General features: G+C 49.2%; 1 protein-coding gene across 1 annotated transcript; it reads right to left on the reverse strand.

Annotated features, from left to right (window-relative positions):
* Positions 1 to 17,723: 17,723 nt before the first annotated feature.
* Positions 17,724 to 21,579, reverse strand: LOC146756055 (uncharacterized). The gene is made up of 2 exons (XM_085524994.1): positions 19,211 to 21,579; positions 17,724 to 17,852 (listed from the first exon to the last, which is right to left on the reverse strand). Exons 1-2 carry the CDS (start codon positions 20,842 to 20,844, stop codon positions 17,849 to 17,851), a joined length of 1,638 nt encoding a protein of 545 aa, XP_085381120.1. The 5' UTR covers positions 20,845 to 21,579; the 3' UTR covers positions 17,724 to 17,848.
* Positions 21,580 to 72,089: the final 50,510 nt, after the last annotated feature.

The raw sequence follows: 72,089 nt of genomic DNA on the forward strand, positions 1-72,089 counted from the left end.
TTTCTTTATTGAGTTCTCCCTGAATAACTCTGAATGTTTCTGCAACAGGCCCCGCTGAAGCTGATTCTTTATTAAGCTTGGCTCCACCTGATGCCTGTGAAGCACCTAAAAGAAACAGATGGATTCTCTGTAAAATGCTGGAACGCACTATCTCACTTATCTTTCTAAGAATATATATGTTTTCAGCAGTTCTTCTGCAAAAGCTTCTAAGGTGTGAATCAATTCACTACTTTAATCAGCAACTTTCTACACTGCAGTGAATGTGCTCATTTAACATTAAGAAAGAGCATTTGCAATTTATAAGGCATGTAATGCTTAGCAGCCCCTAAAAGCCATGCAGAAGGTCAGTGTATCAGGAAATAATTATTCTACTCAGTGAATTGCTACTGTGTTGGAGATCTGGGCAGTTGGCAGTATCAGTTCCTGGCAGAAAAGTCTAAGTGCGCACTCACAAATAGTATTTTCAAGGGAACTGGGCTCTTTTCAAACTTAGCCTCTTTCTTTCCTATATTTGTTTTGGCACTCCTATAAAACATATCCAGTATTCCTATTTGCCCTCCAATAGAAACATCACTATTCTGAAAAAGTGAACCTGATGCTTTTGTAAAAAAACAACTTCTCTATTTCATCTTGTAGACATTCACATCATGTACGACTGTGAGAACTTCATGTAGGAATAGAAGCTTCTCAAGTTCTCACACTGCAAGAAAGATGTAACACTCCTGCAAAATATGCTGATTGCTTGTGATTTTTTTACAGCAATATTTACTCATAATCTTCATACCACTTAACTCTGGTGGTAAAAAGCAAAAAGGTTGTTCAAAACAAGGTGCTGATTATGAACTGTGAAAGTTGCAGACACTAAAGTCACTTCCATAAATCAAACAGCCCAAATACAAGAGATTTTGCCACATAGCTTGAATGTAGTCCAAAAGTAACTTGAAATAGAGGAGGCATTCATTATCATCACAAATAATCGACATGTACATGCAGAGGTTGCCCTTCCACGGCCTTCTGATTATGTGGCTGTCATGTCAGTTTCAGCATCCAAGAAGAAGTCAGGCATCAGGGGGTGACCTAAAGGGGAGTTGAACAATAACAGTAAGCCCAAGTAAGGGTGAACAGCACAAACAGGAATCCATTCTGAAGGCAACAGCACCTCAATTTACCAGTAAATGAACTACAGGTTGAAAAAAGACAAGGTGACATGTTTAGGTTCTGGTACATTTAAAATCAGACCCAGAAGCCTCTTACAAATTCAGTCAGAAACATCTGAAGATGAAGAAACACTATCTCACTATTTGGTAAATAGTAATACATGCGCTTGTGGTGCAGGTCTATTTTCTTTTTGCTAATGGGTTTAAAATATATATATATATATATTTATATAGGCATTGATTATTAGAGCCTCAGTGGACTATTATGTGCTTTCCCAGAATCCACATTCTCAAACGTGAGGCAAAGCATCTTTTGACTGAGTCAAAGGAATATATCCATATTCCCCATATGGCCTTCCTTCCTTCGCAAACTTCTCATTTTAAAGATCTCTTTTGCCTGGTGCAATTGCATAGACATCAAAATCCTTAACGCCTTCTTCTCTCAGTAGAACTTCATCAATAATGAAGTTTCCAGTGAAAGTTTTCGGCTTTGTTAAAATGCAATATGCAGCATCTGCAATTATGTCAGTTTTTCTGCACTGCTTCTCTATTCCGGATCCTCCCAGCATATCCATAGCAGCTGTATGTATGGCTGGAAAATTCAGAGGACAGGAAATTACAAGTTTAACACTAATGACATCACATACTCATCTCTTTGGCAAATGCATAAACTTTATTCTCCTCTCACATGAAAGTAAATCATGAGAAGACTAAACTGTGAAATACCATCAACCAGCGAAGAATGGTCAACCAGCAAACAATCCTCAAAGTGTAAAGATTCCCTTACTTGAAAAGTATTAAAGGAACCAAAAGAGGAATAAAGGGAAGAACTCCTTGTAATATTCATATTATTCAATGCTTCTATCAATACTTTCCACACAAAGACTTCCTCTGGCTTTATTTAGGACATGAAAAACTAACAGGACAACTATCTTTCTCAAAGTGAATGTGCATCAGCAATTAACATTTTCTGCAGCCATTACCATACTGAAAATCTCAATTTTAGCCCCACAATAACTTGTGAGATAACAAAGTGACTCTAAGTTAAAGATGAGAAACCCAATAGCACAAACTCAAACTTTTCCTGGCTTATGCTCCTCTACTTTCACATTACAGCCAATTATTATTGTTCTAAATATAGCAAAACTATGGGCAAAGACTGATATGAAAAACCATCTACTGTCCTGCAATCTGCACATCCTTCCATCTATTTCATACAAAGTGCTGCTGGTTTTCCATTAATTCATACATTCAGCATCTTCCACTTTGACCCTGCAGTACCTCTACTACTCATTCACACTCTTACATCCTTTTGGCAGGCTACCTCTTTCACTTTTAGTTAAATCGAGAGCTCATAACATCTCACTATCAGCATATTTTCTTGTTTCAAGGAGCTGGATGAACCAATAGAACCATCCTAGCACAGTGTTAATCTCCAGCATTGAAGCTGATCACATATATATGATGTTCTTTAAATTAAAAACTTTGTAATTGTAATGTAGATTCTACAGAAGTCACCTCTCTCACTCTCTAAAGTAGTTAACTTTTGTTTTGGCAGTTAAACCTTTCAAAACAACATTTTTCTTCCTAGACTGAACATTACAAACTTTTATACTTCAGAACATGAACAGTTTTCATCAAGGAAACACCGATACATACAAATTTTGAAAGCTCACTTGCTGCTTCTAATGCTTTCAAGACACTGGTCTCTTTGTTCAGCAGCTACCAAACCTTCAACAGCAGCCCTGGTCCTCACTGACCCATGGACAATAAACTGGAGCTAGTATAAGATGGGCACACCAAGTTATTTTTCTGCTATGCGGCCCTTCAGTGTGCTGTGACTTGCAAGAAGTGTTGGATGGTTGTGTGAAGAAGCAATTGATTTCCCACTCAGCCAAAACTTTTTTTTTTTTTACATCTACAGAGGTACATATCTTGTCAGCTTCATCTATTTCCTGGCAATCTAACTAGCTGGGGATTCTAAATATTGACATAAATGTCCAATGCTACTCAGGGATGGTGTGCAAAACAAAGTTCGAGTCATGTTGAAAGGAGCAGTGACAAGACAGGAGAAAAAGCAGAATGTGCTCAGGCTGAAGGCAAGTTTAAGTGAAAACAGGAAGGCAACAGTGAGAACTAGGAAAGAAAGCCAATACCCACACAACATCTTTGATCACAAAAAAATACACAGAAGTGCTCGGTGTTCTGAATCAGTCCTAAATAAGACCACCTGTATAGGAGAAAACACAACAATTCAAAATAATCACCTGTTTTAGGCCATAAAGCATTGACAGCAACTTCTCCTTTAAATTCTTCTGCCATTCCCAAGACACACATGGACATGCCATATTTACAAATTGTGTAGGCTACAAAAAGCACACAAAAATCCCATATTTAGTAGGATACATATTTAGTCTACACATAGAATTTTACTTTTGAAGGATGTAAGTCACGGAAAAATCAACTTTCTGGGGTCAAAGCATCATCTTCCTAGAGTACAGAAACTCTCCCAGCTCCTACCACCCCCTTCAGATACAAACTGACCCTTTTACATGAGTATTGAATTGGGGAGGGAAAAAAAAAAGGAAAAAAGCACGTTGTAAATCCTTTTTGTATACTCTGAGAAGGGGGTGTTGCAGAGAAGGAACATGGACCTGCAAGAGGAGTTTAACCATGTTCCAAGTGTTGAAGTTTAAAAGATAATCCACAGGTTTAAGATGAGCAACATATGTTCTAGCCCAAAGACGCAATTGGGGCCTCCTTCACTCCTCAAAGATAATTTCTATTTAAAAAGACAGCAATGAGCTTTATCGCTACCAAATCAAATGTGGAAGCATAGAGAAAAAAAGATTTTGCCTTCCTATCTCTATTGGGAATAGAAAACATGGTGTAGTATTAAGAAATCCTATGAAAAACTCTTAACTCTTACCTGCAGAACCTTCTTGGAAATATAAGCCTTTCACCACCACTGAAGACTTTTTGTACAATAATCCAAGGCTGCCCACAACAGAACTGCTGCATTCTCCAAAAGCAGAAAAGGAGTGACTTCTAAAAACAACAAAACCAACCAATTCTAACGTTTTGATACTCAGTGCAGCTCTCTGTAATTCTTTTGGCCCTCTGAACACAGAGGACCAGTAGCTCAACACGCTGTAAAGGCAAAGTCCAGGATCACAATCCCAATGCAGGGTGCCAAAGACAAGAGCCAAAAATCAGATTTTCAAAAATGACCATGATTTTCCTTAAGGCTTTCACAGTAAAACTCAGTTTGCAAGTAACTGCATTTAACCCAATAAATCCCCACAAGTCTGTCCAACCAACCAGCAGGCTGACACAGCTGTGCAAACGACTTGTGACTGAGCCCCTGTGTACAAAGGTGTCACACAGAGTGGAAGCACCAGTGAGATAAAAAGGAACTGGGAATATTGCATGAGCATATCAGCACAGTGTGAGGAGAACCAAAGTTCACCTGCAGCTGAGACTTGCAAGGGAAGCCAGTGGCAACTTGTTTATCTGCTATAATGTGGGTAGGAAGAGCATGAACAAGGGAAAGGCGTTGCTGAGTGGCATGGGTGATTCAGTGAGAGCAGACACTGGTAGTGCCTTGCTTAGGAACATGGTTTACCAGGACATGAGAAACTAGCCATAGATGAGAGGTAATCTTAGAACTTGCAAGGTTGGAAAAGACAATATAGTCCAACCTTCAACCCATCCCCACTATGGCCACTAAACCATGTCCTTCAGTGCCACATCTAAACCCTTCCTGAACATCACCAGGGATGGTGACTTCACCACTTCCCTGGGCAGCATGTTCCAATGCATCATCAATCTCAGTAGGTAAAATCAAGCCTGGTGAACCTGATTGACTTCTGTGATAGAATGAAAGGATTTGAGGCCAAAGTGATAACAGCTGACACCATTCACATTAGCAAGGCTTTCATTACCATCTCTCAAAATACTTTTGTATCCAAGTAAATACATAATAGTCTGGATGGTTGAACAGCCTAAGGGGTAAGAGAAATGTTAACTGGACAGGTTCAGGGAGTTAGAATCATGCAGGTGGGCTCCTTTTGCAGCAGGCACGGCCGCAACCAGGGCAGCCCACAGGCTGCACCGTGGGCGCTTTCTGCACTCGTACAGGATCTCATGACTACTGCTTGCAACACACGGGAACGAATAAGGTCAACGTATGTCCCCGTTCATTAGCAGCGCAGAAATAACACCGCAGCAGTCACTCAATTCAGATTCCACAGCACACCCACAGCCGCACTTTGCCCTCCGGACGTGCACACAGCTCGGCCCGTGAGCAAACAGCACCGAGCGGGACTCCGGGTCCGACCCAGCCGCTCCGGGGCCACCGTGCCCGGCCGCGGCCTCCACCCCGCGTCCCATCGCCCTCAAGGGGCTGCGGAGCACGCGTCTGTCCCTCCGCCCGGCCCCGGCCCCGGCCCCGGCCCCGGCCCCGGCCCCGGCCCCGGCCCCGGCTCTGCCCCGGCAGCTCCTGTGGCTCGGAGCTCGCGGCCCCGCCGAAGGAAGGAGGAAAGCCCAGGTCGCCTTACCCAGTGTTGGGCAGCATGGCAGCACGGCCATGGGACGGCTGTCGGCTCGGCACGGGACGCGCTCCCCGCTCACACCGCCCTCCGCGCAGCCGCGGCCCGGGGAGCCGGGCGGAGCCAGGGCCGAGCGGGGCGGGATGAGGGGCGGGTGATGGAAGTATCGGGATGAGTTCCCTGCGGGAGTACACCTCGTTCAACCAAGCCAAAGCCTTGCACGTTTTCACTGACAAAATTAAAATCGCATCTGAGATCTCGCCCTCAAGGAAAGGACTGAATGACCAAACTGAAGTGACAACTGAAACGATTTATTATTGAAACAACCTGTCCTTATAACTATCGGTCTATCCACTACCACCTCGGGCCACTATGCGGGCGCCGACATGACCCCACTGCAGGGCGCTCACTCGTCATCTTCATCACTGTCATCTTCATCGGTGCGCAGCCAGCAGCCTTCCTCTACCCAGACAGAGCTGGTGAAAGGTGGGCGCTGCGGGTCCTCCCAAGGCTCCCACTCCTCTGGCATCACCGTGACTTCATGCTGTATGTTCACCGTGAGCGATAAGGAGTGGAAAAGCAGGCCGGCCTCAGGAGCACGCTGCTCTTGCTCTCTTGGGCGCCAGGGAAGTTCCTGCAGCGCTGGGTTGCGTGGCAAGCTGTCTCCCATGTAAGATGAAGCGGTGAACGACAAGGAAGTAGAACTGTCTCCAGGGCTCCAGCCGCTGTTTGGTGGCAGCAGGGACGGGTCCAGAGGCTGGTTCATTCCCCAAGCTGCTGCAGCACGCATTGGCCGGCTGTGAGAGGCTCGAGCTCGGCGTCGGCTGCGGTTTCTCCTTCGGTGCTTGGGAGGCCGGGGTCCCCTGGCTGCAGCCGCCTGGGTGCCGGCTGCCGGACCCGCTGCCTGCAGGCAGCCCCTGCGGGAGCAGGAGCAGCAGCAGCAGCAGGAGCAGCAGCAGGGGCCCGTCTCGGCTCTCCTTCTCCGGGCAGATCTCGGCCTGCGCTGCTCGAGGAGCCGAGAGCTCTCTCCTCCGAAGTCTGGGTTCCAGTTGACGAGAGGCTGCAAAAGGCAAAGGAGAAGAGTCAGTTGTTATCACCTTGCGCTTGAAAGACAGCAAGGTACAGGAGATTTTCAATTGCTAAAGACGGACATGGGAGTGAGCAGCATCACGAGCCGATCCTTGACCACCTCTTGCAGGGTGGGAGCGTCTTTGCTCAGTCCAATTGAAGTTTGTCCTTGCAGACATTTCTGCGACAAAGCGGTTTTCGCTGTGCCACTCGGCAAGTGAAATCCTTCTGAACACCCTGGGGGTTCTGATGGGGTGTCATTGTGATGGCACGTGTTTGTGATGGGGGCTTCGGCCACTCCCAACATGGAGTCACAATGATCACCCCAAGGTGATGCCCAGCCCTTTTCACCAGAGCTGTGCTCTGTCCTTTCATCCCCATCTTGTCTCAATGCAGTGCTGCTTATAAATCAGATTATAAATCAGATATAATTCCATGGGCTTTTCTGAACTCTCATGATCTGCAAACAAGAAGAGAGCAAGAGTTTCTACTGCTTTGTCCAGTATTTAATGAAATGTTCATCTCTGATCTGTGGTTTCATCTCAGTTGAAAGCTGGTTCTTTTTTTGCCTGTTTAAATGTACAAAGTATTTGTTGAGCGAGGGTCAAATCGCAGCTTTTACAATGTTGAGTTCTGGCCATGTTTTGGATCTGTGATATCCACATTTACTGCCATTCAAATCATTCCTCAGTTCCCTTCAGCAAAACTTTGGAACAGAGCAATTAAACATGAGGCAAAGTGACAAAAAGCAAAACATAAAACACATACATAAAAATGTTATTCAACAAGTAAAGTAACTGTCATGGGTTAGCCCTCAGCTGTACCTTCAGAAATGGCCTGGAAAAGCACATTCTTTTTCAGTCAGTCAGCCTCCTTGATGATGATTCTCTTTCTTCTTATTTAGAGACTTAAAGCCATCCCTGTCTTTCCTCACATGGCTTCCTAACATTGCATCTGTGTTAGGAAAGCTGGGATTTAAATGTGATGCAGTATTTGAAATGAGGCTGGAAAAGGTGCTGCCTTCAAACCTTGGGAGGAAAGCATTACTAACAGAATATTGGCCTCTCATACCACGCATCTACAAAATGCCCGTCCTCATTTTGACTTGACATGGTGTAAGCATGAATAAGATGTGGATCTCTAAGAGAAGACGTAACTAAATCCTGCTGCAATGCCCAGCAAGGAGAACATTTTTTCTGTAATGACTGTGTATAATGACTCAAAGAGAAGACATATAACAGTATTTCTTTATGTTTTGTGGATAATACTTCTTTTGGTTTTCACCTTTTCTGCAGATAGCTAACTGCCCTCTGTTACTGTGAGATGTATGCCACCTAACTGAACGTGATTTTGCTGGAGATGCATCCAGAGCAGAACAAAGCTGTCTCTGGCTGCCCCCTGTGTTTTCCCCTCTCCATTAAAGCAGTAGTTCATCCTGTGGGATGAAAGCTTACTGTGCTGCCCTGGGGGATAGTGATTGTGAATGGCAACTGTGTCAGGGCTGTGTCTGGCTGCTTGTGTGGTTGTACACATGTTTAGAGGGGAGAGAGGACAGGACTGTCATATCCATATATAAGCCATTATGGATTCGAGCCCAATGGAACAAGAAATTCAGTAGCAATAGACAAGGAAAAACAGAAAGATGGAATCTTTGTTTTCTGATGTTGTGTTTTTGCTATACTGCTTATCCAGGGATGAGCATGTGTCCTAGAGGCAGCATCATAGGAACATAGACAGGTATCCCACCACCTTCCACTCAGGTCCTCAGTGCTGTGCTGTGGGATATTGTGGGAGCTGATGGTGCTGACTATGAGGTGTACTTGATCCTTGCATGACAAACTTTCATGTGGTGCCATTCTTGGACTTTATGCTCTAAACAGACAAGGCTGAACAATGTGCCAGTCTGCTCTGCACTGGAAGGACAAACCCCACAGTGGGTGCTAAAATTCTTCTGGACATTTGCATTCCACAGGATTTTTACATGAGTGTAGAAATGCTCTGCTTATAAATCCGTTCCTCAGGTCACAGCTTTTGTAAAAAAGAAGTGACTAAACAAACTTGTTGCCCTGTTATCAGAAACTGAAGAAAAACTTCAGATTCTTTTACTGGCCGTTCCAGTTAATAAGAAAACCAGCTCTAAGGCCTGTGTAAAATACAGGCGCTATCTGCATGGTGCTGAAGGTAATGAACGACGCTGATCGCTAACTGTACCAAGAAGAAAAGGTAAGCTCAGCCTTCAAGTCCCCACGGGCTCTGTTTCGATGACCTCTTTCATTTCATCAGCTCCACTGGCACGTTTTTTTCCCAGCCTGAGTAGGGAAAAATCCAGCTATGTGTGTGTGCCAGCAGAGGGAGCGCTCAGCACACGAGATTGAATCACGGAATATCCCGATTTGGAAGGGGCTCTCAAGGATCATAGAACCACAGAATAGTTGGGTTGGAAGGGACCTCAGGGCCCACCCAACCCCTGCCATGGGAGCGCTGCTACCCAGCAGGTCAGGTTAGAACAGGGCCATCCAACCTGGCTGACCCCTTTACTTTAACCCTTTGAGGCTGATCTGTCAGCCCATGGTTCACCCATATTTTGCCTGGATTTTATTTATTGTGGTGGTGGCCCAAATGTGGTTTGACTCCCCACCCCCAGTTTCTTTTAAGGCTAGGGCCCCTACTTGTTCTTAGGCTTGTGGCTGGATTCTCTGACACACACTGAGAGAGCTTGACATGCATTTACTACATATTTCCTACATTTAAAGTCAATGATTGACGGGATTAACAGACTACAAGCTGTGAAAGCTGAAAGGAATGAGGGTTTATTTAAAGCAATCAGTAGATAAAGCTTATCTTTGTTATAGGTAACATTCCTTTTCCATCAGTAACTCAGTGGTGCAAATGTAAGCTGAAAAGTAGAGAAACAAAATCTGTCCCTCTCAAAGAACTAGCATAGATTTCTCACAACTTATAAGCCAATATGATAAACTGAAAAGGCTAGATTTTTTATTTCTCTACTCATTGGTGTTTCTGCACATCTCATTATTTAAAGGGACTCTTCCTTGCTCAAGTATGATGGTCTTCTGAGTTCCCAACCTGAAGTCATGGCTGTGTGGTACCCTCCTGCACCAGCTCTGCTTTGGGGTCTGGCAGTTCCTTCTGTAACTGCCTCCTGCCATTCCCACCTGGAGATTATGCTAAAGAATGGAGAGGGAACTTTGCAAATGAGTGAGGACAGTAGCACAGCACCTCCTGAGAAAGGCTTACTTCCACAGACTTTTATTGGTGGGCTGCACACATCAGCTTGATGTTACCTTAAGGAAATGAGAAAGTGAAGAGAAGGGACAACTGCACAGTAGACAGCCAAGAAACAAAGCCATGTAGTCCCCAGAGGATTTTCTTCTCCAGTGTCAGCAAGTAGTAAGGATGAGGAAGGTGACAATAACTCTTCTTGTCAGACTTTTCCCTCTGTTAGCAAGGGAAAATGAGGAAGAAAAGTGTATGCATTTCCTCCATAGCAGAATAAAGCTTAAGCAAGGCAACCTCTGTGCAGGAAAACAAAAAAAATCTTCTCTTGTATTTCCTTAATGTGAACAGTACCTTCTAGCTTTCCCCCTTACTTTCTCCCACTGATACGAACCACATGGCATGGGCACTAGGTTGTGGAACACACCTTTTTCATCAATGGATGAAGTTTTATCAGGGTGGAGGATAACTGCCACATCATTATTTCCAGTTGTAATCTTTGTCCTAAGGGTGTGTTAGCATGTGTGGGATATGGTACTGGGAGACTACAGAGCACAAAGTTCTGGATCTTTTTTCCCTATAAATATGAACTGTACTCCATAAAAACGCTTTGTCCAGAAGGTTGTTGTCAGCTATTTCTTCATAAGCTGAGAGCTTGCTTTTTTATTATTATTAATTTTTGTTTTTATTTATTTATTTATTTATTGGGAGGGGGGAGGGGGAAAGAAAGCATTAATGTGATATGGGGGAATGCAGAGATTCAGACTTTGGAGTAAAAGGAGAATACTGAAGGCCACATCTATTCACCAAAAACCACATCTCTCAGAACTCCAAGTTTACCAGGCCCAAAATGGAGGGAATAAAAGATTAATGCTGTTGCCTCATTCAAAACTGGGAAGAGACAAGCCCAGATGGCTCGTTTTCTTATTTTCTTTGCCTGAGGAATAAGTGTTACACTGCTGTTGACTGTTAAACACATCCTAACTAAGCAATGTCCTATGTTTGTGTTTATCATTTTGATTGCTGTCATTTTCCTTTCTTTGTAGAAAGGGAGAGACCCAAACAGAGTGAGGTTTTCTCCATAGGAAATGAACCCTGCTCCAAGAATTCTGCAGCCTGAACAGATGTGACGCACAAGACAAGTTTGTCAGCCTATTACAAATGGGCAGTTGCCTGAAGGACTGCAAATGGCCCTGGGATTTCTGTGACAGAACTGAAAATCAGCCCCTCAGCAGCCCAGCTTTGTCACCACAGACTTTCAGCCCTTCCCTCTGCCTTTCTGTGGGTGCAGCAACTGGCTAAGCCTGAGCTCTCTAAAGCATCTTATAGAACAGTACATCTGCGCTCACAGGTCAGCAGTAGGAGGGCAGAAGTGGAAGGACTGTGGGTCTGCCATAGCATCTGTGCATCACTCATTGATAGCTAATCCAATTCTGAACAGAGGATCTCACACTTAGCAACGCAAGAGGGCTAAGAGAATGATCCAGTTCCACATTCTTAGTGTTGTGAAGCACACTAGGGAATAACTTGGGGAGACAGCCTGGAGACCCAAGTGTCAGGGTTTCTTAAACATAGAAAACAGCCTATTGTACTTATCTGACACATAAAAATTACACATTGCACATTCTTACTGACGTCAGCCAAATATCCATTCTATAATTAGCATATATTCACACTGCCAGATCCCCTGCTTTCTTTCAAGTGGTTTTCTTGTTGAGCTGTTATTACACAGTTTTTAATCATATTCATTGTACAGGCTCTCGTTTAATTTACCCTGCATTACCTGTGTATGTCTGCCTTGTGACAGCTGACACATACCTGCTGTGACCACAGATATTTCATGCCCCACCAAAACCCAGGGGTCTCTCCCATCATTATTTACCTTCCCAGCACAAAGAGGGAGCTGCCATCAAACTAAGAAGGGAATGATGAACCATACTCCTGCCCTTGTTACCCATTCCTGTAGGGTAATAAAGAAGATGGTTACCCTAAGGAAACTCTGCCATACTCTTCATGTGCAGCTCATCAGGAACTTTTCTGACTCCTATTTCATATTTTCCAGATTAGTATTTTTTGCCTGTAAGACATTCATGTTATTCATCTAAAGCAGAAGTCATTTTCAGTCCTGAAAGGGGCTCGTTCTTCACACTTTAGAACATTTTTCTATGAGCTTTGTCTTCCAGACAAATACTGAAGAAATCAGAAATATTTTCTGTATAGCAGCAGTTTATATTCTGACTTATGGTGCACTGTCAATCTCCTTTGTCCTTCCACAAGAGAAAGCAACTGGAACAGGTTACTTTGTGTGGTAAAAGCGTAAGGAGAGCTGAAAATGAGACTTCTTGGACTTTAAGGAGCCACAAGAAGAGCCTAGAAAGTGAATGACACTCATGTCTCTGAACATTTAGGTGGACACCAGGGGAGCAAAATCCTTCCTACTGTAAGAGACGAGCAAGTCCAAGACCTCCTCATAAGACTGGATATGTCCAAGTCCATGGGGCAGGATGACGTGCTTCCCAGAGTCATGAGGGAGCTGGTTGATACGCTCACCCAGCCATTCTCCACCGTATTTGAAAAGTCATGGCTGTCAGAAGAAGGCAGGAGAAGTCCCTGGGGACTGGAAAAGGGAAACATCACTCCCAGTTTTTAGAAAGGCAGGAAGGAAATCACATGGGAAACTACAGGCCAGTGAGCCTTACCTCTGTGCCTGGGAAGATCATGGAGCTGTTCCTCATGGAAGAAATGTGGAGAACGATTTGGAGGTTCTGGTGGACAAAAAGATGGACATGAACCAGCAGTGTGTGCTTGCAGTCTGGAAGACCAACTGTATCCACAGAGAAGTGGCAGCATGGAGAAGTAGGCTCTTGCTCCCCTTCACTCTGCCTTCATGAGTCCCCATCTGCAGTACTGTGTCCAGATCTGGAGCCCACAGCACAAGAAAAGTGCAGAGCTTCTGGATTAGCTCCAGAGGAAGGTCAGAATGATAATTAGAGGTCTAGAGCACATCTCCTGTGAATAAAGAGAGGAGAATTAGGCTACATGTTAGGTTAGATACTAGGGGGAAACTTTTTCAGACAGAGGGTGGTGAGGCAATGGCACAGGCTGCCCAGAGAGGCTGTAGATGTGAGTTACCAACAGTGGAGTCTGGGAAGGACAAGAATCTTCCATTAATCGGTGACTGCTGGAAGGCGACAAAAATAGTGCTCTGCATTACAGTAGTTGAATTCCTGTTCCTCAAATTGTCCCACACTGCCTTCTATTTAGGAAATGTCACGGTTTGAACTAAAAATCCACCTGCGTCCGTGACAGGGGGCCGTAGGCCCCGGAGGGGCCCTAGGCCGAAAGGAAAAAAATTAATTAGGAAAAGAAAACAGCGGCAACGATCTAAGGAGGCACACTTATTTACTAAATACTATATCGAAATACAGGATAACACAATATAATACAATATAATTGAAATTGAGCTAACGAATCAAGCAAAATAGGAAAGAGAATGAGTCCCGTAACCGAGAGGCCTACTGTAAATCTAGGCGAACGGCTGAAGGCTTCCACACACTCCCCTGAACGCCAGAACTCGAAAGACGTCAGTCTGTTCTGCGACAGAGTTAATATAGAGTCCAGGTCCCGTGACCTATCGTGTTGTTCCCTGGGAGATGTAGTCTTCTTCTGTAAGTTGCAGATTCAGTAAAATTATTCATGCTTAATATGATGTTATGATGTGGAATACTGATAGCAAAAATTACAAAATTATTAAACCATGACATTCCACCCCTTATTCTACATCATTACATTATGTTTATACATACATACACACTCATATGTATAATTGTGAATAATCAGCAACCTTATTTTTCTCAACAATTTATATTTATTCCATACAAATCCCTAAGTTGAGAACAAAACTCTATAACCTAACCTACTATTTATTAATTTTGAGAAAATGGCAAAACTGCCAGAAAAAGGAAAACATGTCAGCGGTAGAGGGGAAATGCAGCGCTAGTAGGGCGTCCCCCACATCAAGGTGCACTCATCCTTTCCCAGCCACCACAGCAGATTTCCTTTTGACTTATACTTCTTTCCATGTGTGCTCTACACATGCATGGCCAGTGCAGGATATAGAGTCCAGATGGAAAACTTGCTTACAGAATGCCTAATTAAGGTATATAGAGAAAAAGTGTTTCCTTAACATTAATCCACTCTATCTTAAGTCTTATACGTAATTGAACTATTCTGTACCTAATTGAAATATTTTCTGAGACTCTACCTATATATTTACAGGAAAATCATTGGCTGCACTCCCCCAACATCAAATTCCCTTGTGGTACACATTGAACATTCCCATTTTTGTCCATCACCCACCATGTGCACCCAGGTCCCTGGGCAAAGACAGTACCCCGGAGAGGTTTGCCCTTTCCAGACGCTGGAAGGACCCAAACTGTTTTTCCCAACACACTCTTTATGTGTACTACAGGAACCTTATCTCCCTCCACGGTACGTAGGGAGCTGGATTGGTTAGGACCATTACGATTACTAGATCCTCGAGTGTTGACCAACCAGGTGGCTTCTGCTAAATGGTTCTCCCAATTTTTATACGTTCCGCCACCCATTGCTTTCAACATAGTTTTCAATAACCCATTGAATCGTTCAATCTTACCAGAAGCTGGTGCATGATAGGGAATATGGTAAATCCACTCGATGCCATGATTTTTGGCCCAAGTGGTTACAAGGGAATTTTTAAAATGGGTCCCATTATCTGATTCAATTCTTTCCGGAGTGCCATGCCGCCACAGGATTTGCTTTTCCAACCCTAATATGGTGTTTCGGGCGGTAGCATGGGGTACTGCGTATGTTTCGAGCCACCCAGTGGTTGCCTCCACCATGGTGAGTACATAACGCTTACCATTGCGAGATCGTGGCAAGGTGATATAATCAACCTGCCATGCCTCTCCATATTTATACTTTTGCCATCGCCCTTCCCCCCAAATAGGTTTCATCCTCTTGGCTTGTTTAATTATGGCGCATGTTTCACAATCATGAATAACTTGAGCAATAGCGTCCATAGTTAAGTCCACCCCTCGGTCTCTGGCCCACTTATATGTTGCATCCCTTCCTTGATGACCTGAAGTCTCATGGGCCCACCGAGCTAGGAATAATTCACCCTTGTTCTGCCAGTCCAAGTCTATTTGAGCCACCTCAATTTTGGCAGCTCGATCAACCTGATGGTTATTTTTATGTTCTTCAGTAGCCTTACTTTTAGGCACATGAGCATCTACATGGCGCACCTTTACAACAATGTTCCTTATTCGGGCAGCAATGTCTTTCCACAGTTCAGCAGCCCAAACAGGTTTACCCTTTCGTTGCCAATTATCATCTTCCCACTGTTGCAACCACCCCCATAAGGCATTTGCCACCATCCATGAATCAGTATAAAGATGAAGCATTGGCCACCTCTCCCGTTCAGCCACATCTAAAGCCAGCTGAACAGCCTTTACCTCTGCGAATTGACTTGATTCTCCTTTACCTTCGGTGGCCTCTGCAACTTGTCGTGTGGGGCTCCATACAGCAGCTTTCCATCTGCGATGCTTCCCTACAATACGACATGATCCGTCTGTGAATAGGGCAAATTTCTTTTCGTTTTCTGGTAGCTCATTGTATGGTGGTGCCTCTTTAGCACGTGATACCTCTTCTGTAGGTGGTGTTTCAATTTTTTTACTCTCAGGCCAGTCCATGATCACTTCTAGAATTCCAGGACGGCTGAGTTTTCCCATTCGAGCTCGTTGAGTAATTAATGAAATCCACTTACTCCAAGTGGCATCAGTAGCATGATGGGTGGAGGGAACCTGTCCTTTAAACATCCAGTTTATTACTGGCAAGCGAGGTGCTAGAAGAAGCTGAACCTCTGTCCCAACTACTTCAGAAGCAGCCCGAACCCCCTCATACACGGCTAAGATCTCCTTCTCAGTTGGAGTGTAGCGCTCCTCAGACCCTTTATATGCTCGACTCCAAAATCCTAGGGGTCGGCCTCGGGTCTCTCCTGAGGCTCTTTGCCACAAACTCCAGGTGGGACCTTTCTCTCCAGCAGCAGTGTAGAGGATGTTCTTCACATCCTGTCCCGTCCGTACTGGCCCCAAGGCCACGGCACGGGCTATTTCTTGTTTTATCTGCTCAAAAGCCTGCTGCTGCTCAGGACCCCATGAGAAATTATTCTTCTTCCGTGTTACCTGATAGAGAGGGCTCACTATGTGGCTGTAGTTTGGGACATGCATTCTCCAAAAGCCCACTACTCCCAGAAAAGATTGGGTCTCTGTTTTATTTGTGGGCGGAGACATAGCAGTGATTTTGTCAATCACATCTGCTGGGATGTGACGACGTCCATCTTGCCATTTTATGCCTAAGAACTGGATTTCCTGGGCAGGCCCCTTCACCTTGCTGCGCTTAATGGCAAAACCAGCTTTCAAAAGAATTTGGATTATCTGTTTCCCTTTCTTGGAAACCTCTGCTGCTGTATGGCCCCACACCACAATGTCATCAATATACTGCAAGTGCTCAGGAGCATTACCCTGTTCCAAAACAGCTTGGATCAATCCATGGCAAATTGTTGGGCTGTGCTTCCACCCCTGGGGTAAACGGTTCCAGGTATACTGAATACCTCTCCAGGTAAAAGCAAACTGTGGCCTACATTTTGCAGCCAATGGGATGGAAAAGAAGGCATTAGCAATATCAATGGTGGCATACCACCTAGCTTCTTTTGACTCCAGTTCATACTGGAGTTCTAGCATGTCTGGTACAGCAGCACTTAATGGAGGTGTAACTTCATTCAGGCCACGGTAATCTACCGTCAGCCTCCATTCCCCACTGGTTTTACGCACTGGCCATATGGGGCTGTTAAAAGGCGAGTGCGTTTTGCTAATCACTCCCTGATTTTCTAATTGGCGAATTAGCTTGTGAATGGGGAGCAATGAGTCCCTATTGGTGCGGTACTGCCGTCTGTGAACCACTTTGGTGGCAATTGGTACCTCTTGGTCTTTTACCTGGAGCAACCCCACAACAGAAGGATCATCTGACAGACCAGGTAAAGTTGACAGCTGCTTAACACCATTTGTGTTTACAGCAGCTATCCCAAAGGCCCATCGATACCCCTTGGGATCCTTGAAATATTCCATCCTAAGGTAATCGATTCCCAGTATACATGGAGCCTCTGGACCAGTCACAATAGGGTGTCTCTGCCAGTTTTTACCAGTGAGGCTTATTTCGGCCTCCAACATAGTCAATTCTTGGGAACCCCCAGTCACTCCATGGATATATATTGGTTGTGTCCCTTGGTGACTTGAGGGCATTAGGGTGCATTGTGCACCAGTGTCCACCAAGGCTTTATATTTCTGTGGTCGAGATGTGCCAGGCCACTTAATCCACACAGTCCAGTATACTCTATTGTCCCTTTCCCCCCCCTGGCTGGGGGCAGGGCCCCTCTATTGTTTACCTCGGCGGCTTGCAGCAACTGGAACTTTCCCCCGTTTGGAAGAGTTCACCTTGGTGGTTGTTTTGGATTGTAATTCTTTCACTCGTGCCTGAAGTGCAGAAGTGGATGAGTTATACCACTTCTTTATATCCTCCCCATGATTACTCAAGAAATACAACAAAGCAAAACGTATGGTCTTATCATTGTCGTTTGCTTGAATACGAGGTGTCTTATCGTTGTCATTTGCTTGAATACGAGGACGTCTCTTTTTTATGGTTGAGATTTTCGATGATACAGGTCGAGAGGAACTCATGTTGTTTAGCTCTCTCAATAGGCGATCGTGGAAATCCTGGTTTCCATCATCTGGTACCACCGTGGATTCATCTACATCAGGCACATTAGCCAATTTGTCAATAATATCACTTTGTGTTTCCTCCACTTTGTCTAACCTTTCCACTATTTTTTTTCCCATTTGGACAATGGCTGAAGTATAAAGCTTAACTTCTGTAGCGCTTATAAATAATTCAAGCTCCTGAAGTCTGCTAATTAGCTCATTTACAGGGGGCTTTCTTTCCCCTTTGCCATATACCAATGCAAGTGCACTGGCATGCTTTTCTGGAGCTGCCTTTGTAAAGTCACGCCACATTTGTCGTGGAACGTGGACTGCTTCAGGATCATGTAATTGGTTTGGATTGTTACGATTGAACTGGGGGCTGTAGAGCATTTCCACCAGAGCCCTTTCTCTCAAAAATTGGATACCTTTCTCCATATCAGTCCATTTCTTTTTCTCAGGCTCCAAGTCCCGTTTAAAGGGGAATCTATCTCTTACCGCTATCAACATCCGCTTCCAGAGGGTGTAGGACCGATTTTGGCATGTGCCTATACCTCTGTCCACACGTGAGTCCCTGGAAATGCTACCCAGTTGGCGAGCTTCACTGCCATCGAGCCACGCACTGTTGGCACCATTGTCCCAGCAGCGAAGTAACCAAGTGACCATATTTTCTTTTGGCTGACGTGTGAAATCCTTTCTCAGATCTCGAATTTCACTCAGTTTAAAAGATCGATCAATAATGGTCGTAATACTTTGCTCACCTTTTGCTCTATCAAGAGTCCCAGGTGTTGATGTTGGCAGCTGTGTTGATGAGGCTGCCCCATCTATAAGTTTGGACTCGAGAAATTCTCGTAAAGAAAATCTAGCTTTTGGCTCCTCGTCTGACTCTGACCCTGACTCTGACGCTTGTGTTATTTCCTCCAGGCGACCTTCCTCCTTTTTCCTCTCTCCTAACTTTCTCTCTCCTAACTTTCTCTGCTCCTCTGACTTCTTCTCCTCCTCTAACATCTTCTTATACTGCTCTAACAACCTCTGCTCCGCCGACTTCCTCTGGTCTTCTGACTCCTCCTGCTCTCCTGAGTCCCCCTGACCTCCCGAGTCCCCCTGCTCTCCTGAGTCCCCCTGCTCTCCTGAGTCCTGCTCTCCTAACTCCCTCCGCTCTTCTAACTCCTTCTGCATTTTCTCTATCTGAGTTGAAACTCGTTTTGTTTTTCGCCCTCTTACAGGGGCAACCAACATTGTATCTGGTGCCCCCGGTGGTTGGTTAAGTTGGAGTACATACGGTTCAGACTTGAGGGTGTCGCATTCTGCCCTGAGGACGTTATAACTAGACTGGAGGGCGTCGTGCTCAGACTGGAGAGCGTTGTGCTTACACAGGAGGGCGCTGCGCGCTGCCCGGAGATTGTCGTACCTGGACTGGAGGTCTTTGTGTTCAGACTGGAGAGTGTCGTGCTCGGACCGGAGGGCATCGCGCTCAGTCTGGAGAGTGTCATGCTCGGACCGGAGGGCATCGCGCTCAGTCTGGAGAGTGTTGAGCTTGGTCTGGAGGGCATTGTGCTCGGTCTGAAGAGTGTTATGCTCGGACTGAAGAGTGTTGTGCTCGGTCCGAAGGGCATTGTGCTCAGTCTGAAGAGCGTTATGCTCGGACCGGAGGGCATTATGCACAGACTGAAGAGTGTTGTGCTCGGACTGGAGGGCATCACAGTTGGATTGGAAGGCATCATGCTTGGCCTGAAGGGTGCCGCACTCAGACTGGACGGCGTCATACTTGGACTGGAGAGTGTTGTGCTCGGTCTGGAGGGCATTGTGCTCGGTCCGGAGGGCATCGCGCTCAGTCTGGAGAGTGTTGTACTCGGACCGGAGGGCACCGTGCTCGGACTGGAGAGTGTCGTGCTCGGACCGGAGGGCGCTGTGCTCGGACTGGAGAGTGTCGTGCTCGGACCGGAGGGCGCTGTGCTCGGACTGGAGAGTGTCGTGCTCGGACCGGAGGGCATCGCGCTCAGTCTGGAGAGTGTCATGCTCGGACTGGAGGGCGCCGTGCTCGGACTGGAGAGTGTCGTGCTCGGACTGGAGGGCGCCGTGCTCGGACTGGAGAGTGTTGAGTTGGGATTGCAGGGACCTTTTCTCATCCCAAAGTTTTCCTGCGTCAGCTCTAAGATTCTCTTTCTCGTACCAGATTGAGTCTCGTTGGTACAGGAGATCTTTTCTCTCAGCTTCAAAAACTTTTTCTCTCTCTACCTTCTCATCCCAAAGTTTTTCTGCGTCAGCTCTAAGACTCTCTTTCTCGTACCAGATTGAGTCTCGTTGGTACAGGAGATCTTTTCTCTCAGCTTCAAAAGCTTTTTCTCTCTCTACCTTCTCAGTCCAAAGTTTTTCTGCCTCAGCTCTAAGACTCTCCTTCTCGGCCCTGAGACTCTCTCTCTCAGCTTCTAAAACTTCCCTCTCAGGAATGGTATTGACTAAGGCCCGATAAGCATTAGCTAGGCCCAAAATCATTTGTGCCTCCTGAGATCTGCCTGAGCCACAACATTCCTGCCTCAAATATGCAATCAAACTCTCAGGATTCTTCAAGTGTTCAGGAGTGAAGCTCCATAACACTGAAGATGTCTGTCCTTTGAGAATCTCTTCAAAGCCTCTCCACACTCCCTGCCACTCAGTATTCTCTGGTTCTAGGGAAGACTTCCTCCGGATGTTATAAATCCAGATACTGAGTGAGATTATTACAATAATCAACAATAAGATCAGGGAGATTAAGAGTGTGACCCACTGATCATTCAAAAACTGCATAAAGGATTCATAGAAAGAAAGAGGAGCACGCTTAAAAATCACCATTTCTGTATAATTAGTTGCATTAGTTGCTCCCTCTGGAGCTGTATACAGATACGAAGTGAGCATTGCTAACCATGCTTTCAATCCATTATACAATTGTATAGCTCCATAAGAAAAAGTGGCTAGCTTAAACATGGCCCAATATGTTCGGAGCGTCTCAAAAAAGGAACCAATGGCACACAGTCCCTGGTAAAACAAATTTAGTAGAGAAAACATTTTTTTTTCCTCAATAGAGAGAAAAAAGTAAAAGAAAACAAAGCTCAGCAGTGTTTATAAAATATACCGGAGTATTGGCAGTCCGCCTGGACTTTCAAGGTCAAGCTCGCAGGTGCAGAATCGCAAACACGAGATAGCTCCTTAACAGGGAAAAAAAACTCGTAGCTCTGTTAAAAGCTAAAAGAGCAACAGAAGAAAACACAGAAAAACAGCAACTCAATTTGCCCGCATTCTCCACCAAAATCTGTCACGGTTTGAACTAAAAATCCACCTGCGTCCGTGACAGGGGGCCGTAGGCCCCGGAGGGGCCCTAGGCCGAAAGGAAAAAAATTAATTAGGAAAAGAAAACAGCGGCAACGATCTAAGGAGGCACACTTATTTACTAAATACTATATCGAAATACAGGATAACACAATATAATACAATATAATTGAAATTGAGCTAACGAATCAAGCAAAATAGGAAAGAGAATGAGTCCCGTAACCGAGAGGCCTACTGTAAATCTAGGCGAACGGCTGAAGGCTTCCACACACTCCCCTGAACGCCAAAACTCGAAAGACGTCAGTCTGTTCTGCGACAGAGTTAATATAGAGTCCAGGTCCCGTGACCTATCGTGTTGTTCCCTGGGAGATGTAGTCTTCTTCTGTAAGTTGCAGATTCAGTAAAATTATTCATGCTTAATATGATGTTATGATGTGGAATACTGATAGCAAAAATTACAAAATTATTAAACCATGACAGGAAACAAGCTCAGGGCACTCCTTGCCTCATTGCTCCTTTTAATTCAGACCTGCTGCTTCCTACAGGACCAGAAAGACGTCTGCTTAAACACTTGCGTAAGCCTGCCCTGCCCCAGTCAGGCAGAGTAGTATTTGCAACGCCAAACCATAGCAACCTTAATGCAGATGGCTGCACCCTCAAGCTTCTCTGCCTGAATCTGGCTTCTTGTGGTCTTGTGTCCTCCATTGCTGTTCCAGCAGGGAAGATGCCTCAGACCCTTGGGGATCCCTTATACTTTCTGTGCCTTGGTTTCTGGCCTGTGTAGGAGGGATGTAGGACAGAGTGTTGAGCAGGAGACAACCAGATGCTGCGGCGATCGACTGGCAGAGAAGGACCAAAGTACTTCAAAGGTGGGTAGATGTGGATCAGATCTATGGGGCAGGAGCTGCTGTGGGGCTGAGGGGGGTCAGATCTATGGGGCAGGAGCTGCTGTGGGGCAGATGTGGGTCAGATCTATGGTGCTGGAGCTGCTGTGGGGCTGATGGGGGATAGATCAATTGGGCAGGATCTGCTGTGGGGCAGATGTCGGTCTGATCTATGGGGCAGGATCTGTTGTGGGTCAGATGTATGGGGCAGGAGATGCAGTGGGGCACATGTGGATCAGATCTTTGGGGCAGGAGCTGCTCTGGTGCAAATGTGAGTCAGATCTATGGGGCAGGAGCTTCTGTGGGGCAGATGTGGGTCTGATCTATGGGGCATGAGCAGCTGTGGGGCAGATGTGGGTCAGATCTATGGGGCAGGAGTTGCTGTGGAGCTGCTGTGGGTAAGATATATGGGGTAGGAGCTGCTGTAGGGCTGACTGGGGTCAGATCTATTGTGCAGGACCAGCTCTGGGGTATATGTGTGTCAGATCTATGGAGCAGGAGCAGCTGTGGGGCACATGTGGGTCAGGTCTATGGGACAGGTTCTGCTGTGGGGCTAATTGGGGTATGATCTATTGAGGCAGAAGCTGCTGTGGGTCAGATCTACGGGGCAGGAGCTGCTGTGGGGTTGCTGTGGGTCAGATCTATGGGGCAGGAGCTGCTATGGGGCACATGTGTATCAGATCTATGGGGCAGGAGCTGCTCTGGTGCACATGTGAGTCAGATCTATGGGGCATGAGCTGCTGTGGGGCACATGTGGATCAGATCTATGGGGCAGGAGTTGCTGTGGAGCTGCTGTGGGTAAGATATATGGGGTAGGAGCTGCTGTAGGGCTGATTGGGGTCAGATCTATTGTGCAGGACCAGCTCTGGGGTATATGTGTGTCAGATCTATGGGGCAGGAGCTGCTGTGGGGCACATGTGGGTCAGATCTATGGGGCAGGAGTTGCTGTGGGGCAGATGTGGGTCTGATCTATGGGGCAGTGTTATGGTTTTGCAATTTGGTTGGTGTTGGTATTCCACATCAGAACACCATGCTTCATAATGGGAGTAAAGGGGACAAGTTTTTTTTCTGTGAACTGCCTTAATGAGCATGTGGGGTGGGGCACCGGATGGGAAGTGAGGAAGGGGACGGCGTTGCTGGACCGGCTCCCTGCGAGGAGACAACGTGGTCAGAGCTTCCTGCCTTCCACAGCCCCATCGGTGAGATTTGGGACTTGGTATTCTCTTTGTTGAAACTCTCTTGTTGTTGTTTAGTGTTATTAGGTTATTAAACTGCCATTCGTTCTCAGATCACCTTTTTCCTCCCTTATTTTTTGTTAGACCTAATCGCAATCTCCCTTCCCTTCCCCTCTTCTGAAACGCACGTGGCCGGGCCGGGCCGGGCCGCGCCGCACTCTACCGTACCCTGCCGCTAGAGAAAAGGGGGGGAGGGGGCTTTTGTTCCTGCTGCCCCGGGTTTTGTGCCCCTGTCCCGGAGTGAGCTCTAGAGAGAACCCCGTGACAGGCAGGAGCTGCTGTGGGGCACATGTGGGTCAGATCTATGGGGCCAGAGTTGCTGTGGGGCACATATGGGTCAGATCTATGGGGCAGGAAATGCTGTGGGGCTGATTGCAGTAAGATCTATAGGGCAGGAGCTGCTGTGAGGCAGATGTGGGTCAGATCTATTGGGAAGGATCTGCTGTGGGGTAGAGGTGGGACTGATCTATTGGGCAGGAGCTGCTGTGGGGCTGATGAGGGTCAGATCTATGGAGCAGGAGCAGCTGTGGGGCACATGTGGGTCAGGTCTATGGGACAGGTTCTGCTGTGGGGCTAATTGGGGTATGATCTATTGAGGCAGGAGCTGCTGTGGGTCAGATCTACGGGGCAGGAGCTGCGGTGGGGTTGCTGTGGGTCAGATCTATGGGGCAGGAGCTGCTATGGGGCACATGTGTATCAGATCTATGGGGCAGGAGCTGTTGTGGGACACATGTGGGTCAGATCGATGGGGCAGGAGCTGCTGTGGTGCACATGTGGGTCAGATCTATGGGGCAGGAGCTGCTGTGGGGCAGATATGGTTCATATCTATGGGGCGGGAGCTGCTGTGGCTCAGATCTATGTGGCAGGAGCTGCTGTGGGGCTGATGTGGATCAGATCTGTGGGGCAGGAGCTGCTGTGGGGCAGATCTATGGGACAGGAGATGCTCTGGGGCACATGTGGGTCAGATTAATGGGGAGACGCTGCTGTGGGGATGATGTTGCTCAGATCTATGGGGCAGGAGCTGCTCTGGGTCAGATGTGGGTCAGATATATGGGGCAGGAGCTGCTGTGGGGCTCATGTATGGGACAGGAGCTGCTCTGGGGCACATGTGGGTCAGATCTGTAGGGCAGGAGCTGCTGTGAAGCAGATGTGGGTCTGATCTATAGGGCAGGAGCTGCAGTTGGGCAGATGTGGTTCAGATCTATGGGGCAGGAGCTGCTGTAGGGCTGATTGGGGTCAGATCTATTGGGCAGAAGGTGCTCTGGGGATGATGTGGTTCAGATCTATGGGGCAGGATCTGCTATGGGGCAGATGTTGGTCATATATATGGGGCAGGAGATGCTGTGTGTCTGATGAGGGTCATATCAATGGGGCAGGAGATGCTGTGGGTTAGATCTTTGGGTCAGGATCAGCTGTAAGGCTGTGGGGGGTCAGATCTATGGGGCAGTAGCTTCTCTGGGGCTGATGTGGGTCAGATCTAAGAGGCAAATCAGCTGTGGGGCAGGCGTGAGTCAGATCTATGGGGCAGGAGCTTCTTTGGGGCTCTTGTGGGTCAGATCTATGGGGCAGGAGTTGCTGTGGGGCAGATGTGGGTCTGATCTATGGGGCAGGAGCTGCTGTGGGTCAGATCTATGGGGCAGGAGTTGCTGTGGGGCACATGTGGGTCAGATCTATGGGGCATAACCTGCTGAGGGGTATATGTGGGTCATATCTATTGGGCTGGAGCAGCTGTGGGTCTGATGAGGGTCATATCAATGGGGAAGGAGATGCTGTGGGTTAGGTCTATGGGGCAGAAGCTGCTGTCGGGCATATGTGAGTCAGATCTATGGGGCAGGAGCTGCTGTTGGTCAGATGTGGTTCAGATCTATGGGGCAGGAGCTGCTGTGGGGCTGATGTTGGTCAGATCTATGGGGCAGGAGCTGCTGTGAGGCTGATGAGGGTCACATCTATGGGCCAGGTATTGCTATACATCTGACTCACATATGCCCGAAAGGAGCTTCTGCCCCATAGATCTAACCCACAGCAACAGCTACCCCATTGATATGACCCACATCTGCCCCACAGCAGCTCCTTCCCAATAGATATGAACCACATGTGCCCGACAGCAGCTCCTGCCCCATAGATCTGACCCACAGCTTCTCCTGCCCCATATATCTGACACACAGCAGCTCCTGCCCCATGGATCAGACCCACATCTGCCCCACAGCAGCTCCTGCCCCATAGATCTGACCCACATCAGCCCGACAGCAGCTCCTGCCCCATAGATCTTACCCACGTCTACCCCACAGCAGGTCCTGCCCCATAGATCTGAGCCATATCTGCAACACAACAGCTTCTGGCCGATAGATCTGACCCACATCAGCTCCTGACACATAGATCTGACCCAGATCAGCTCCAGCCTTTGAGGTCTGACCCTCATCAGTCCCACAAGAGCTCCTGCCCCATAGATCTGACCTACATCTGCCCCACAGCAGCTCCTGCCCCATAGATCTGACCCACATCTACCCCACAGCAGCTGCTGCCCCATAGATCTTACCCAGATGTGCCCCAGAGCAGAGCCTGTCCCATAGATCTGCCCCACAGCAGCTCCTGCCCCATAGATCTGACCCAAATCAGCCCCACACCAGCTCCTGCCCCATAGATCTGACCCACATCAGCCCCACACCAGCTCCTGCCCCATTGATCTGAACCATATCAGCCACACAGCAGCTCCTGCCCCATAGATCTGACCCACATGAGCCCCACAGCTACACCTACCCATAAATCTGAACCACATGTGTCCCACAGCAGCTCCTGCCCCATAGATCTGACCCACAGCAGCTCGTGACCCATAGATCTGACCCACCTCTGCCTCACAGCAGCTCCTGCCCCATAGTTCTGACCGACAGCAGCTCCTGCTCAATTGATCTAAACACCATCAGTCCCACAGCTGCTCCCTCCCCATAGATCTGACCCACATGTGCCACAGAGAAGCTCCTGACAAATAGATCTGACCCACATCAGTCCCACAGCAGCTCCTGCCCCATAGATCTTACACCAGTGAGACCAACAGCACCACCTGCCCCATAGATCTGACCCACATCAGCCCCAAAGCAGCACCTTTCCCAAAAACCTGACCCAAATCAGCCCCAGAGCAGCTTCTGCCCCATAGATCTGACCCACAACATCTCCTGCCCCATAGATCAGACCCACATCTGCCCCACAGCAGCTACTGCCCCATAGATCTGACCCACATCAGCCCCACAGCAGCTCCTGCCACATAGATCTGAATCACATCTGCCCCACAGCAGCTCCTGCCCAATAGATCTTACCCACATCAGCCCCACAGCAGCTCCTGCCCCATAGATCTGAACCACAGCATCTCCTGCCCCAAATATCTGACCCACATCATCTCCACAGCATCTCCTGCCCCATAGATTTGAACCACAGCAACTCCTGCCCCATAGACCTGAACCACATCAGCCACATAGCAGCTCCTGCTCCATAGATCAGATCCACATGAGCCGCACTGCATCTCTTGCCCCATAGATCTGAGCCACAGCAGCTCCTGCTCCATAGATCTTACCCACATCAACTTCACAGCACCTCCTGACCCATAGATCTGACCCACATGTGCCCCACAACAGCTTCTGCCCCATAGATCTGATACATATGGGCCCCATAGCAGCACATGGCCCATAGATCCGACCCACATCAGCCCCACAGCAGTACCTGCCCCATAGACCCGACCCACATGTGCCTCACAGCAGCTCCTGCTCCATAGATGTGACCCACATCAGCCCCACAGCAGCACCTTCCCTATAGATCTGACCCACATTAGCCCCACAGCAGCTCCTGCCCAATAGATCAGTCCCACCTCTGACCCACCTCAGCTCCTGCCCCAAAGATGTGACCCACATCTGACCCACAGCAGCTCCTGCACGATACATCTGGCTCACATATGCCCGACAGCAGCTTCTGCCCCATAGACCTACACACACAGCATCTCCTGCCCCATTGATAAGACCAACATCAGCCCCACAGCAGCTCCTGCCCCATAGATCTGACACACATATGCCCCACAACAGCTCCTGCCCCATAGATCCGACCCCCCTCAGCCCCACAGCAGCTCCTTCCCCATAATTCTGACCCTCATCTGCCCCACAGCTACTCCTGCCCCATAGATCAGACCCACATCTTTCCAAAAGCAGCTCCTGCCTTATAGATCTGACCCACATCAGCCCCACAGCAGCTCAACCCCCATAGATCTGACCCACATGTGCCCCACAGCAGCTCCTGCCCCATAGATCTGAACAACATGAGACCCACTGCAGCTCCTGCCCCATAGATCTGAACAACATGAGACCCACTGCAGCTCCTGCCCCATAGATCTGCCCCATGGCAGCTCCTGCCCCATATATCTGACCCATATCAGACACACAGCAGTGCCTGCCCCATAGATCTGATCCACATCTACCCCACTTCATATCCTGCCCCATAGATCTGACCCACAGCAGCTCCTGCCCTAAAGATACGACCCACATCAGCCCCACAGCAGCTCCTGCCGCATAGTTGAAACCCCCATCAGCCCGAAACCATCTTCTCCCACATAGATGTGACGAAAATCTGCCCCACAGAAGATCCTGCCCCATTGTTCTGACCCACATCTGCCCCACAGCAGCTCCTGCCCCATAGATCTGACCCACATATGCCCCAGAGCAGCTCCTGCCACATAGATCTGACCAACATCAGCCCCACAGCAGCTCCTGTCCCATAGATCTGACCCACATCAGCACCACAGCAGCTCCTGCCCTATAGATCTGACCAACATATACCCCACAGCAGCGCCTCCCCCTTGGATCTGACCCATATGTGCCCCACAGCAACTCCTGCCCCATAGATCTGACACAAATGTGCCCCAAATCATCTCCTGCCCCATAGATCTGACCCCAATCAGCCCTACAGCAGCTCCTGCCCCATAGATCTGAGCCACATCATCCCCACAGCAGCTCCTGCCCCATAGATCTGACACACATATACCCCACAGCAGCGCCTCCCCCTTGGATCTGACCCACGTGTGCCCCACAGCAACTCCTGCCCCATAGATCTGAACCCAATCAGCCCTACAGCAGCTCCTGCCCCATAGATCTGACCGACATCAGCTCCACAGCAGCTCCTGCCCCATAGATCTGAACCACATGTGCCCCACAGCAGCTCCTGCCCCATAGATGTGACCCTTAGCAGCCACACAGCAGTTCCTGCCCCATTGATCTGACCCACATTGTCCCACATCATCTCCTACCACATAGTTCTGACCCACATCATCTCCACAGCAGCTCCTGCCCCATAGATCTGACCCACAGCAGCTCCTGCCCCATAGATCTGACCCAAATCAGCCCCACAGCAGCTCCTGCCCCATAGATCTGACCCACATATACCGCAGAGCAGCTCCTGCCCCATAGATCTGACCCACATGTGCACCACAGCAGCTCCTGTCCCATCGATCTGATGCCAATCAGCCCCACAGGAGATCCTGCCCCATAGATCTGACCCAAATCAGCCCCACAGCAGCTCCTGACCCATTGATCTGACCTACATCTTCCCCACAGCAGCTCCAGGCCCATAGATCTGACCCACATGTGCCCCACAACAGCTACTGCCCCATAGATCTGATACACATGTGCCCCATAGCAGCTTCTACCCCATAGATCTGACCCACATCAGCCCCGCAGCAGCTCCTGCCCCATAGATCTGACCCACATCAGCTCCTGCCCCATAGATCTTACCCCAATTAGCCCCACAGCAGCACCTGCCTTATAGACCTGACCCACATGTTCCCCACAGCAGCTCCTGCCCAATAGATAAGAACCCCCTCTGCCCCACATAGGTCCTGCCCCATTGATCTGACCCACCTCTACCCCACAGCAGCTCCTGCCCTATAGATCTTACCGCAATCATTCCCAGATCAGATCCTGCCCCATATATCTCACCCACATCTGCCCCATAGCAGCTCCTGCCCCATATATCTTAGCCACATCATCCCCAAAGCTGCTTCTGTACCATAGATCGGACCCACATCTACCCAACAGCAGCTCCTGACCCATAGATCCGACCCACATGTGCCCCACAGCAACTCCTGCCCCATAGATCTGACCCACAGCAGCTTCTGCCCCATAGATCAGACCCACATCTGCCCACAGCAGCTCCTGCCTCACTGATGTGACCCACCTCTACCCCACAGCAGATCCTTCCCAATAGATCTGACCCACATCTGCCTCACAGCAGCTCCTGCCCTATAGATCTTACCGCAATCATCCCCACTGCAGCTCCTGCCCCATAGATCTGACCCACATCTGCCCCATAGCAGCTCCTGCACCATAGATCTGACCCACATCATCAACACAGCAATTCCTGCCCCATAGATCTGACCCACATCTACCCCACAGCAGCGCGTGCCACATAGATCTGACCCATATCAGCCACACAGCAGCTCCTGCCCCATAGATCTGACCCACATGTGCACCAAAGCAGCTCCTGTCCATAGATCTGACTCCAAGCAGCACCACAGCAGCTCCTGCCCCATAGATCTGACCCACATCAGCTCCACAGCAGTTCCTGACCCATAGATCTGACCTACATCCGCCCCACAGCAGCTCCTGCCCCATAGATCTGATACACATGTGCCCCATAGCAGCTCCTGCCCCGCAGATCTGACCCACATCAGCTCCTGCCCCATAGATCTGACCCACATCTTCCCCACAACAGCACCTGCCCCACAGACCTGAACCACATGTGCCCCAGAGCAGCTCCTGCTCCGTAGATCTGACCCACATCAGCCCCAAAGCAGCTCCTGCCCAATAGATCAGACCCACCTCTACCCCACAGCAGCTTCTGCCCAATAGATCAGACCCACCTCTACCCCACAGCAGATCCTTCCCAATAAATCTGACCCACATCTGCCTCACAGCAGCTCCTGCCCTATTGATCTTAGCGCAATCATCCCCGTAGCAGCTCCTGCCCCATATATCTCACCCATATATGCCCCATAGCAGCTCCTGCCCCATAGATCTGAGCCACAACATCCCCACAGCAGCACCTGCCCCATAGATCTGACCCACATCTACCCCACAGCAACTCCTGCCCCGTATATCTGACCCACATGTGCCCCACAGCAGCTCCTGCCCCACAGATCTGACACACATATGCACCAGAGCACCTCCTGCCCAATAGATCTGACCACAATCAGCCCTACAGCAGCTGCTGCCCCATAGATCGGACCCGCATCAGCTCCACAGCAGCTCCTGCCACATAGATCTGACCCACATTGTCTCACATCATCTCCTACCACATAGTTTTGACCCACATCATCTCCACAGTTGCTCCTGCCCCATAGATCTGACCCACAGCAGCTACTGCCCCATAGATCTGACTCTCATCTGCACCAAAGCTGCTCCTGCTCCGTAGATCTGACCCATATCAGCCCCACAGCAGCTCCTGCCCATAGATATGAACCATATCAGCCACACAGCAGCTCCTGCCCCATAGATCTGATGCAAATCTGCCCCACTGCATTTTCTGCCCCATAGATCTGACGCCAATAAGGCCCACAGCAGCTCCTGCCCCATAGATCTGACCTACATCTGCCCCACTGCAGCTCCTGCCCCATAGATCTGACCCACATGTGCACCACAACAGCTCCTGCCCCATAAATCTGACCAACATCAGCCCCAAAGCAGCTCCTCCTCCGTAGATCTGACCCACAAGAGCTCCTGCCCCATAGATCTTACCCCAATTAGCCCCACAGCAGCAACTGCCCCATAGATCTGACCCACATTGTCCCACATCTTCTCCTACCACATAGTTCTGACCCTCATCATCTCCACAGCTGCTCCTGCTCCATAGATCTGACCCATATCATCCCCACAGCATCTCCTGCCCCATAGATCTGATGCACATCTGCCCCACAATAGCTCCGGCCCCATAGATCTGACAGGTCTCCCTGGCCATTACACACATGCAAAACACGTATGGCGTGTAGTATTCAGTAAAAGTTCATGTTTGTCTCTGATAGATGGACGTGATGATCTTAGTGGTGATTTAACACGCCATGGACTTTGAGTGTCCTCTGTTTTCACGCACGTCAAGTTCTTTTGTGATTAGTAATTTCTGTCTTTTGTCGCATCCATTTCATTTGTCAAAAGAGTTATTAATCCCATCGGTTCTTCCAGTGGTTATCTTTGATGTCTATGGCGCTCCTTGTGTCATTAGCCCCGTTCTCTCATGAAATTCTTTCATTCCTACGAGCCAACTTCTAATGTCTTGCATGCCATCTGACACTCCAGTTCTTCAGGCATTGTTGCCTGTAGGTAATATGAGAAGTAGTGGTTGATGGTTGTTGAATTGTTTCATTTTTGAATGAATTCTGATGGCAAACAAGCAGCGTTCCCTTTGATGAGACTGTACACTAGGCTGTGACAGCTTGTGCTGTGATGTGAGGTGGAATTAGATGGAAGAACATTAGCAGGGGGAAGATTGAGTGAGGGACTGAGTGAGTGTTGGAGCTCAGGATGCTTCATAGGGAGCATGGGAATGACGGTGGAGTTCTTTGTTCCGTAGTGAGGCTGGAGAACTTTCTGTTCACCAGATGTGCAGTAAACCAAGGGTACGTACTACCGTGTTTAAGAACCAGCTGTGTTGTCTTAGGAACGTGGTGTGGATAGGCACGGAAAGATTTTTGTCTGGTTTTGTCTTCTGTAGAGACATTTCAAATGCCTGCAAAGAAGGAAGTGTATAGGTCCCTACTTAAGAGCGGTTGTACAGGGATGGGCTGCGGATCTGGAGTGGTAGAAGCGAATGGTCCACTCGTAATGGGAAGAAGTGTGTTGTTATCCCCTGTGCTGGGTAGCCCAGCTGCGGTCCCAGCGCTCCAGCTGTGACCTCCTCAGGGCTGAGCAGAGGGCGGGATAACCGCCCTTCACCCACGGGTGGCACCTGGCCTCACGCAGCCCAGGACAGCGTTCGGCAAGGCAGCCCGGGTGGGTTCCTTGCAGGTTCAGCCTGGTGTCCAGCAGGACTGGTGGTTCTGCTCCAGCTGGCTGACCCCAGCTGTAGCACGGCCTGTGGATGTTGGTCCCCAGGAGCAGAGATTTGCCATTGCCCTCTCTGAAGCCCGTGGGGTTCGTGTCTGGAATGCAACAGTGGCAGCAGTTGCACGGCAGTAGGAAAAAGGGGAGAGAGCGTCAAGGATGGGGAAGCGTCAACAGCTGTGCTGTTATCAATACCAACACTCAATACCAACACTTTGTTTTTCAGTTTTTTTCAATGTTAATTTATTGTTTGCAGTCTTTCTGTTTTCTATTTGAGGTTGAATTGGACGGTGATGACAAGGGTCCGTTGGGGCCAGTGTGTGTCCCGGGTGCTGCCTGGCCCCAGCCTCCTCAGCTGCCCCATGGGCTCTTCTATTGCTGCCGGCGGGGTGGCCTCTTCTTTGATGGTGCTGAGGCCTGTGAGTCGCCGGCCTTCCTCTTCGGGGCTCGCCGGGTCCCCTCAGGTGGGCTGGTGCCGGAGGGCCCTGCCACAGGCTCTCCTGGCTCCTCCTGAGGCGCTGCCTGCTCTGTGGTGACAGTTGCAGGGTTGCCGTGTGGGCGGCTGGGATGCCCACGAACCTCTTGTGTTGCCCTGCCCAGCATTTCGTCCCTGTTGGAGCTGGCAGGGCTGCTGGAGGGTGCTGAGCCAGGGACAGGTGGCTCCTCTGGTGTGGCAGCTCTGGGCTCTGCTGCTGTGGCCTCCTGTGCCCCAGGAGCAGGGGGGATGTTGAGGCCCAGGAAGCGGCCTGCCACCCAGCTGCACCTCCGCACTGCAAATGCGATGAAGTGCCTCACAAAGGTCACCGTGTGGCCGTGCAGGTCAGGATCCAGCATTTCTATCAGGATCCCCTCTGCCAAGCCTACGAGGAGCAGGGCCCAGATGACACTGTCAACCAGGATATTTGCCTGTGGCCCCTCGGTGCCCAGGATGCGGTGCAGGTTCTGGCGCAGCCAGGACCGCAGGGGCCGCAGCAGGGCCGGCTGCTCCCTGAAGAGGGAAGCCCAGGTGGCAGGGGAGAGGCCGCCCAGAGGATGCGTGGGCACTGCAGGCCATGGCCGGGCTGCGTGGTGGAGTGCGGGTCTCCGTGTAGCAACGGATGCCTGTGCAGCTGGTCTGACCTCCACCTCCTTGTAGTTGTCGTCCGCTTGCACGGAGTGAATGATGGTCTTCACATCCCGTTTGCACAGCGGACACTGGGGCCTGGTGCTTGTCCACCGCTGGATGCAGCGGAAGCAGAACTGGTGGCAGCAAGGCATGGCGTATGCTGCGCTGTCCCAGTTCTCCAGGCACACGGGGCAGCGGGTCTCAAACTCTGCCTCCATCCTTCCACCAGTTGCGGTGGGCCAGTGGGAGCGGGAGATGGTAACGTGCTCCCCAGCACTAACGCTGCAGCAGCAGCAGCAGGTGACACGCTGGAAGAGGACAAGAGACATTAGTCAGACTCCGGCCTGGGAAGGGTCCCTCAAGTTGTGCCCCCCCGCTGCCAGTCTCTGTGCCGCCTACCTGTGCTGCTGCACACGCTTTTTTCTCTAGGATGTCCCGTCTGCCTGCTCCCGGCAGGCTCGGGGAAAGAACAAATGGCTCTGAGAAGGCCGCTGGGAGCTGTGCTAACAGCACCCAGAGCACTTTCCAGCACCAAAGCTCGCCCTGTCCACACTCCAGTCCTCGCACACACGCTCGGTCGGAGGCCAGGCACGAACTGCTGGGCTGAGCTGCTGCGCCCGCGACAAAGCCGGTGCGGCCTATGGGGTCACAATCCGTTGCCTGGTGATGTCTCCAACCATGGCTTGGCCAAACTGCTGGGCGTCACCTTCGCTTGACCTTCGCTTGGGTACATCACTGCCCGTCTCACAGCGATGCCGCAGTCCACTGCTGGCTCATCACAGTGAGCCGTCCTCACCCGCAGCACGTGCTCCAGCCCCAGCTCAAGTTTCTGGGCTTTTCCCAGTGCCGCTGCCCTCTCCCTTCCCCACATCTCATGTGCTTGGCATGGGTGTTTCCTACCAGAGTGGGGCCTCAGCCATGTGATCCCATGATGCTCCTCAGGTCTCCCTGGCCATTACACACATGCAAAACACGTATGGCGTGTAGTATTCAATAAAAGTTCATGTTTGTCTCTGATAGATGGACGTGATGATCTTAGTGGTGATTTAACACGTCATGGACTTTGAGTGTCCTGTTTTCACGCACGTAATGTTCTTGTGTGATCAGTACTTTCTGTCTTTTGTCGCATCCATTTCATTTGTCAAAAGAATTATTAATCCCTCTGAGCAATCTAAGTGTTGCATGGATATGCTATTTGAATTTTTTGGGTGCAATCATTATATTCCTTGTAGAAGGACCATGTATTGAAAAATTTAACTTGAAAGCCGTTTTTGCAATTACTGTTAATATACACTGTACCAAGTTCTGATTAGATTTAAATGGAGCCAATAGTATATGTGGATATTATTTATGAATACTTTTGATATCACATCAATTGACGCTGTGAAGTAGAGCTCATGTATTTGTTGCCCAAGGCATGCATTTGCTGGGTAGTGTTAATATCCATCTTGTACTCCTGAAGAGCTCACTGTTTACAAATGGCACCTGTTCTACTGCTCTTCTGATGGTCTAGAAATGGAATTCAGCTAACTGTAAAGACTGCAAGTACTGCAGTGTTGCAAGGATCGAGTTGCAATGCTTTAATGTAGTAGGTGCCTTCTCTCTGACAGCCTTAAAGTATTTTCTTGTATGTATGTGTCATCTTCTTTCCTGAGAGTTTAAGCTCTAGGTGTCATGGTTTAATAATTTTGTATTTTTTGCTATCAGTATTCCACATCATAACATCATATAAAGCATGAATAATTTTACTGAATCTGCAACTTACAGAAGAAGACTACATCTCCCAGGGAACAACACGATAGGTCACGGGACCTGGACTCTATATTAACTCTGTCGCAGAACAGACTGACGTTTTTTTCGAGTTCTGGCGTTTCAGGGGAGTGTGTGGGAGCCTTCAGCCGTTCGCCTAGAGTTACAGTAGGCCTCTCGGTTACGGGACTCATTCTCTCTCCTATTTTGCTTGATTCGTTAGCTCAATTTTCAATTATATTGTATTATATTGTGTTATCCTGTATTTCGATATAGTATTTAGTAAATAAGTGTGCCTCCTTAGATCGTTGCCGCTGTTTTCTTTTCCTAATTAACTTTTTCCTTTCGGCCTAGGGCCCCTCCGGGGCCTACGGCCCCCTGTCACGGACGCAGGTGGATTTTTTAGTTCAAACCGTGACAGATTTTGGTGGAGAATGCGGGCAACTTGAGTTGCTGTTTTTTCTGTGTTTTCTTCTGTTGCTCTTTTAGCTTTTAACAGAGCTACGAGTTTTTCCCTGTTAAGGAGCTATCTCGTGTTTGCGATTCTGCACCTGCGAGCTTGACCTTGAAAGTCCAGGCGGACTGCCAATACTCCGGTATATTTTATAAACACTGCTGAGCTTTGTTTTCTTTTACTTTTTTCTCTCTATTGGAGGAAAAAAGATGTTTTCTCTACTAAATTTGTTTTACCAGGGACTGTGTGCCATTGGTTCCTTTTTTGAGACGCTCCGAACATATTGGGCCATGTTTAAGCTAGCCACTTTTCCTTATGGAGCTATACAATTGTATAATGGATTGAAAGCATGGTTAGCAATGCTCACTTCGTATCTGTATACAGCTCCAGAGGGAGCAACTAATGCAACTAATTATACAGAAATGGTGATTTTTAAGCGTGCTCCTCTTTCTTTCTATGAATCCTTTATGCAGTTTTTGAATGATCAGTGGGTCACACTCTTAATCTCCCTGATCTTATTGTTGATTATTGTAATAATCTCACTCAGTATCTGGATTTATAACATCCGGAGGAAGTCTTCCCTAGAACCAGAGAATACTGAGTGGCAGGGAATTGAAGAGATTCTCAAAGGACAGACATCTTCAGTGTTATGGAGCTTCACTCCTGAACACTTGAAGAATCCTGAGAGTTTGATTGCATATTTGAGGCAGGAATGTTGTGGCTCAGGCAGATCTCAGGAGGCACAAATGATTTTGGGCCTAGCTAATGCTTATTGGGCCTTAGTCAATACCATTCCTGAGAGAGAGAGTCTTAGAGCTGAGGCAGAAAAACTTTGGACTGAGAAGGTAGAGAGAGAAAAAGCTTTTGAAGCTGAGAGAAAAGATCTCCTGTACCAACGAGACTCAATCTGGTACGAGAAAGAGAGTCTTAGAGCTGACGCAGCAAAACTTTGGGATGAGAAGGTAGAGAGAGAAAAAGCTTTTGAAGCTGAGAGAAAAGATCTCCTGTACCAACGAGACTCAATCTGGTACGAGAAAGAGAGTCTTAGAGCTGACGCAGAAAAACTTTGGGATGAGAAAAGCTCCCTGCAATCCCAACTCAACACTCTCCAGTCTGAGCACAGTGCCCTCCGGTCCGAGCACGACATTCTCCAGTCCGAGCACGGCGCCCTCCGGTCCGAGCACGACATTCTCCAGTCCGAGCACGGCGCCCTCCGGTCCGAGCACGACATTCTCCAGTCCGAGCACGGCGCCCTCCGGTCCGAGCACGACATTCTCCAGTCCGAGCACGGCGCCCTCCGGTCCGAGCACGACATTCTCCAGTCCGAGCACGGCGCCCTCCGGTCCGAGCACGACATTCTCCAGTCCGAGCACGGCGCCCTCCGGTCCGAGCACGACGCTCTCCAGTCCGAGCACGGCGCCCTCCGGTCCGAGCACGACGCTCTCCAGTCCGAGCACAACGCTCTCCGGTCCAAGCACGACACTCTCCAGTCCGAGCACAACGCTCTCCGGTCCAAGCACAACGCTCTCCGGTCTGAGCACAATGCCCTCCAGACCGAGCACAACACTCTTCAGTCCGAGCATAATGCCCTCCGGTCCGAGCACGACGCTCTCCAGTCCGAGCACGGCGCCCTCCGGTCCGAGCATGACACTCTCCAGACTGAGCGCGATGCCCTCCGGTCCGAGCACGACACTCTCCAGTCCGAGCACAGCGCCCTCCTGTGTAAGTGCGTCGATCTCCAGTTCAAACATGACTCTATTGACTCGTTGTACACTGACCTCAAGGCCGACTACAACGCCCTCAAAGCCAGTCGCAGCACCCTCCGGTCTGTGTACGACGAGCTCCTGTCTGACTACGACGCTCTCCAGTCTGAGCACGACGCCCTCCAGTCTAGTTATAACGTCCTCAGGGCAGAATGCGACACCCTCAAGTCTGAACCGTATGTACTCCAACTTAACCAACCACCGGGGGCACCAGATACAATGTTGGTTGCCCCTGTAAGAGGGCGAAAAACAAAACGAGTTTCAACTCAGATAGAGAAAATGCAGAAGGAGTTAGAAGAGCGGAGGGAGTTAGGAGAGCAGGACTCAGGAGAGCAGGGGGACTCAGGAGAGCAGGGGGACTCAGGAGAGCAGGGGGACTCAGGAGGTCAGGGGGACTCAGGAGAGCAGGAGGAGTCAGAAGACCAGAGGAAGTCGGCGGAGCAGAGGTTGTTAGAGCAGTATAAGAAGATGTTAGAGGAGGAGAAGAAGTCAGAGGAGCAGAGAAAGTTAGGAGAGAGAAAGTTAGGAGAGAGGAAGAAGGAGGAAGGTCGCCTGGAGGAAATAACACAAGCGTCAGAGTCAGGGTCAGAGTCAGACGAGGAGCCAAAAGCTAAATTTTCTTTACGAGAATTTCTCGAGTCCAAACTTATAGATGGGGCAGCCTCATCAACACAGCTGCCAACATTAACACCTGAGACTCTTGATAGAGCAAAAGGTGAGCAAAGTATTACGACCATTATTGATCGATCTTTTAAACTGAGTGAAATTCGAGATCTGAGAAAGGATTTCACACGTCAGCCAAAAGAAAATATGGTCACTTGGTTACTTCGCTGCTGGGACAATGGTGCCAACAGTGCGTGGCTCGATGGCAGTGAAGCTCGCCAACTGGGTAGCATTTCCAGGGACTCACGTGTGGACAGAGGTATAGGCACATGCCAAAATCGGTCCTACACCCTCTGGAAGCGGATGTTGATAGCGGTAAGAGATAGATTCCCCTTTAAACGGGACTTGGAGCCTGAGAAAAAGAAATGGACTGATATGGAGAAAGGTATCCAATTTTTGAGAGAAAGGGCTCTGGTGGAAATGCTCTACAGCCCCCAGTTCAATCGTAACAATCCAAACCAATTACATGATCCTGAAGCAGTCCACGTTCCACGACAAATGTGGCGTGACTTTACAAAGGCAGCTCCAGAAAAGCATGCCAGTGCACTTGCATTGGTATATGGCAAAGGGGAAAGAAAGCCCCTTGTAAATGAGCTAATTAGCAGACTTCAGGAGCTTGAATTATTTATAAGCGCTACAGAAGTTAAGCTTTATACTTCAGCCATTGTCCAAATGGGAAAAAAAATAGTGGAAAGGTTAGACAAAGTGGAGGAAACACAAAGTGATATTATTGACAAATTGGCTAATGTGCCTGATGTAGATGAATCCACGGTGGTACCAGATGATGGAAACCAGGATTTCCACGATCGCCTATTGAGAGAGCTAAACAACATGAGTTCCTCTCGACCTGTATCATCGAAAATCTCAACCATAAAAAAGAGACGTCCTCGTATTCAAGCAAATGACAACGACAAGACACCTCGTATTCAAGCAAACGACAATGATAAGACCATACGTTTTGCTTTGTTGTATTTCTTGAGTAATCATGGGGAGGATATAAAGAAGTGGTATAACTCATCCACTTCTGCACTTCAGGCACGAGTGAAAGAATTACAATCCAAAACAACCACCAAGGTGAACTCTTCCAAACGGGGGAGAGTTCCAGTTGCTGCAAGTCAACGAGGTAAACAATAGAGGGGCCCTGCCCCCAGCCAGGGGGGGGAAAGGGACAACAGAGTATACTGGACTGTGTGGATTAAGTGGCCTGGCACATCTCAACCACAGAAATATAAAGCCTTGGTGGACACTGGTGCACAATGCACCCTAATGCCCTCAAGTCACCAAGGGACACAACCAATTTATATCCATGGAGTGACTGGGGGTTCCCAAGAATTGACTATGTTGGAGGCCGAAATAAGCCTCACTGGTAAAAACTGGCGAATGCACCCTATTGTGACTGGTCCAGAGGCTCCATGTATACTGGGAATCGATTACCTTAGGATGGGATATTTCAAGGATCCCAAGGGGTATCGATGGGCCTTTGGGATAGCTGCTGTAAACACAAATGGTGTTAAGCAGCTGTCAACTTTACCTGGTCTGTCAGATGATCCTTCTGCTGTGGGGTTGCTCCAGGTAAAAGACCAAGAGGTACCAATTGCCACCAAAGTGGTTCACAGACGGCAGTACCGCACCAATAGGGACTCATTGCTCCCCATTCAAAAGCTAATTCGCCAATTAGAAAATCAGGGAGTGATTAGCAAAACGCACTCGCCTTTTAACAGCCCCATATGGCCAGTGCGTAAAACCAGTGGGGAATGGAGGCTGACGGTAGATTACCGTGGCCTGAATGAAGTTACACCTCCATTAAGTGCTGCTGTACCAGACATGCTAGAACTCCAGTATGAATTGGAGTCAAAAGAAGCTAGGTGGTATGCCACCATTGATATTGCTAATGCCTTCTTTTCCATCCCATTGGCTGCAAAATGTAGGCCACAGTTTGCTTTTACCTGGAGAGGTATTCAGTATACCTGGAACCGTTTACCCCAGGGGTGGAAGCACAGCCCAACAATTTGCCATGGATTGATCCAAGCTGTTTTGGAACAGGGTAATGCTCCTGAGCACTTGCAGTATATTGATGACATTGTGGTGTGGGGCCATACAGCAGCAGAGGTTTCCAAGAAAGGGAAACAGATAATCCAAATTCTTTTGAAAGCTGGTTTTGCCATTAAGCGCAGCAAGGTGAAGGGGCCTGCCCAGGAAATCCAGTTCTTAGGCATAAAATGGCAAGATGGACGTCGTCACATCCCAGCAGATGTGATTGACAAAATCACTGCTATGTCCCCGCCCACAAATAAAACAGAGACCCAATCTTTTCTGGGAGTAGTGGGCTTTTGGAGAATGCATGTCCCAAACTACAGCCACATAGTGAGCCCTCTCTATCAGGTAACACGGAAGAAGAATAATTTCTCATGGGGTCCTGAGCAGCAGCAGGCTTTTGAGCAGATAAAACAAGAAATAGCCCGTGCCGTGGCCTTGGGGCCAGTACGGACGGGACAGGATGTGAAGAACATCCTCTACACTGCTGCTGGAGAGAAAGGTCCCACCTGGAGTTTGTGGCAAAGAGCCTCAGGAGAGACCCGAGGCCGACCCCTAGGATTTTGGAGTCGAGCATATAAAGGGTCTGAGGAGCGCTACACTCCAACTGAGAAGGAGATCTTAGCCGTGTATGAGGGGGTTCGGGCTGCTTCTGAAGTAGTTGGGACAGAGGTTCAGCTTCTTCTAGCACCTCGCTTGCCAGTAATAAACTGGATGTTTAAAGGACAGGTTCCCTCCACCCATCATGCTACTGATGCCACTTGGAGTAAGTGGATTTCATTAATTACTCAACGAGCTCGAATGGGAAAACTCAGCCGTCCTGGAATTCTAGAAGTGATCATGGACTGGCCTGAGAGTAAAAAAAATTGAAAAACCACCTACAGAAGAGGTATCACGTGCTAAAGAGGCACCACCATACAATGAGCTACCAGAAAACGAAAAGAAATTTGCCCTATTCACAGACGGATCATGTCGTATTGTAGGGAAGCATCGCAGATGGAAAGCTGCTGTATGGAGCCCCACACGACAAGTTGCAGAGGCCACTGAAGGTAAAGGAGAATCAAGTCAATTTGCAGAGGTAAAGGCTGTTCAGCTGGCTTTAGATGTGGCTGAACGGGAGAGGTGGCCAATGCTTCATCTTTATACTGATTCATGGATGGTGGCAAATGCCTTATGGGGGTGGTTGCAACAGTGGGAAAATGATAATTGGCAACGAAAGGGTAAACCTGTTTGGGCTGCTGAACTGTGGAAAGACATTGCTGCCCGAATAAGGAACATTGTTGTAAAGGTGCGCCATGTAGATGCTCATGTGCCTAAAAGTAAGGCTACTGAAGAACATAAAAATAACCATCAGGTTGATCGAGCTGCCAAAATTGAGGTGGCTCAAATAGACTTGGACTGGCAGAACAAGGGTGAATTATTCCTAGCTCGGTGGGCCCATGAGACTTCAGGTCATCAAGGAAGGGATGCAACATATAAGTGGGCCAGAGACCGAGGGGTGGACTTAACTATGGACGCTATTGCTCAAGTTATTCATGATTGTGAAACATGCGCCATAATTAAACAAGCCAAGAGGATGAAACCTATTTGGGGGGAAGGGCGATGGCAAAAGTATAAATATGGAGAGGCATGGCAGGTTGATTATATCACCTTGCCACGATCTCGCAATGGTAAGCGTTATGTACTCACCATGGTGGAGGCAACCACTGGGTGGCTCGAAACATACGCAGTACCCCATGCTACCGCCCGAAACACCATATTAGGGTTGGAAAAGCAAATCCTGTGGCGGCATGGCACTCCGGAAAGAATTGAATCAGATAATGGGACCCATTTTAAAAATTCCCTTGTAACCACTTGGGCCAAAAATCATGGCATCGAGTGGATTTACCATATTCCCTATCATGCACCAGCTTCTGGTAAGATTGAACGATTCAATGGGTTATTGAAAACTATGTTGAAAGCAATGGGTGGCGGAACGTATAAAAATTGGGAGAACCATTTAGCAGAAGCCACCTGGTTGGTCAACACTCGAGGATCTAGTAATCGTAATGGTCCTAACCAATCCAGCTCCCTACGTACCGTGGAGGGAGATAAGGTTCCTGTAGTACACATAAAGAGTGTGTTGGGAAAAACAGTTTGGGTCCTTCCAGCGTCTGGAAAGGGCAAACCTCTCCGGGGTACTGTCTTTGCCCAGGGACCTGGGTGCACATGGTGGGTGATGGACAAAGATGGGAATGTTCAATGTGTACCACAAGGGAATTTGATGTTGGGGGAGTGCAGCCAATGATTTTCCTGTAAATATATAGGTAGAGTCTCAGAAAATATTTCAATTGGTTACAGAATAGTTCAATTAGGTATAGGACTTAAGATAGAGTGGATCAATGTTAAGGAAACACTTTTCTCTATATACCTTAATTAGGCATTCTGTAAGCAAGTTTTCCATCTGGACTCTATATCCTGCACTGGCCATGCATGTGTAGAGCACACATGGAAAGAAGTATAAGTCAAAAGGAAATCTGCTGTGGTGGCTGGGAAAGGATGAGTGCACCTTGATGTGGGGGACACCCTACCAGCGCTGCCTTTCCCCTCTACCGCTGACATGTTTTCCTTTTTCTGGCAGTTTTGCCATTTTCTCAAAATTAATAAATAGTAAATTAGGTTATAGAGTTTTGTTCTCAACTTAGGGATTTGTATGGAATAAATATAGATTGTTGAGAAAAAAATAAGGTTGCTGATTATTCACAATTATACATATGAGTGTGTATGTATGTATAAATATAATGTAATGATGTAGAATAAGGGGTGGAATGTCATGGTTTAATAATTTTGTATTTTTTGCTATCAGTATTCCACATCATAACATCATATAAAGCATGAATAATTTTACTGAATCTGCAACTTACAGAAGAAGACTACATCTCCCAGGGAACAACACGATAGGTCACGGGACCTGGACTCTATATTAACTCTGTCGCAGAACAGACTGACGTTTTTTCGAGTTCTGGCGTTTCAGGGGAGTGTGTGGGAGCCTTCAGCCGTTCGCCTAGAGTTACAGTAGGCCTCTCGGTTACGGGACTCATTCTCTCTCCTATTTTGCTTGATTCGTTAGCTCAATTTTCAATTATATTGTATTATATTGTGTTATCCTGTATTTCGATATAGTATTTAGTAAATAAGTGTGCCTCCTTAGATCGTTGCCGCTGTTTTCTTTTCCTAATTAACTTTTTCCTTTCGGCCTAGGGCCCCTCCGGGGCCTACGGCCCCCTGTCACGGACGCAGGTGGATTTTTTAGTTCAAACCGTGACACTAGGGTACAATGTTTTGGAGGTCTTGATGCTCTTTGATACAGATTTGAGAGGGTTTTTGACATTTATTGTTTCTGAAATGGTTTGATCTTGTCTTAGAGAGTCGAATGCCACAAATAGTTAAATACTATTTCCTGTTGCTGAATCATTACAACATTTATGGCATCCTGCTGGTTTTTTATTTGTTTTTTAATTTCCTGATTGATCTATACATTATTGCTGCATATGAGCTCACAGATGAGTTAACAGGTGATGAGAACTCTAATGCCGGGCAGGGCATGACTGCTCTTCATCTTGTGTAACAAAACAGGGTCTGCTACTGTGACCTGATATTTAAAGGATATGTTGAGTGAATAAAAAGATGCCTGAAGTTGAACCCAATAATTGTGAGGAAATAGAATGTATTTTTTTTGTTAATCATCTCTTCCTCTTTTTATGAAGGGTATTGGTTTGCCAGATATTTTCAGATTCATTTCAGATAAATGATTTTGTGCTTCTGTCATTTGGTAGGTTGATCGCACAGTTTGTTTTGGGGCAGTGCCTTTGCTGAGGGATGGTGAGAGAAAGCACCTCTGGTACTATGTGTTCGTGCCACCTGGTGGCTTTGCTGGGCAGCCTGGGCTTCAGATACACAGTTAAAAACACAGGTGTAAAGTGTCTGTAAAATCCTCTACATTCCAGTACTGTAGTTTTTTTCTACTAACCCAGTGAGAGTTAAACTTTTAGTATATGCAGATCGACTTAAGCTGGTTCTTATCTTTGTTAGCAGTTTTTAGCTTGTGGTTCTTTTGATCTGATATCAATGACATAAGTCAGAGCATTTGTAAATACAGATTCTGAGTGGAATGCACAGATGGTTTGTCTCCAGAACAAAACAAGCCTTCAGTAAAAGGATTTTGTAGGTATTTATAGATAACTATTATCCTGTTGCTAATTACATACTGTGAATTTAAAGTGGAAAATATTCTTTCTTGTCTCACTTAGAATACAAAGAGGTGCCTAATGTTGTGCTGTTTCCCAGCTTCATTAATTGACTTTTTTTTTTTTTTTTTCCCCAGGCGTCAGTATAGGGGTAGGTCCTGTTTAATATCTTTATTGATGATCTGGATGGGGGGATTGAGTGTATCCTCAGTGAGTTTGCAGATGACTCCTCGCTGGAAGGAAGTGTTGATTTGCCTGAGAGTAGGAAGGCCTTACAGAGGGATCTGAATTGGCTGGATCAATGAGCTGAAGGCAATTGTATAAGCTTCAACAAAGTCAAGTGCCAGCTACTGCACTTTGATCACAATATCATGCCACTCCATTTTGCAGGCTTGTGGCTAGAATCTAGATTCTGGTGGTGTTCGTTGACAGCCAGATGAATGTGAGCCAGCAGTGTGCCTGGTAGCCTAGAAGGCCTGGCTTGTATCAGAAATAGTGTTGCCAGCAGGACCAGGGAGGTGATAATCTCTCAGTACTTGGCACTGGTGAAGCTGTGACTTGAGTACTGTGTTCATTTTTGGGCCCCCTCACTACAAGAAAGACCCTGGCACATGTTCATAGAATGCTAATGTGGCTGATGTGGGGTCTGGAGCATAAGTCTTGTGAGGAGCAGCTGAGGAAGCTGGGGGTATTTAGTCCGGCGAAGAGGAGGCTTGGGGGGAGACCTCATTGCTCTCTACAACTTCCTGAAGGGGGGTTGTGGTGAGGTGAGGTTCAACCTCTTTTTGTGTGTAACTAGTGACAGGACAAGAGGGAGTGGCTTAGAGTTGTGCCAGGAGAGGTTCTACTGGATGTTCGGAGAAACAACTTCTCAAAAATAGTCATTAGGTATTGGAAAGGTTTGCCCAGGGTGATGGTGGAATCACCATCCCTGCAGACGTCCAAGAAACGTGTAGATGTGGCTCTGAGGGACATAGTGGGCATGCTGGGAGTGGGTTGATGGTTGAACTAGATGACCTTCAGTGGTCTTTTCCAACCTTAAGTCACAGAATCATAGAACCATAGAGTCATTCGTTCTTCTAAGAACCAGCTACACTCTGAAATGCTATACAGGTTGGTTGGTCCTTCTGATCCTTCTCATTTATGGCTCTGTATTATCTTATCCTCAGTGATCCTGCCGTCCTTCAAGAAAGGTGCTTTAGATATACTTCTGTTATACTTCAGCTTGATTGCTTTAAGTGTATCTCTCAATACCACAGTCCAAGGAAATGTGTGTGTACATTCTTCCGGCTAGATAAATAAATAAAAACACAAAGCATCTCTGAAGCTCGGACTCACTGTGTTTATTAAATGTTTTATTAACTTCATAATGACTCACAAAGAAACATTTTAATTTTGATTGTGTGTTTCTGTCTATGCTCTGATTTCTGTTAAAATCAGCTTTTGGATATGTAGAGGGAGAATTTTTTCGGTGAATAACTGTGTGTTTAGGGCAGGAATGGATGATCCTTGATTTCACATGGTAGATGTTCTTTACCTGCTCTGTACTCATTTTACAAATCATTTCATGCTGTAATAGTAAACAAATGGTGAATTCTTCATCAGATATGTCTGCTTGTTATGGTTTTGCAATTTGGTTGGTGTTGGTATTCCACATCAGAACACCATGCTTCATAATGGGAGTAAAGGGGACAAGTTTTTTTCTGTGAACTGCCTTAATGAGCATGTGGGGTGGGGCACCGGAAGGGAAGTGAGGAAGGGGACGGCGTTGCTGGACCGGCTCCCTGCGAGGAGACAACGTGGTCAGACCTTCCTGCCTTCCACAGCTCCATCGGTGAGATTGGGGACTTGGTATTCTCTTTTTTGAAACTCTCTTGTTGTTTGTTTAGCATTATTAGGTTATTAAACTGCCATTCGTTCTCAGATCACTTTTTTTTTTCTCCCTCATTTTTTGTTAGACCTAATTGCAATCTCCCTTCCCCTCCCCTCTTCCGAAACGCACGTGGCCGGGCCGGGCCACGCCGCACTCTGCCGTACCCTGCTGCTAGAGAAAAGGGGGGGGGGGGGGGGCTTTTTGTTCCTGCTGCCCCGGGTTTGTGCCCACTGTCCCGGAGTGAGCTCTAGAGAGAACTCCGTGACATTTTTGGTGGAGAATGCGGGCAGAGCTCAGGGCAATGTTTTGGGCAGTAATTAGGTGGTTTTTTTCAGCAGCCCTGTATGTAGGACTGATAGTCCGTAGGTTCCTGTGGTCCTGGCTTAAGGACTTCCTGATGTTGGGGGTAGGGGTAGATTTATTAAGCCGATGGCTGGCAGGGATAGAGATATCTGCCTGGCTCCCTTCCAGACTAACGAACATCACAGGCACCGTGCTTGAACTGGCTCACGAATGCTCTGAATTCCTTAAGTATGACTGGGGTGTCAATTGGAATACTGTGTTGTTAGTCTCTCTAATTGTAGTAGTTTACTATAAATTGCAGAGAGACTTGCAAAGAATAGTGCAGAGAGACTCAGGAAAAGGGCCAGAAGCATCGGGACCCCCAGTATCAGGTAATCTCACCCCTGAACACCAGAGGGACCTTGGGAAATTAATAGAACCCCTGAGTGAGTGTGGGAGATCAGGGGGATCTCAGATCGAATGGCTTATGAAAAAGATAGAGAGTCTCGAGAATGAGATCCAAACCCTGAGGGGAAGGCAACAAGTTAATCCCAGCCGACCACAGGAAGCACCAGCATCAGTGTCAGTCGCCCCAGTGGAAGGCCAGAGATGGGAACGTGTGCCCTCACGTCTGGAACGGATGGAGGAAGTAGAGGAAGGTCCTGGTGAGGGACCCTCCCCAAAACCACCGAGAAAGGCAACCCAGAAGACTAACAGACGCGGAGAAGATAGTGATGATGAGGGAAAAGTCACTGCTTCCTCTACTCGTAAACCTCTGAAAATTACTGAAATCCAAAGTGCGAGAAAGGAGTTTGCCCGACTCCCAGGTGAACGCCTTGTCACTTGGCTGCTCCGGTGTTGGGACAATGGGGCCTCCTGCATGCCTCTAAGCTGCGATGAGGCTCGTCAATTAGGAAACATCGCTCGAGACTCATCTATTGATAGAGGGATCAGCAGATGTCTCGATGGAGTCGCCAATCTCTGGGAGAGGATTCTATCAGCTGTAAAGGCAACCGGTCTTCTCAAAAGTGATTTGGAGCCTGTACTGGAAAAATGGAGTACAGCTGAGGAAGGTATCCAGTACCTGAGAGAAATGGCTGTGGCAGAAATGCTGTTCGATCCCACGTTTGTCCCTGGGGACCCAGAGGATCACCATGACCCAGAAAAGGTGAGCGGTACTCCGGAAATATGCAAGAAACTCATACGGTCAGCACCAGTGAAGTATTCCAGTGTACTATTAACGAACTCTAACAGGTATGATGAGCTGGATAGGAGACCTGAAATTTTTGAGCTCATCCTTTCACTGCAAAATATCGAATACTCACTACTGCCACACCGTACCACCATCGCAGCCATCTGTAAAATGGTGGATAGAATGGACCAAATGGAGAAAAGACAGGACAACATGCAGAAGAGCTGGTCTGCGGCAAGGAACCACAGTGAACCTGTGGCAGTCTCAGCTGTCAGACGCAAACGCACACCTGTCCGAGTGAAGGACCGCAGTGAGCCTATGTCACGTGGTGCCATGTGGAACTACCTGCGTGACCATGGAGAGGATATGAAGAAGTGGCATGACGAACCCAATTTTGTACTGCGAGCACGGGTAAGAAAATTACAAAAGAGGTCAGCCACTACTGAGGTTGCCTCTACCGCCTCAGACAACCAATAGAGGGGCCCTGCCCTCAGCCAGGGGGGGGAAAGGGATAATAGAGTGTATTGGACTGTGTGGATTCGGTGGCCTGGCACATCAGAACCACAAAAATATAAAGCACTGGTGGATACCGGTGCACAGTGCACTCTGATACCCTCAGGTTTCGAAGGGACAGAACGGATACATATACATGGGGTGACTGGGGGTTCGCAGGAACTGTCTGTGTTGGAGGCCGAGATAAGCCTCACTGGTAGAGACTGGCAGAAACATCGTATAGTGACTGGCCAGGGGGCTCCTTGCATACCTGGAGGGGTGTTCAGTACACTTGGAATCGTTTGCCCCAGGGGTGGAAACACAGCCCGACCATCTGCCATGGGCTGATCCAAGCCACGTTGGAACAGGGCGGTGCTCCAGAGCACCTGCAGTATATAGATGATATCGTTGTGTGGGGTGATACAGCGACGGAGGTTTTTAAAAAAGGAGAACAGATAATCCAAATCCTCCTGTCTGCTGGTTTCGCTATTAAGCGAGACAAAGTGAAGGGCCCTGCCCAAGAGATCCAGTTTCTAGGGGTGAAATGGCAAGATGGGCGTCGCCATAGAGTGGATCTATCACATCCCCTATCACGCACCAGCCGCTGGTAAGATCGAGCGCCACAATGGTTTGCTGAAAACCACGCTGAAAGCGATGGGTGGTGGAACATTTAAGAACTGGGAGAAACATCTAGCAGAAGCCACCTGGCTGGTAAACACCCGAGGATCAGCCAACCGAGACGGCCCTACACAGTCCAACTCCCTGCGTACCGTGGAGGGAGACAAGGTTCCTGTGGTGCATGTAAAGAATATGCCGGGAAAAGCAGTTTGGGTCCTTCCAGCCTCTGGAAAAGGGAGGCCCCTCCGTGGAACTGTCTTTGCACAGGGACCTGGGTGCACCTGGTGGGTGATGCAGAAGGATGGGGATGTTCAGTGTGTGCCACAGGGAAATTTGATGCTGGGGGAGTGCAGCCTGGGATTCCATGTGTGTGTGTATATATATATATATATCTGTATGTACATATGTAATGCATGTTAACTACTGTTCTGTTTATATGTTGATAAAAGTTAGGCATGATGTGATGATGTGTAATAAGGGGTGGAATGTTATGGTTTTGCAATTTGGTTGGTGTTGGTATTCCACATCAGAACACCATGCTTCATAATGGGAGTAAAGGGGACAAGTTTTTTTCTGTGAACTGCCTTAATGAGCATGTGGGGTGGGGCACCGGAAGGGAAGTGAGGAAGGGGACGGCGTTGCTGGACCGGCTCCCTGCGAGGAGACAACGTGGTCAGACCTTCCTGCCTTCCACAGCTCCATCGGTGAGATTGGGGACTTGGTATTCTCTTTTTTGAAACTCTTGTTGTTTGTTTAGCATTATTAGGTTATTAAACTGCCATTCGTTCTCAGATCACCTTTTTCCTCCCTTATTTTTTGTTAGACCTAATCGCAATCTCCCTTCCCCTCCCCTCTTCCGAAACGCACGTGGCCGGGCCACGCCGCACTCTGCCGTACCCTGCTGCTAGAGAAAAGGTGGGGGGGGGCTTTTTGTTCCTGCTGCCCCGGGTTTGTGCCCACTGTCCCGGAGTGAGCTCTAGAGAGAACTCCGTGACACTGCTACTGTAAGGTCTTTGTCTGATTTCAAAGTTAAAGTCAGGAGTCAAACTAAAAGAAGAAAAAACTAGTTTGATAAGGACGTATAGAAATTCTGCCTTTCTGTAACACAGCTTTGTTGGAAGTAACCGCGGGAGACAAGTCTCATGCTATCATGGTCAACAAGTCTCATTTATTAGGTGTTACAGCATCTCATTTATACAATCAGTAATAAGTTCATGCATATTGCAAAAGTAAAGCTCAGGATTGGTGGGTTACACATTACTTCATCTGACCTTTGTGGTTAGTCTTATGGATACTTTTTCTTTGCAGCTCTGTCTACACCTTGCTACACATCTTGCTTTTCCCTCAGGCCGTCCTTGCCTCTAGATACATATTTCGTCTTTAGCTACATACCCTGTCTTTTCACATCCTGATTTCTTCTCAGCTGCCTAGCCCGTGATCGGCCCTAGGATAGACCGTCGTTGTCTTCAGTCACGTTCATTCTTTTACAATTTAACTAGTGGAATCTCTTCATGTCCTTTCTCATGAAGCCATTCTGCATAATCATTCTCCACACATAGAGACCCATAGGGAGACACAGGGACCCATTGGGGGACATTGGGACACATAGGGACCCCATGGATTACAGTGAAGGACAGTGAGACCCATAGAGACACATAGGGACCCTGCTGAGACGCATAAGAGACCCCATAGAGGCACATAGGGACCACACTGAAACCCATAGATAACCATAGGAAGAAATTTGGGCCCAGAGATACCCATAAGAGACCCAATAGAGACCCCATAGAGGCACATAGCAACCCACAGGGGGGACATTGGGACACTTAAGGACACATAGTGACCCATCAGGGAGACACAGGGAATAATAAGGGGACACTGGGACACATAGGGTCCACATCGATTACAGTTAGGGACATTGAGACCCATAGAGACACATAGGGACCCCACTGAGACCCATAAGAGACCCCATAGTGGCACATAGGGACCACATTGTAACCCATAGATTCCCATAGGAAGACATTTGGGCCCAGAGATACCCATAAGAGACCACATAGAGACTCCATAGAGGCACTTAGCAACCCATAGGTGGGACACTGGGACACATAGGGAAAAATAGTGACCCATAGGGAGATACTGGGACCCAAAGGGGGACATTGGGACACATAGGGACTGCATGGATTAGAGTGGGGGACAGTGAGACTTATGGAGACACATACGGACCACGATGAGCCCCAAAAGAGAACCAATAGAAACACATGGGGACCACATTGGAACCCATAGATACCCATAGGAAGACATTTGGGCCCATAGATACCAATAAGAGACCCCATAGAAACCCCACAGAGGCACATAGCAACCCGTAGGAAAGACTTCGTGACACATAGGGACACATAGTGACCCATAGGGAGATATTGGGACCCATAGGGGGACATTGGGACACTTAAGGACCCCATGGATTAAAGTGGGGGACAGTGAGACCCATAGAGACACATACGGATGGACCCCACTGAGACCCATAAGTGACCACATAGAAGGACATAGCAACCCACAGGGTGGACATTGGGACATATATGGACACATAGTGACCCATAGGGAGACACTGGGACACATAGGGGGACATTGGGACACATAGGGACACAAAGTGACCAATAGGGAGACACTGGGACCCATAGGGGGACATAGAGATCCATAGGGGGGCAGTGGGACACGTTGAGACCCCATAGAGAGACATAGAGACACATAGGGACCAACTGGGAGGCATATAAAACCCCACTGAGTCCTATAGGGACACCCAGAGACCCATAGGGAAGCATTGGGACCCATAGGGGCTGTGTGGGAGATTGGTAATCACATCCTGAACCTCTGATTAATCAGCTGAGGCAAGTGTGGGGTCAGCTGCGGGAGCACAGGTGAGAGTAATGGAGCTGTGCTCCCGGGAGGGCTGGAGCTCGACTCCACCTCCTCTGAGACCTCATTTAAGGGCTGACCCTCACTCGAGCCGCTTTCCATTATCTTTCCGAGCTCCCTGTTACCGGGTGAGGTCCCAGAAGACTGGAGGCTTGCCAACGTGACTCCCATTTCCAAGCAAGGTTGTCAGGAGGATCCGGGCAACTCCAGGCCTGTTAGCCTGACCTCGGTGCCAGGGAAGGGAATGGAACGAATTGTCTTGAGGGAGATGACAGATGCGGCAGGTGTGGGATGAGCAGGAGATCAGACCTAGCCAGCATGGGTTCGTGAAGGGCAGCTCCTGCTTGACCAATCTGATCTCCTTCTACGATCCTGTGACCCATCTGATGGATGAAGGAAAGAAAGGCTGTTGATGTTCTCTACTTGGACTTCAGCAAAGCCTTCACAACTGTCTCCCATGCTATTCTCCTACAAAAGCTGGCAGCCCTTTTCCAACCTTGAGAATTCTGTGATTCTGTGAGGCAGCATCTCTTGGACATCGCTCTGCAGTGAAGACCGCCCCAGCTTCCTCAGCGAAGGCATCACCACTGGTGAGTTTCTCTCTCGCTTAGAACCTCTGTACATTTGTTACCATCTTTGTTACCATCTGTATAGTTACCACCTAGACAGGGGGACATAGAGAGACACTGGGACCCATAGGGACCCATAGAGATCCAGAGGAAGACATTGGGACCCATAGAGAGACACTGGGACCCATAGGGACACATAGAGAGAGACTGGGACCCATAGGGACACATAGAGAGAGACTGGGACCCATAGGGACACATAGAGACCCATAGACAGTCATTGGGAGCAAAAGGATAAATTGAGACACGTAGAGACCCCATTGAGACCCATAGTGCCTCAAAGAAACCCATAGCGACCCCATAGTCACCCATAGCGCCCCATAGGAACACAAAGATACCCCATAGACGCCCCATAGTGACCCATAGGGGCCCAAAGAGACCCCATAGCACCCCATAGCTACTCCATAGTGCCCCATAGCAGCCCATGGAGCCTCATAGACACTCCATTGTGCCCCACGGCACCCCATTGCACCCCATAGGGACCCATAGACACAGCATACTGCTCCATAGAGCCCCATAGACACCCCATAGTTCCCCACAGTACCCCATAGCACCCCATAGTGCCCCATAGACACCGCATAAGGCCCTACAGCCACACCATAGAGCCCAATTGATCCACGTAGACACCCCATATCGCTCCATAGTGCCTGTAGACACCCCATAGAGCCCCATAGAGACCCACTGAACCCCATACAGACCCTATGCAGAACTCATAGAGCCCGACAGACAACCCAGAGATCCCAATAGACACCCCATAGTGCCGAATAGAGCCTCATAGAGACCCAATAGCGCTCCATACGCACCCCATAGATCCCCATAGAGAACCCATAGCCACCCACAGAACACCATAGAGCCCAATAGGCACCACATAACACACAATAGACACCCTCTAGCACGCCATAGACACACCATAGTGCTTCATAGAGACCCCATTCTTCCGCATAGAGTCCCAAAGCGCAGCATAGGAACCCAAGGATACCTCAAAGCACCGCATAGCCACCCTACAGCACCCCATAGCCACCCCATAGAGCCCCATAGACACCACATAGTGACCCATAGCTCCCCATAGAGGCACAAAGAGACCCCAAATCATCCCATAGCTACTCCACAGTGCCCCATAGCAGCCCAAGGAGCCTCATAGACACACCCTTGTGCCCCACAGCACCCCATTGCACCCCATAGGGTCCCACAGACACCCTCTACTGCTCCATAGAGCCCCATAGCACCCCATAGTGCCTCACAGCACCCCATAGCACACCATAGTGCCACATAGACACCACATAAGGACCTATAGCCGCCCCATAGAGACCCCATAGAACGCCATAGAGCCCCATAGACACCCCATAGAACCCCATAGACATCCCATAAAGCCCCATAGGCAACCCTACAGTGCCCCATAGAGATCCCATAGCCACCCATAGAAACTCATTTTGCCCAATAGACACACAATAGCCATGCATAGTGCCCCTTAGAGCCCCATAGACACACCATAGTGCCCCATAGACACCCCATAGAAACCTCAGAATGCCCCATAGAACCCCATAGAACTCAATAGGCACCCCATAGACCCCAATAGCTACCGACAGAACACCACAGAGCCCAATAGGCACCTAATAGCCACCCCATAGTGCCCCACAGACATCACATAGACCCCCATAGTGCCCCACATCGACACACAGTGCCCAACTGAACCCCATACAGACCTCATAGAGCCCCATAGACACCCCATACTACTCCATAGAGCCCCATAGGCACCCTACAGTGCCCCATAGCCAGTCCACAGCACCCCATACTACCCCATAGAGCACCATAGACACCCACAGCATCCCATAGAAACCCATAGGGACCCATAAAGACGCATAGCACCTCATAGACACCCCATAGAGACCCCTTAGACATAGACACCTATAGGGAGACATTGGGACACTTAGGGGGACACTGGGACCCAAAGAGACCCATAGACAGACATATGGACCCCATAGAGACCAATAGAGACCCCATAGGGGAACACTGGGACCCATAGAAATTCCATAGAGACCCACTGAAACCTCATAGTGACACACTGAGTACCATAGAGACCCATAGAAAGACACTGGGACCCATATGGGGACAAAGGGAGACATCATAGAGACTCATAGGGACCCATTGGGACCAATAGGGACCCATAGAGAGACATAGAGACCCCATAGAAACCCATGAAGACCCCATAGAGGCACAAGGTGACACATAGAGGGACACCAAGACCCATAGAAACCAGATAGAGACTCCATATAGACACATAGGAACACATAGAGACCCACTGGGACAGTGAGACCACATATAGACTCATAGGGACACATTAGGAGCCATTAAGACACATAGGGACACATAGGACGACTTTAAAACTTATAGATACCCAAAGGAAGACATTTGGGCCCAGAGATAACCATAAGAGACCCCACAGAGACCCCATAGAGGCACATAGCAACCCACAGGGGGGACATTGGGACACGTTGGGAAACATAGTGACCCATAGGGAGACACTGGGACCCATATGGGGACATTGGGACACATAGGGACCCCTTGGATTACAGTGGGGGACAGCCAGACCCATAGAGACACATAGAAACCCCGCTGAGACCCATAAGAGACCCCATAGAGGCACATAGGGACCACATTGAAACCCATAGATAGCTATAGGAAGATATTTGGGCCCAGAGATACCCATAAGAAACCACATACAAGCACATAGCAACCCATAGGGGGGACATTGGGACACATAGTGACCCATAGGGAGACACTGGGACCCATAGGGGGACATTGGGACACATAGGTACACATAGGGAGACACTGGGACCCATAGGGGGACACTGGGAAACATAGTGACCCCATGGATTAAAGTGGGGGACAGTCAGATCCATCGAGACACATAGGGACCCTGCTGAGACCCATAAGAGACCCCATAGAGGAACATAGCAACCCATAGGGGGGACATTGGGACACATAGGGACACACCGTGACCCATGAGGAGACACTGGATCCCATAGGGGGACAATGGGACACATAGGGACCCCATGGATTACAGTGGGGGACAGTGAGACCCATAGAGACACATAGGGAACCCGCTGAGACCCATAAGAGACACCATAGAGGCACATAGGGACCTAATGTAACCCATAGATACCCACAGGGAGACTTTGGGCCCAGAGCTATCCATAAGAGAGCCCATTGAGGCACATAGCAACCCATAGGGGAGACATTGGGACACATAGGGACGCATAGTGACCCATAGGGATACACTGGGACCCATATGGGGATATTGGGACACATAGGGACCCCATGGATTACAGTGGGGAACAGTGAGACCCATAGAGACACATAGGGACTTCGTTGAGACCCATAGGAGACCTCATAGAGGCACATAGGGACCACACTGAAACCCATAGATACCCATAGGAAGACATTTGGGCCCAGAGATACCCATAGGAGACCCCATAGAGACCCAATAGAGGCACATAGCAAATCATAGGAGGGACATTGGGACACTTAGGGACAGATAGGGAGACACTGGGACCCATAGGGGGACACTGGGACACATAGGGACCCCATGGATTACAGTGGGGGACAGTGAGACCCATTGAGACACATAGGAACCTTGCTAAGACCCATAGAGACCCCATAGAGGCACATAGGGACCACATTGAAACCCATAGATACCCTTAGGAATACATTTGGGACGATAGTTACCCATAAAAGACCCCATAGAGACCCCATAGAGGCACATAGCAAACCATAGTGGGGACATTGGGACACATAGGGACCCCATAGAGAGACATAGAGACATATAGGGACCCATTTAGAGGCATAATAACCCCATAGAGTCCTATAGGGACACCCAGAGACCCATAGGGAAACATTGGGACCCATAGGGGCTGTGTGGGAGATTGGTAATCACATCCTGAACCTCTGATTAATCAGCTGAGAAAAGTGTGGGGTCAGCTGCGGGAGCACAGGTGAGAGTCATGGAGCTGTGCTCCCGGGAGGGCTGGAGCTCGACTCCACCTCCTCTGAGACCTCATTTAAGGGCTGACCCTCACTCAAGCCGCTTTCCATTATCTTTCCGAGCTCCCTGTTACCGGGTGAGGTCCCAGGAGACTGGAGGCTTGCCAACGTGACTCCCATTTCCAAGCAAGGTTGTCAGGAGGATCCGGGCAACTCCAGGCCTGTTAGCCTGACCTCGGTGCCAGGGAAGGGAATGGAACGAATTGTCTTGAGGGAGATGACAGATGCGGCAGGTGTGGGATGAGCAGGAGATCAGACCTAGCCAGCATGGGTTCGTGAAGGGCAGCTCCTGCTTGACCAATCTGATCTCCTTCTACGATCCTGTGACCCATCTGATGGATGAAGGAAAGAAAGAAAGGCTGTTGATGTGCTCTACTTGGACTTCAGCAAAGCCTTCACAACTGTCTCCCATGCTATTCTCCTACAAAAGCTGGCAGCCCTTTTCCAACCTTGAGAATTCTGTGATTCTGTGAGGCAGCATCTCTTGGACATCGCTCTGCAGTGAAGACCGCCCCAGCTTCCTCAGCGAAGGCATCACCACTGGTGAGTTTCTCTCTCGCTTAGAACCTCTGTACATTTGTTACCATCTTTGTTACCATCTGTATAGTTACCACCTAGACAGGGGGACATAGAGAGACACTGGGACCCATAGGGACCCATAGAGATCCAGAGGAAGACATTGGGACCCGTAGAGAGACACTGGGACCCATAGGGACACATAGAGAGACACTGGGACCCATAGGGAAAAATAGAGACCCATAGACAGTCATTGGGAGCCATAAGGATAAATTGAGACCCATAGAGACCCCATTGAGACCCATAGTGCCTCAAAGAAACCCATAGCGACCCCATAGTCACCCATAGCACCCCATAGGAACACAAAGATACCCCATAGAGCCCCATAGACGCCCCATAGTGACCCATAGGGGCCCAAAAAGACCCCATAGCACCCCACAGCTACTCCATAGTGCCCCATAGCAGCCCATGGAGCCTCATAGACACTCCATTGTGCCCCACAGCACCCCATTGCACCCCATAGGGACCCATAGACACAGCATACTGCTCCATAGAGCCCCATAGACACCCCATAGTTCCCCACAGTACCCCATAGCAGCCCACAGTGCCCCATAGACACCACATAAGGCCCTACAGACACACCATAGAGCCCAATTGAACCACATAGACACCCCATATCGCCCCATAGTGCCTGTAGACACCCCATAGAGCCCCATAGAGACCCACTGAACCCCATACAGACCCCATGCAGACCCCATAGAGCCCCACAGACAACCCATAGATCCCCAAAGACACCCCATCGACTCCCCATAGAGCCCCATAGGGACCTCATAGCGCCCCATAGAGACCCCATTCTTCCGCATAGTGCCCCATAGCAAACCATAGCACCCCATAGTCACCCATAGCGCCCCATAGGAACCCAAGGATACCCCAAAGCACCCCATAGCCACCCTACAGCACTGCATAGCCGCCCCATAGACACCACATAGTGACCCATAGCGCCCCATAGGGGCACAAAGAGACCCCAAATCATCCCATAGCTACTCCACAGTGCCCCATAGCAGCCCTTGGAGCCTCATAGACACTCCCTTGTGCCCCACAGCGCCCCATTGCACCCCATAGGGACCCATAGACACCCTATACTGCTCCATAGAGCCCCATAGCACCCCATAGTGCCTCACAGCACCCCATAGCACAACATAGTGCCACATAGACACCACATAAGGACATATAGCCGCGCCATAGAGCCCCATAGACATCCCATAGAGCCCTGTAGGCAACCCATTGTGCCCCATAGAGCTCCCATAGCCACCCATAGAAACTCATTTTGCCACATAGACACACCATAGCGTTCCATAGACACCCCATAGAAACCTCAGAACGCTCCATAGAACCCCATAGAGCTCCATAGGCACCCCATAGAGGCACATAGCAACCCATAGGGGGGACACTGGGACACATAGTGACCCATAGGGAGACACTGGGACCCATAGGGTGACATTGGGACACATAGGGACACCATGGATTACAGTGGGGGACAGTGATACCCGTAGAGACACATAGAGACTCTGCTGAGACCCATAAGAGACCCCATAGAGGCACATAGGGACCACACTGAAACCCATAGATACCCATAGGAGGACATTTAAGCCCATAGATACAAATAAGAGACCCCATAGAGGCACATAGTTACCCATAGGGGGGATATTGGGACACATAGGGATACATAGTGACCCATAGGGGGACATTGGGACACATAGGGATCCCATGGATTACAGTGGGGGACAGTGAGACCCATAGTGACACATAGGGACCCCGCTGAGACCCATGAAAGACCCCATAGAGGCACCTAGGGACCACATTGAAACCCATAGGTACCCATAGGAATACATTTGGGTCCAGAGATACCCATAAGAGACCCCACAGAGGCACATAGCAACCCATAGGGGAGACGTTGGGACACATAGTGACTCATTAGTGACCCAAAGGGAGTCACTGGGACCCATATGGATACATAGAGATCCATAGGGGGACATTGGGACACATAGGGACCCCATAGAGAGACACAGAGACACATAGGGACCCATTTAGAGGCATAGTAACCCCATAGAGACCTATAGGGACAGCTAGAGACCCATAGGGAAACACTGGGACCCATAGGGGCTGTATGGGAGATTGGTAATCACAGCCTGAACCTCTGATTAATCAGCTGAGGCAAGTGTGGGGTCAGCTGCGGGAGCACAGGTGAGAGTAATGGAGCTGTGCTCCCGGGAAAGCTGGAGCTCTTCTGGAGGTGAACAGCTCTGGAGGAAGGTGCTTTCAAATGTCCACAAAGTGATGTTGATTGTCACACGGTAGCACCCATCACTTGCCTCCTCCATAAATCAGTTACAGTCTTGTTGGTGAACCTGAAGACAAAAGGTCAGCGCGCTGGGACAAACAGCCACACACCAGTATCACAGAGTCACAGAATGACCCAGGTTGGAAGGGACCTCATGGATCATGAAGAACAAACCCCCCTGCCTGGCAGGGCCACCAAACATACACCTTTACTAGATCAGGTTGCCCAGGGCCCTGTCCAACCTGGCCCTGAACACCCCCAAGGACGGGGCATCCACAACCTCCCTGGGCAGCCCGTTCCAGGGCCTAACCACTCTCCTAGTAAACAACTTTCCCCCTAACATCCAACCTAAATCTTCCCTCTTTCAACTTCAATCAGTTTCCCCTTGTCCTGCTATTACCAGCCCCCTCCTCATCCTATGTGGAACACCAGTGCCAGCAGTGCGGCCGCCATTTTAGAACCCTTTCCACGTCACCTTGGTCACCGCTGCCGCGCGCAACGCACTCGCCTCTGACAGCTGTGGCAGTTAGCAGCCATGTCGGCAGCTAAGAGGGCTAGGGTAGAAGTTTTCCCTGTTTCAGGCGGGAGGATGGAGCTGGGGGCCCTAGGAGTGAGAAGGAGGAGGGGGCCCGCCATGACCACCAGGCAGAGGATGGGTAAGAGAGCCATATTCCATCATGCCTGGACCAGCCCCGTGACCACCACCCATGTGGAGCCTATGGAGGTGGATCCACCTCCAGATGAGCGAATGGAGGTGGATCCACCTGCAGAGGAGCCCATGGAGGTGGATCCACCTGCAGAGGAGCCCATGGAGGTGGATCCGCCCGCGGCATAGCTGGCCTGGCACCACGCCACCGTGCCAGGCCCCGCGCTGGCATGGTCACAGCTCCACCTGTGGCTGGTCCAGGCGCTGAGCTCCTTACCCGCTGCACGGCCCCCGCCCCCTGCATTAGCTGGGTGGCATTTTTGTAACATCTGTTCCTCCTTTGGGCCTATTCTGCAGCCACATTCTGTGGGCCCCCAGTCCCATCTTTACCCTGTTTGTTCCAGTCCCTGTTTCTATAGTTGGTTTTTGGGTTTAGTTTAGTTTTAGAGTTAGGTGTAGGTTGTTGTTAGTGTTTTTGAGTTAGGCATAGGTTATTGTTTGTGTTTTCGAGTTAGGCATTGCTTATTGTTCATTTTTTAGTGTTAGGAGTAGGTTAGGAGTAGGTTTAGTGTTAGTAGTTGGTGTTTTCCTGTTAGGAGTTTGTTCCTCTTCATTCTTTAGTGTTAGGAGTAGATTGTTGTTCCCATAGTAGAGTTAGGCATAGGTTACTGTTGGTACTGTAGGGTTGGGCGTGGGTTCCTACCAGCAGCTGGCAGCAAACAGCGCTCGCTCGGTAAGCACACGTCTGCTTTCTCCCCCGGAGCCGTGAGTGCGACTGCCATGAGAGCGGAGGTCTGATGCCATCTGCGAGGGATGGGATTTGCATCCGGTGGCTTTTCCGTTGCAGAATGTCCAGCAGCAGAGCGTGAGAGGCCGTGAAATGAAGCTGGGCCTCAGGAGAGCAGTCTGGAGCTGCGTCACGAGCTTCCTGCATGGCCAGCGCAAGGTAGGTGTGCCTTACTGTAAGCGTGCGCTGAAGCAGTGTTGGTTAAGCACGGCTCACTCCTCTGTCTGCAACAGATGGGCTTTCTGCACGCTTTATTGCTGTGGCCGGCGTTGAACAGCACAGCAGCAGCGAGGCCTCGAACATGTCCACAACCAGGTACGTGAATGTGAGTAAATTTAGCTGTGTGAATGATGTTATTGTTCATATTAGTAAGGCAGTATTCACATGTGTGTGATGGAGCTCAGGGATAGGTTTATTCTTGCCTGGTAAATTTTCCCTTCTTTGACACCCACCCGTCCTCTTGCTTCTCTTCCCCTCACCTGTAAGTGCAGCAATACTGAAGGCTGAGAGCTCTTCTCCGAGGCGGGCGCTAAAGGGCAATTGAAATGCAAGTTTGTTGTCCCTCTTTGTTCTTGGGTCGGTAGCCCAAGGTGACCAAGCTTCAGAGCACTTCTCTAAGTCAGCCTGGAAATGTTTCTAGCAGGAAGTAACTCCATCACAGTGCCTGAGAGTAATAATAGTAATAGTAATAGTCTCGTGCGGGTTGGAAGGGACCTTAGAGATCATCGAGTCCAACCCCCGGGATTCCAGCCTCTGTGCTACAGGGTGGCACTTCTACCACTTGCACCACAGGGGGATTCGAACACCCGGGCCCCGGTGTTGCAATGCAGCATTCCTACCACCTGCGCCACGGGGGCACACAAAAAGATGCCTCTTTTTCCCCCCTCACAGCAGGCAGCCTCCGTGAGAGCAGTAGAGCAGCAGGCTGTCTGTGCTATGGCTGCTGAACTGCATTTCTGGCCACCTGAGATCCCTGAGCCCATGCTAATGAAGAACATGCTGCGCCACAGACTCTTCTACGGAGCCGTTTTGCAGCTTCTCTGTGCTGGCCATCATGCTGCCAGTTTCCAAGTTCCCAAAGGCAGTAAGTGGTGCTCTCATGGGATAGGAGAAAGGCACGGGCAACTGGGTGGGAGGGAACCATCTGTAACTGTTGCCAGCAGCCTGGAGGTGCCAGCTCAGTCTTATCCTGTGGCTACTGCTGCTCCCTATGAGCTGCCAGGCACAGGGTCCTCCCGCCCGTGCAGGGACCGCCTTGCAGGAAAGGGCTTTAGGCTCTGGTTTGTGTGGGATTTGGGGAACGAGACAGGGGTGGAGTTTCTTGTGTGCCCGACTGTCAGGAAGGCGGTTCCCAGTTCTGGCAGCCCAACGTGCCCAGCAGGGTGACTTGAGCTCCCAAAGCGAGCCGCCAACCAGTTGTTAGCTGAGAAGGTTCCCTGAGCGTTTCCGAATTGATTCTTGTAGGACTCGGAGAGTTTGGGGACTGAGACTTGGGAGAGAGTGAAGAAAGCTGAGGCAAGGCAAGCGCTGCTCAGCTGAGGAAGAAAGCTGAGAAGGAAAGCAGAAAGCAACGATGATGGCCTGAGCAAGAAGCTACAAAGGACAGCAGAACCACCTGCAGCGCTTCCTCGGAGGTGGCACCAAAACCTGCTGACTGAACAGTCCAGTTTACCGGCACAGCCGTGCTTTCCCTGTCATGGACGGTGGAGATGATGGAAGTGAACTGGACAGGAAGGACTTGTGCTGCGTTAGAAGCAAAGAGGGCTTCACCTGTGCAGGACTTGGTGTATGGCAAGAGCTGGAGACGCTGCGTTCCTTCAGGGTGTGTCTCGTGAGGTCCAGGCCTAGTGTAGGGTTAGGTTGAAATAGGGCTGGCTGGGACTGGAGAGGGAGGAGGTGACGTAGCCCTGGGGTTTGGCTTCTCCTTGGGTCTGACTGGAGGCTGAGTGACTGATTGCTAAGCGGCAATCCTGGGCACTGGGGCTTCATTTTGGGGTGTGGGCGGGGTAATAAATACAAGCCAAATCTTGTACGCAATAAAATTGAAGCGAACTTTCTAAACCTGGTGCTGCCTCTTTCAGTAGCTGGTCAGAACGTCCCTCGCTTGGGCTGGCAATCACAGGGCGATGAAGCGGTCGGCTTCACGTCTCTCCCTTGACATGGTGCAGGTTTTCCCCCGTTTCCTTGTTGGTCTTCCCAACCTGTGGCCTTTCAGCCAACCTGTAAGTGCTGGTGACAGGCTGTGAGCATCTCCTTGCTCTCTGAGGACTGACAGAAAGAAACCAGAGGAGGGGAAGCAGCCCGGCAGGAAGAAGGGTGTCCCGTGCTCAGCCCCTTGAGTTGGCCTCTCTTCCCTGAGGGTTCTTTCAGCTTCTGATGCACCGTGTGCTGCTGTTTGCCCTGGGAAGCCCAGCTGCACGCTGGCAGCCGTGGCCTGTGCATCATCCTCCCCTTGAGGCCCAAGGAGTTGTTTGTTTTTATGTATTCAGTATTGGTGTGGCATTTTGTTGTTTAGTTCAGCTTTGAGATCAAGGGGTAATTTAACACCGTTAGAAGTAATTGGGGTTCAGGAGTAGCACATGCAGAATTTTGATCACGCAGCAAGTTGTGATTTCTACTGTGTTGAAGAACTGGCACACACATATACGCCTGCAGCCGGAGCTTGATTGACTCTCGTCAATACGGCCTTCCAAAGCCCGGCCCTGGGGAGCTGTCCAAAAATTTTCCAACATTTTGTATTACCTAAGTTTATTTTAAACAGCCAAGGAGGAGTAATCTCTTAAAGGCTTTTTTAAAGGCATTGGACTAGGTTTTGATTATCACGTCTCAGGAAGCTTCTGCATTCCACCTAGTGCTAATGGGATAAATCAAGAGCAGATTACACAAGAGATTCAGGCCTTGCTGCAAGTCTTTTATGAATCAGAACTTTGTTTCATGTTGCCAGATATTCTGGTTTCCTTTTCAGGAGATTCCTTTGCTGTATATTAAGAAGGCCAAGGGCATCCTGGCCTGCATCAGAAACAGTGTTGCCAGCAGGAGCAGAGAGGTGATTGTCCCCCTGTTCTCAGCACTGATGAGGCTGCAGCTCGAGTGCTGTGTTCAGTTTTGGGCCCCTCAGTGCAAGGAAGACATGGAGGCCCCGGAACGCGTTCAGAGGAGGGCAACAAAGCTGGTGAGGGGTCTGGAGCACAGGCCGTATGAGTTGAGGCTGAGGGAGCTGGGATTGTTCAGCCTGGAGAAGAGGAGGCTCAGGGGAGACCTCATTGCTCTCTCTAACTTCCTGAAGGGAGGCTGTAGTGAGATCCGGATGTAGTGTGTAGGTCAGATCTATGAGGCAGGAGCTGCTGTGGGGCAGATGTGGGTCAGATCTATGGGGCAGGAGCTGTTGTGGGGATGATGAGGGTCAGATCTATGAGGCAAGAGCTGCTGTGGGACAGATCTAAGGGGCAGGAGCTGCTGTGGGGCACATGTGGGTCAGATCTATAAGGCAGGAGCTGCTGTGGGGCACATGTGGGTCAGATCTATGGGGCAGGAGTGGCTGTGGGGCAGATGTGGGTCTGATCTATGGGGCAGGAGCTGCTGAGTGTCAGATCTATGGGGCAGGAGTTGCTGTGGGGCACATATGGGTCAGATCTATGGGACATAAGCTGCTGTGGGGCTGCTGTGGGTCATATCTATGGGGCAGGAGCTGCTGTGGGGATGATGTGGCTCAGATCTATGAGGCAGGAGCTGCTATGGGGCAGATGTGGGTGAGACATATTGAACAGGAGCTGCTGTGGGGCTTATGTGGATCAGATCTATAGGGCAGGAGCTTCTGTGGGGCAGATGTGGGTCAGATCTATGAAGCAGCAGCTGCTGTGGGGCACATGTATGTCAGATTTATGGGGCAGGAGCTGCTGTGGAGATGATTTGGGTGAGATCTCTGGGGCAGGAGCTGCAGGGGGGCTTATGTGGGTCAGATCTATGGGGCAGGAGCTGCTGTGAGGCTGATGAGGGTCACATCTATGGGCCAGGAATTGCTGTGGGGTAGATATGGCTCATATCAATGGAGCAGGAGATGCTGTGGGGCAGATCTATGGGGCAGAAGCTGCTGTCGGGTATATTTGAGTCAGATGTATGGGGCAGGAGGTGCTATGGGGAGATGTGAATCTGATCTATGGGGCAGGAGCTGCTGTGGGACAGATCTATGGGACAGGAGCTGATGTGGGGCTGCTATGGGTCAGATCTATGGGGAAGGATCTGCTGTGGGGCAGATGTGGGTCAGATCTATGGGGCAGGAGCGGCTGTGCGTCAGATCTATAGGACAGGAGCTGCTGTGGGGCTGATGTGCATCAGATCTATGGGGCAGGAGCTGCTGTGGGGCAGATCTATGGGACTGGAGCTGCTGTGGGGCACAAGTGAGTCAGATCAATGGGGCAGGAGCTGCTGTGGAGATGATGTGGGTCAGATCTATGGGGCAGGAGCTGCTGTGGGTCTGAAGTGGGTCAGATCTATGGGGCAGGAGCTACTGTGGGGTAGATGTGGGTCTGATCTATGGGGCAGGAGCTGCTGTGTGGCTGATGTGGGTCAGATCTATGGGGCAGGAGCTGCTGTGGCGCTGATGTGTGTCAGATCTATGGTTCAGGAGCTGCTGTGGGGCAGATGTGGGTCAGATCTATGGGTCAGGAGCTGCTGTGGGGCAGATTTGGTTCAGATCTATGGGGCAGGAGCTGCTGTGGAGATGATTTGGTTCAGAACTGCTATGTGACAGATGTGGGTGAGAGATTTTGAACAGGAGCTGCTGTGGGGCTTAAGTGGATCAGATCTATAGGGCAGGAGCTCATGTGGGGCAGATGTGGGTCAGATCTATGGAAAGGAGCTACTGTGGGTCTGATGAGGGTCAGATCTATGGGGCAGGAGCTGCTGTGGTGCTGATGTGGTTAAGATCTATGAGATAGGAGCTGCTGTGGGGCAGATGTGGGTCAGATCTATTGGGCAGGAGCTGTTGTGGGGCACATGGGTATCAGATCTTTGGGGCAGGAGCTGTTGTGGGGCACATGTCGGTAGATCTATGTGGCAGGAGCTGCTGTGGGGCAGATGTGGGTCAAATCTATGGGGTAGGTGCTGCTGTGGAGCTGATGTTGGTCAGATCTATGGGGCAGGAGCTGCTGTGAATCAGATCTATGGGGCAGGATCTGCTGTGGGTCATATGTGGGTCAGATCTATGAGTTAGGAGCTGCTGTGGGTCAGATCTATGGGGCAGGAGCTGCTAAGGGGCACATGTGGGTCAGATCTATGAGGCAGGGGCTGAGGTGGGTCAGATCTACGGAACAGGTGCTGCTGTGGGGCTTATGTGGGTCAGATCTATAGGGAAGGAGCTGCTGTGGGGCAGGTGTGGGTCATATCTATGGGGCAGGAGCTGCTGTGGGGCTGGTGTGGGTCAGATCAATGGGGCAGGAGCTGCTGCGGGGCTGATGTGGGTCAGATCTATGGGGCAGGAGCTGCTGTGGGGCTGATTTGGGTCAGATCTATGGGGCAGGAGCTGCTGTGGGGTAGTTGTGGGTCAGATCTATGGGGCAGGATCTGCTCTGGGGCACATGTGAGTGAGATCTATGGGGCAGGAGCTGCTGTGGGGTAGTTGTGGGTCAGATCTATGGGGCAGGATCTGCTCTGGGGCACATGTGAGTGAGATCTATGGGGCAGGAGCTGCTGTGGGGTAGATGTTGGTCAGATCTATGGGGCAGGAGTAGCTGTGGGGCATATGTGAGTCAGATGTATGGGGCAGGAACTGCTGTAGTGCAGATGTGGGTCAGATCTATGGGGCAGGAGCTGCTGTGGGGTAGTTGTGGGTCAGATCTATCGGGCAGTATCTGCTCTGGGGCACATGTGAGTGAGATCTATGGGGCAGGAGCTGCTCTAGTGCAGATGTGGGTCAGATCTATGGGGCAGGAGCTCCTGTGGGGCACATGTATATCAGATCTTTGGGGCAGGAGCAGTTGTGGGGATGATGTGTGTCAGATCTACGGAACAGGTGCTGCTGTGGGTTTATGTGGGTCAGATCTATAGGGAAGGAGCTGCTGTGGAGCTGATGTTGGTCAGATCTGTGGGACAGGAGCTGCTGTGTGGCTCATGTGGTTGAGATCTATGGGGCAGGAGCTGCTGTGGGGTAGATGTGGGTCAGATCTATGGGACTGGAGCTGCTGTGGGTCTGATGGGGGCTAGATCTATGGGGCAGGAGCTGCTGTGGGGGTGATGTGTGTCAGATCTATGGGTCAGGAGATGCTATGGCGCTGATGTTGGTAAGATATATGGGGCAGGAGCTGCTGTGGGGTAGATGTGGGTCTGATCTATGGGGCAGGAGCTGTTGTGGGTCCGATGTGGGTCAGATCTATGGGGCGGGAGCTGTTCTGGGGCAGATGTGGGTCAGATCTATGTGGCAGGAGCAGCTGTCGGTCAGATCTATGGGGTTGGAGCTCCTAAGGGGCAGATGTGGGTCGGATCTATGGGGCAGGAGATGCTGTGGGGCTGATGTGGGTCAGATCTATGGGGCAGGAGCTGTTGTGTGGCTGATGAGGGTCAGATCTATTGGGCAGGAGCTGCTGTGGTGCTGATGTGTTTAAGATCTATGAGACAGGAGCTGCTGTGGGGCAGATGTGGGTCAGATCTATGGGGCAGTTGCTGCTGTGGGGCAGTCGTTGGTCAGATCTATGGGAGAGGTGCTGCTGTCGTGCTGATGTGGGTCAGATCAATTTGGCAGGAGCTGCTGTGTGTCAGATGTGGGTCAGATCTATGGGGCAGGAACAGCTGTGGTGCTGATATGGGTCAGATCTATGGGGCTGGAGCTGCTGTGGGGCAGATCTGTGGGACAGGAGCTGCTCTGGGGTAGATGTGGGTCGGATCTATGGGGCTGGAGCTGCTGTGGTGCTGATATGGGTCAGATCTATGGGGCTGGAGCTGCTGTGTGGCTGATGGGGATTAGATCACAGAATCGCAGAATCACAGAATGACCCAGGTTGGAAGGGACCTCATGGATCATGAAGAACAAACCCCCCTGCCTGGCAGGGCCACCAAACATACACCTTTACTAGATCAGGTTGCCCAGGGCCCTGTCCAACCTGGCCCTGAACACCCCCAAGGACGGGGCATCCACAACCTCCCTGGGCAGCCCGTTCCAGGGCCTAACCACTCTCCTAGTAAACAACTTTCCCCCTAACATCCAACCTAAATCTTCCCTCTTTCAACATAAATCAGTTTCCCCTAGTCCTGCTATTATCAGCCCTTTCCAAGAGTTTACTCCCCTCCTGGCAGTAAGTTCCCTTCAGGTACTGAAAGGCTGCAATGAGGTCACCCCGCAACCTTCTCTTCTCCAGGCTGAACAAACCCAACTCCCTCAGCCTGTCCTCATAGGGGAGGTGCTCCAGCCCCCTGATCATCTTCGTGACCCTCCTCTGGGCCCCTTCCAACAGCTCCATGTCTTTTTTGTACTGAGGGCTCCACACCTGGACACGGTACAACAGATGGGGCCTCACAAGAGCAGAGTAGAGAGGGACGATCACCTCCCTATCCCTGCTGACCACCCCTCTCCTGATGGAGCCCAGGATCCCATTTGCTTTCCGGGCTGCCAGAGCGCACTGCTGGCTCATGTTAAGTTTCTCATCCATCAGGACCCCCAGGTCCTTCTCTGCCGAGCTGCTCTCAAGGACCACTCCTCCCAGCCTGTACAGGTGCCTGGGGTTCTTCCAACCTAAGTGCAAAACCTTGCACTTTGCCGTGTTGAACCTCATTAGGTTCACTCAGGCCCACCTTTCAAGCCTGTCAAGGTCCCTCTGAATGGCATTCCTTCAACTGCACCACTCAGCTTAGTGTCATCATGCACACACACCCATGTGGACAAATTCTGTATAATCATCTCCTCACTCTGGTGATCAAATCTCCCCGAAGAAGGATCCTGCAGCTCCACCATGGCACCTTCTAACTGAGGAAGAGGACCTTTGGTGAAGAAAAGAGCACTTGGGCAGTATGAGTCTCCAAGCACATGTGCTTCGCGTCTCCAGGCTGCTGCTGAGACCCAAAGGTGCTGTAAATCCATGTAACTACCTTCACTTTTGCAGTATGACTGAATTAGGCACAGAAATATGGATAAAAGAGGCATTAAAATCAGAGCAGTTGGCCTTCAAGGCACACAGCTTTCAAAATGGCTTGGAGAGCAGAGCAAACTCTTTGCAAGTAACTATTACCACACAGTTCCATTTGGCTAAGTCAAAACATGTGCATTCTATTCGAGTATGATGATCTTTACATGCAGTTTATAACTGTAAAAAGGTATGTTTCAACTTGGGGAGAGGGGAGCTGTGGTGAGAGCCATGGTTTGGAATCCTTCAGGGCCAGCATGCTTATCTGTGAGTCTGAGGGAGACGCCTCCAGGCCAAAGCAGGTGCTACAGAGAGAAAGGTTTGACACAAATGGTTTTATTTGACTGCTAGAGACAAATGAGTAGGAAGAAGCTATGATTTCTTTGCTGACTGCTGGTAAATCAGAACTGCAGACTGTAGGAGAGCTTAAAGGAGCAGTAGTAGGAGTGTGAATGAATGCTCTCTGTTCTGCACTAGGATGGATGTGTGACCAGCATGACATACCAATCTTCCACTCCCAAATCATGCTTTCCTGGAGGGCCTTCAAAACACTCTCACTGAGCCAAAAAAGAAACTTTCTGGGCAGGGAAGGTCCCCAGAATGCCCATAGCCCCACCTGAGCACCTGACACTGGCACTCTGTGCCTGCCTCACTGAGCCTCTTTGTATTTTCACCTCTGCCCAGCATCATGTAGAAGGGCTGCCAAGGGCTGTGTGCCTGCGTGCTCCCCTTGTGACAGCATTGTGTTGTAGGTGCCAACAAAGGGAAAGCACGGACAGTGCAAAGTAGCTGATAATTGCATTAAATGGGACTGTTTTGGCAGCACTTTGATTGTGTGCTGAACATACTTACATGGATCTTCATTAATTTAGGGGCTGAAGAGAGGCTGCAGCTCATTGCACAACATTCAGAGGTTCCCTCCCACATGCAAACGCATCTTTTGAAAAGCCAAGCCTTGATCTCGCTTGAGGTACCTTAGAAAATGTAACTGCAGTGGATCTGCTGAAGCTGAATTACTTGTGGAGAGAACATATTACATGTCTTCCCTTAGATCTAGTCACTACTTATCTCACATGTGCTGTTGTATTAGACAGAAAAAGCACAAAATGGTGTACTTCCTCTTGTTCCAAAGGAAGTGACAGTCGTTATTCTTTCCAGCAAATGTAATTGCATCAATTGTTTCTCACACAATACTCACAATTAAGGTTTCCAAAAGAACAGCTAAACTATAAAGCAGAGGGGAGCTGTTATTCACAGGTGTTGGATTAGATCTAATTTATGAGTGTAGCAGAAGCTACTTAGATGCGGGTGCTTAAAGCACATTCCTTCCTCCTATATTCTGAAAGAATACTTAGACCACTCAAGGATATTTCAATACCCTGAGCTTTTCCTGGAAATGCTTGAATATGGCGTAGGCAAACGAGAGATAAAGGAGAATCTTATAGCACAGGCAGATGACTAATGATGGTGCAAGCCATAAAAAAACACAGGACTGCTAACAAGGGAATGGAGATCAGCTGAGTAACCAAAAGAACAGGGTTTCAAATATTCATTTTTACACAAATGCAATTGTGATAGAGTAGGTGCATTATTCCGAGGGAAGGCAGAAAGTGAGATAGAGTAAAAGCTCTGCACTGTGCTGGTCACAGCACATTCAGCATTTTGCAAGCAGCTCCCAGCTGCATAGAATTGAGCAACACACCCATGAGCAGCCCACAGCACTGGAGGTGCTGCTGCCCTGCTGTCACCTACAGGTTGTGCTTAACAGTACTACTATATGTGAATACTTATGCTGCAGCTCTCTCCAGCTCCTCCAGATCTGAGCAAGACTGGATCAAAGAAGGGTAAGGTGCCCTGTTTTTTGAGGCAGCAAGGTTTTTTATTCATAGGGGAAAAGAGGTGTAGTCCAACATGAACATGTGCCTCTAAAATCGTTGTCAGTCTTCAAGGGAGGGAGCTGGAATTTCATCTGATTAATTTTTCCCCACTCTCAGTTCTCAGGAGGGTCACCGGCTGAGGAACTGGCAAAACTCTTTTCCCATTTTGTTTTCAACCTTTACCTTTTGTCAGCTCACTCTGCATCTTCTAGATCCCAGCCACCCCCAGTTTCCAAACACACCACCTTCTCACCCATCCTCTGCTCATACATGAGGTACCGCCAGCTGATGTTTATTCAGCTCAGAGAACAGCAGCGTATCTAACGGTCTTTAGTTATTAACACAAAAATCTTACCATGTGCTCACACCAAGACAATCTGGTACCATCACCCTTTCAGGTCATGCAGCAAAGCACTTGTTTGACTGCTTTTGAAAGATTCTTTTTCTTGCACTATCCCCTCAATACTCTTCATGTTATCTAGATGAGAACAAGCCACATCTGCTTACATCTCCTTCCAGATGTAACAGCCCTGGCAATCCTAAGGCATACTTCCTGATTGCACTGCTGCAACCAGCATTACACATACAGTATTGCATAATGTAGCCAAGTGTGGGAACAACCACACAGCCACAGGCAAGCTGTCACCTCAAAAGGAAAGTTCGTTCATGTTTTTCATGGCGCTGGGACTGCAGAGTGCATAAGTGAATTCAACATTCTCTGTATTATTACCAGAATTCAACAGGGATGGAACCTTTACAGCACAAATAATTTTGTTTGAGCACAGGCTTTGAAGACTATAAACTATTTGACCATTGCACGAGTTAGAAAATAAATTCTAAGTCTTGAAATATTCTCTACATACTTAGGAGTAAAATGCCCTACATTTTGAGCAGTTCTCTTGGCAACACTGTGAGGTTGCTACCTCTGGCTTTGCACGTGCTCTTGAACCAGGAGGAGGATCTGTGCTCTTGTCCCCTTAGAGAGCATTTGTGCTTTTTCTCATGAGTTTCCATTCTTTCCATGCTAAAGAGGGAAGGTGATGTGCCTGTAAACATGTTGTAGTTTAAACCTTCTGGTGCTGCACGCAGGTGCTGTGGGAGGGATTACCTTGTTTGTGGCAGTCTGGGCTGGGGGTGTGTTTGTGTGAAGATCTGCAAGGTGATATTTGCTCCTCCCAGACTTCTTATGGGACATGCACGCATGCAAGCAAATATGTAAAAGAAAACCCACTTCAGGTGTGTTGCATTGCTCCAAAGGAGTGTAAGAAAGGAAAACACCAGTTACATAATAGAAGTATTCTCAAGAAGGAATTGTTTAATCACAAACACCTTTCAGTCTTAATAAAACTAAATTAGATCTTCTCTAACAGATCAGCATTTTATCCACAGTTGTTATACACACAAAAAAAGAGAAAAAAGTAGATTATCGTTTTAAAATGTAGCATTGCTATTATAAAAGAAAGGCTGGATGTTCTGCTGGTACAGCTTCTCCCTCAC

This window comes from Coturnix japonica, chromosome 28, assembly GCF_054131305.1.
Source record: "Coturnix japonica strain WE chromosome 28, WE-NBRP24, whole genome shotgun sequence".
Classification (NCBI taxonomy): Eukaryota; Metazoa; Chordata; class Aves; order Galliformes; family Phasianidae; genus Coturnix; species Coturnix japonica.

Excerpts from the sequence above, each read along its gene's own strand:
- LOC146756055 (XM_085524994.1), bottom strand. The coding sequence starts at position 20,844 with ATGTTTTCTCTACTAAATTTGTTTTACCAGGGACTGTGTGCCATTGGT.